The 72,089-nt window shown below is 32.8% G+C and overlaps 1 protein-coding gene across 22 annotated transcripts; it reads left to right on the top strand.

Annotated features, from left to right (window-relative positions):
- Positions 1–55,251: 55,251 nt before the first annotated feature.
- LOC129290390 (pentatricopeptide repeat-containing protein At1g71210, mitochondrial) lies at positions 55,252–63,492 on the top strand. 22 transcript variants are annotated; one of them, XR_008588360.1, is made up of 6 exons: positions 55,252–55,852; positions 56,887–59,917; positions 62,096–62,135; positions 62,728–62,804; positions 63,036–63,086; positions 63,190–63,492. XR_008588360.1 is itself a non-coding variant. In XM_054927147.1 (2 exons), exon 2 carries the CDS (start codon positions 57,173–57,175, stop codon positions 59,849–59,851), a length of 2,679 nt encoding a protein of 892 aa, XP_054783122.1. In that variant the 5' UTR covers positions 55,252–55,852; positions 56,887–57,172; the 3' UTR covers positions 59,852–63,492. The 22 variants fall into 22 exon arrangements, 1 of the variants encoding a protein (XP_054783122.1); XR_008588358.1 differs by having other exon boundaries at positions 63,016–63,086; XR_008588361.1 differs by lacking the exon at positions 62,096–62,135.
- The last annotated feature ends 8,597 nt before the right edge of the window (positions 63,493–72,089 follow it).

The raw sequence follows: 72,089 nt of genomic DNA, 5'->3' as shown, positions 1-72,089 counted from the left end.
CATGCTAGTGATAAAATGACTTGTATTTATGGAAAGGATTTGTTGAACATGCTAAAGTGGAAATATACATTTATTATAGAAAATGATTATGTTGTAATATGCTAAAAGTGTATTTTAGTACTTAATAATTTTACTCCCTTATGGTTGTACATGTTAATTAATAGTAGTAAATTATTCTATTATTGAAATGTTTATCTCATCCCGTGGCTATATCTTACAGGTGAGGACTTCGGTAGGGGTAAGGGGAAGGAAGGGGCAACCAAAGAGTGAAGAGCTCATTTATATAGCTCTTCTCCTTGTCATTTTGGTTTGTGACGAATATGCCATAAATATTATGCCAACTTAGGAACATGTCATTGTTTGGTTATTACTTGTATGAGAATATGTGAAATGGGTGTGTATCTTGGCCTAAGATTGATGCTATGTGATTGAATAAGTGTGTTCCACTAAGTTACAATTACAAGTGATATAATTGTGATGATTTATGTGAAAAAATGATTAAAACAATATTTGTCTTAAGTTTTATTTAGCCCTTTATGCTGTTGTGAGTTAGGAGTTTGGTGGACATTTTAAGTATGTTTGATTATTTGTGTGATATGAATGGCCATATGTTGTGTGTGGGCTATTTGATGTGGTCAAAGTTGTAAAGTCTCAACTCAATTTGGGCTTTACCATTCCTATCACACAATCAACCAACCCACAAATAATAATATCAGAGTAATAGCCCTTTATTTGTTTTCATATCGCGGGATGACGACTTCTTAAAACATATAATCAAAAAAAGGCTAACAAAAGTGAAAATACATTCAAAAGACTCAACATAACACAACTTTTCAACCCTTGAAAAAAGCCCATGCACCGCAGCATATACCACATATATCTTGGCATGTGTTATAGAGCGATATGCTCTGTTTCTGATTGTGTCATGCGTTATGACATACTAGTCCAAATTTTCTGCTGTCATTTAATAGCAAAAATGATGAATTTTCAACATGCACTATTTTCACACCCAACATCTAATTGAAGTGATTCAAGTGCCCACATGAAGTTTACAACATATACTAGCTAATGGAATAAGTTTGGACTCGAACTAATAATCCAATCTAAAATTGAATACCCAGGTGTAAAAAGTCACTTTTGTTTTCAAAATTTTTACCTTAAGTGCTCAATTCTCATTTCTTATCCTATTAGATCACTTCGACCTTTAAACTAAGTGCAAAAGGACCACATACATCTAATTAACACTGCACACCATATATATCACATCAATTGTCCATTTTGGCCTCTTAAAGCCACATTACACAATAGTGGACTTATATTAGGAATACACATACAATACATATTCACGTATACAGTGAATACACAACTAGACTTGTTTCACTTTCAACCCTTCGACTCTTACATATGGAGATTTGCCTCACCATATGGTCAGGAATCATAAATATACTCGATTTTTTCAAATGGGGCTTTGCCTTACCATTTGTGTTAAGTTCTCATACAATAAAACAATTCATAATCAATACACAATTATCACATCAATTCACATATAAACAAATAAAACAAGTTACATATAACATATACTTGCTTCTTTAGCATCTAGGCCTACCAACGTACCCTCTCACTAAGGCACCTTCAGTGAGATGCAACATCAAATACATATACAAGCAAGGTTTTCACAACACAATTTATATACACAATCACTTATACATCCTTATTAGCAACTCAAACTTTAACAACACATTATACATTCATTCAACTCAGTGGTAGTCATACGACTACTGTGCAAAGCTATTCTTTCCTCGCTTCCTTTCCTGACCTTCTCGTGCTCTCTTCACCCATGTTCAAAATTAATAGAGTAAGACATACGTCTCAGTAACTCAAAGGCAACCCTACTTATCGATTAATAGCCAAATCATAAACAAGCAATAAAGTAGCATGTGTATCAGTAAAAGCAATATCATATACATATATAGAACGTCATTCTCATTAATCTCGTTATACTCATGCAATGCATTCCTGGTTTCACCTAGCAAAGTAATCTCTATGTTTGGACCAGAACTTCTAGTCACAAGGAATAAGACCCACCATACCACTAATCAGACTAGTAATCTTCTTCACGTATAGGTGGTGTCCTAGGTTCGTCATGACAGAGTTAAACTCTATACTCTAAATCATCAAGACTTCTTAGCCTTATACAAATTAAGACCATGACCCCCTGCCCTAGTTTAGGGTAACCTTGTGAATCATTCAATATCTTAAGTCCATCGTGGTAGAGTCAAGCTCTATGCTCTGGATCAGATTCTTCTCCTAAGTCTATCTTGGTAGAGTCAAGCTCTATGCTTTGGATCATTAGGACTTCCTAGACCTCATCACGGTAAGGCCGTGTCCCCCTACCATAATCCAAGCTATTCTCACGGATGTGATATATGTCAATACACGTGTCACCTCAAATTCATTTCAATCAATACTCACACACCCGCATGTATATTCTTTCACAATACTACTACTCTATCAATTCATAATATATAAAAATACTTGTAAATAATTTCACAAACAACAAGTAAAAGAGTTACTCCGTTTACCTTTAACCATTACTACTAAAGGTTACCAATCACACTAATCTCCCAAGGGCACAGATTGTCACAAGCAACTTCACAGGTGCTCAATCTATATGACACAGTACCCCTTAGTCAATTCTCAACACTTCACATAAGCATTGATTCGAATCAACTGAATCTTTTAACATATAAAATAGTTCAATTGAATCCTTTTGAATTCACTTATCCATTATTTATAGTCATTAGCCTTATAGGCTATTCAAACAACCATAACAATCTTCTAACTCATTTATTCAACCAATTTCATCATTTTAACCTAATTTCTAGGCTATTTTGAGCTTAAACTCTCAAAGATCAACCATTCAACTCCATACTAGTCATGAAAACTTAGTTCTGTATTTGATAGCCTGTTTTAAACCTTTCTTTTAGATTATAACACCTTAAAACATCATTTGATTTCTTAACTAATGAAATTCAATGAAAATGGGGTATAATTGAAGTATAGGACGACGTGTTACTTACTTAACAAGTTACTTATCGAAACAGACTCTAAATTTTTGGATAATGTAAGCCCTAGCAGATCCAAAGCTTCCTTACCTTTCACGCACATCCCCCATCTTTCTCTTTCTAATTTCATAATCTGACTTATCCTTTAAGTATAAATTCTACACCATATTCTATAGCATGTGGAATAATGAGAAAACTCTCACTTGTGCTCACACGTTATGCCTTAAATTATCTTCCTACCCTTCAATCCTATCAATATAACACCCAAACAATACAAAACATCAACTTAACACCCAAACCACAATCAATCTATTAATTATTAATTTATCTCAGATAAGCAACTAATTCTCGAGATTGAAATTTAGAATATTAAAAAAGTGATTCCAAGGCTAGTAGCATTTGGTATTATGAGTTGGACACATTTAAAAGTATTTTAAGGTGAAAAAAAACCATTTTAGTTTTGAGTTTCTATCTTTTTAATGGATGATTATTTGAGTGTGAGACTAGTGCCATTAGCTAGTGAGCTCAAAGAGCTTCGTGGAGACACTTGAACCTGTCAAATCAAATGTCAGATGGCAAAATGACACACTCTATAATTTTAGAATGCTGTCATGACAATAGGTGTAACTTGTAATGTAAATACTCATTGAGGGACTCATCACTCTATGCCATCCACCGGGACAGACGGGCCAATTTCTAGAAAATTTCTAAATTTTATTATCTTATTTTCATATTCTTATGGTTTTCATGTTTTCATTATTATATTTAATTGATTTAAAACTATGGTTTGAGCTCAAACAATATTTTAAAAGAGTTTTCTTGAGATCCCATTGTTTTAAACTATTTACCTTTTAAACCCTTTGGTTGTGATAACTTTTACCTGGAATTTTATTTAATCTTAGTTATCATAACGGCATGTAAGTATGTTGTCTTGGTAATGTCAAGGCAGACATTACAATTTGGTATTAGTTTTAAGTGTTCTAAGACTGGTATGTGTGATTGTTCTGTTTGATTGTCTTGTTTGTTGCATTCATATCTAGAAAGTGGCATATATATTTGTTATACTTACCTTCCCTTTACATAATTATCTAATTTAGCACTCACTCCTTATGTGGTTATTTCTATCCTTAGGAGGGGAGAGAGGATGGTAAGAAGACAATCAGCAAGAACAATTACTAATGGTAACACATCCAATACAAATGTGGTACCAGAGATTATTGAGCTACCGCTAAAGAATTACATTCTGGTTAGTCAAAACTTAGAACAATTGATGAATGAGCCACAGGGTACTGAGGCCTTTTTACTTGAAATGAGGAATTTGATATAAGAGATTCGCAATATAGTACGGGGACAAGATACATCGAGGAATGATACAGAAATGGGTGATAGCAAAACCATTGAGAATGAAGAAGAAATATATGAGAAAGAAGAAGAAGAAGATTACGAGGAGAGCACATCTAAGCAATTTGGAGCTGTGGATGGCAATGGTTCACAAAATTCCATGAATCGAGCATAGAAGAGCTTCTCATGGTTTCATCTTCCTACCTTTAATGGAATAATGAAGGAGGGTGAAGCTAAGGAGTGGATCGAGAAAATTGAAACAACCTTTGAGGTTATACCGTGTTCATAGGAACAGAAAGTGACTTTAGCTTTCGTGTTGTTTGTAAAGTAAAGTGGACATGGGATGAATTTAAAATAAGGTTCTTTAATTTCTACTTCTTAATGGCCTTTAGAACATAGAAAGAGGTTGATTTTTATGAATTCAAGCAAGGGAATCGTAGTGAAGAAGCTGTCGTTGCTAAGTTCAATCAATTGTCAAAGTACTTCACTTACCTCATAGGAAATGATGACTTGAAATGGAAGGTTGATAGGCTACTTTAGAAGATAAGGCTGAGTACTAACAATAGTTAGCCTTGTTTGAGATCAAATCTTATGATAAGATGTGCAATAAGCTAAGAATAGCTGTAAGAAAAGGTAGAGAGGCAGAGACTGAGAAAAAAAGGATAGTCAAGGCATATTCTCACAGTCACTTGGCCCTATTGGAGGATTCAGTAAGAGATCTAATTTTAGCTCCAGTAGTTCTAGGAGCTTTAAGAAGAAGAAGATCTTCTAGAAGGCATCATAGTCCTAAGGTTCTTCCCAAAGGAGTAGTAGACTGAAGAACAGTGCCAATGGTCTATAACCATCTTAGCAGGCTTCTACTGTACTGTTACTGACTCTTAATATGGCCAGAAACCCTTAATGCTTGAAGTGTGAAAGATACCATATAGAAAAGTGTTTGGCTTGCTTCAAGTATGGCAAGACGAGGCACATTGCCAGATATTGTGAAGAAGGCAGAGTGGGTATCATAGAGAAGAGATCGACTATTCTTAGGAAGGTGTTTGCATTTTCCCAAGAGGAGGCTAATGCATCTTAAATTTAATTAGAGGTAAAATATTTATACACAATTATGATATAGATGCTTGATTTGATTTAGGTACTGCCTATTCTTATATTTTTGATAACTGTGTGATAAGACTGAAATTATCTGTGCATACCCTACCATATGTGATTAATGTCTATACACCGGTGGGAGTTTTTGTTAAAACTAACTATGCTTATTTAGGTGTTGATTTGAGATTTAAAAATAAATCAACTACTATTGACTTAATCTATCAACTTATGGTTGGGATTGATGTAGTGGTTAGTATAAACTAGTTGTCGGTAAACAATACAATACTAAACTGTGCAAGGAAGATGATATCTTTACTAGTGTACACTACACCTACAGTGAAATCAAATCAGGTAAGGTTCTTGTTTATGATGCAAGCAGAGAAGTACATCCAATAAGGTTATCAAGATTATATGGTTTTCTTTTCTATTCATGTTGCTTATGATAGAAGAATTGAGAGAATTGAGGTGGTAAATGAATTCCCTAAAGTATTCTCTAAAGAGGTGTATGGACTATTGCTTATGGACTACTTCTTGAGCAAGAGATGGAGTTCTTTATTGATCTAGTGCTAGAATAGAGCCCATATCAAAGGATCAGTATCAGATGTCTCTATCTAAGTTGGCAGAGCTAAAGAAACAACTTGAGGATTTTCCAAAGAAGGTTTTATCAGACCAAGTATATCTCCATGGGGATTGCCAGTATTGGTTATGAAGAAGAAGGATGGCGGTATGAGACTATGCATTGACTACAGACAGTTAAATAAGGTCACAGTCAAGAACAAGTATCTATTGCCTATAATTAATAATCTTCTAGATCAGTTGGTTGGGGCTGCAGTGTTCTCTAAGGTTGACATGTGATTAAGCTATCATCAGCTGCAAGTCAAGGTTAAGGAGTATCGAAGATTGCTTCTCACACTAGGTATGGCCACTATGAGTTTTTAGTAATTCCATTTGGATTGACGAATGCTCCAGCAGTGTTTATGGATTACATGAATAGAATCTTTCATCCTTATCTTGATAAGTTCATGGTGGTATTCATTGATGATATTTTGATATACTCAAGAGATGAGGAAGAACATGTAAAGCATCTCTGTATTGTCCTATAGCTTCTAAAGGATAACAATTTGTATGCCAAACTCAACAAATGTGAGTTTGGCTTAAAAAAGTTAGATTTTTAGGTTACGTGGCATTCACGAAAGGAATTACAGTAGATTTGCATAAAGTGGATGCTATTTTGAAGTGGGAACCGCTTACTTTAGTGATGGAGATTTGAAGTTTTTCAAAGTTAGTAGGCTATTATCGGCAATTCATTTAAGGATTTTTATAGATCACATCCTTATTGACTAAGTTGACTTGAAAGGATCAACTGTATGTGTAGACCAACAAATGTGAGTCAGCATTCCAAGAATTAGAAAAGAAACTAACATCTACTCTAGTATGAGTTATTCCTAATCCTCGATTATCGTATGTGGTTTATATGGATGCATCTTTGAAAGACTTAGGGTGCATCTTAATACAAGATGAGTAAGTTGTTGCTTATGCCTTGAGAGAATTGAGACCACATGAGGAGAATTACCCGACTCCTGATCTAGAACTAGCAGCAATGGTTTTTGTCTTAAAGATATGGCGACATTACCTATGTGGCTCAATGTTTAAGAAATTCAGTGACCACAAAAGTTTAAAGTACTTAACGGATCAGAAAGAGTTGAATATAAGGCAATGCAAATGAATGGAATTCCTCAAGGACTATAATTTTGAGATCAAGTACCATCTGAGTAAAACTAATGTGGTGACTAATGCACTAAGTCAGAAAATGGTGCATATTGCTCGCATAATTATCCAAAAGCATCAATTACTTGAGACTTTCTTAGATACCCAAAGGAAAACACCATAGATGACGTTATGCAATGTGCATTCTACTATCATAACCAGTGAATTATGGAAAGAGTTGTGAGCTATTCAGTTTGAGGATGAATACTTATTGGGAATTCATTAGGATATTGAAGAGAGGAGATCCACAGAGTTCAGATTCAATGATGATGAATATGTGACTTACCAAAATCAAATTTGTGTATTGAGTAATGATCATACTAATACCACATAGATTTATCAATCTACTCCTTTCCTTAGGCAAACTCCCATAAATGATCATGTTATGCACATTCTATATATATTATGTACTTGGGACAACTAAAGTCATTTAATACATCCATCTCATCATATCATGTATACAACACTCTCTTTCTTCACAATACTTTATATAATAATTAATACATACATCATCTCAATCATCATCATTATTCATATGAAATTGAACACACATAACATTTCAACCATATCACATCATCAAACATGCCAAATTTGCAACAAGAGTTTAAAATATAAATGATGTTTAAAATCAACCGTTTCAACTACAAATCAATTAATGTTCAACTATATAAACTAAGTTTCCCTCAATTACCTCAAATCTTTGAGAAGTCAAAGGTTTACCCTTACAATACCAACTTCTAAAGCTTCTCTCAATTTTAAATAGTGCCAAAATGAATCAGACTACTATCATATTACAAAGATATCATCATAATCTTACTCTTGGGAATTATCAACATTAATTCTACATTCTCTATTCTATCAATCTTATAAATTTACTACCCATTCATAATCAATGGGTTCTCTAGGTTTCATTGAGTCACATTATCACTATTGAGTCATTAAACCACCATTAATGCTCTACAAACACTCCTAACAACATCATTTATGATGAATTTTGAATATTTATGGCTCCTATAAACTAACCACTTCAAAAATAATTAATGTTGGATTAAACTACTCTAAACAACTCCCATTATATTCATTTTAACTAATCGGTTCTGATCTGTAGCTTCTATAGACCAAAAATCAACCTCCTAACTCAAACCTTAACTCAACTCTTCATAAATGTGGTAGAGAAAGGACAAGAAAGGTATTAACTCAACTCCCATTATATTCATAAATGTTAGGTGTTTGGGAACTCTAAAAGATTACCATAGCCTCTAATGTCATGCCCTAATAGAGCATCAGGCATGCTTTTCACTTTCTTCTTTCATCCTCTTCTATTTTTTGAATAGAAAGGCCTAACATATATTAATTTGCCTATGTGCATCATGGCAGATTGCTCAAACTTTGAGGCATATGACACAAAGGGCTTCTAGGGTTGAAATATTAATGTCATGCCCTAATAGAGCATCATTCCTCTTTTTTCCTTACTCAGATGGCCTAACTTTACTTCAAACCCACGTCTAGGGTTGACATCACAATTAGTTACACTAATTAGATCTCTCTGACCACACATCTTATCAATTCACTAGTCATACTAATTAAACTACTTAATCTTAATTAAATTTCCTAGATGTTTCAATAGTAATAGAAGGACATTGGAGAATCTAAAATAATAGACATCCGTATAATATCCTAATATTCATAACACTCCCCCTTAGATGTCGAGATATTGTGCCTTATCAAAACCTTACTAAGAAAAACCCAATGGAATAAAAACTTAGTGAATGAAAAAAGTACATAATCTCATTGATAGGAATTAGTCGCTTACCTTTAAAATTAAACTAAAGCTAACCCTAATGCAATATAAGGCCAACTCTAGGTCATCTCCCAAGGAATGATTTTAGGCTAATTAAAAGTTACCTAGTGAAATAAATCACCTGAAGTTTGAAGTTGATTAGCTAATTGCTAACCTAATTATTTAGTCAATTAAACTATAAAACTAATTCTAATTGTGAATAAAGTGGCTTCCCTGTTCAAGTAGGAACCTTATAGTGTTATTGATGGAAGATTCCTAGCCTTTAATTAATTATGGCAACTCACTCAACACTTCTTTCTTAGCTGAAAAATGTATTTACTTAAGATAACTATCTCAAGTATCCTAACTTTACTAATTCAATTCTCTAAGTACTATTACAAGCCTCTTAGGTAACCTCACTAGCTTAGCTCTATAATTAACTAAGCATTTAGTTAAAATTTATTTCTAATTGCCACTGTTCAAAACTGTACCTAAGATCAAAACTATGAAAACTCAAGAAACTCATCAAGTATTCACCACACAAGTACATGCTAGGCTAATACAAGACATTGACCCATTAAAATCACATATTACCATGCAAATTCATAGAGTGGACGAAATTCCAGCAGCACTTAGGTCATGAAATTCAACTCAACAATCTTATTTCAACATTACAAATTATAAACAACCATGAAACTAAAGTCAAATTGAACTACAATAAATAATAGTCATAGTATTTTAATGAAATTGAAACAAGATGAAGAAATAATTGAACTTAGCCAAGTGAAGACTTCAAAACTCCTCTTCCATCAACTTTTCCCTAGGATTCCATGGAGAATCTAGCTAGAAAACATCAAGAACTCCTTGCTCTTCCAAGAACACCAAGAGGTAGAGACATGCTCCATGAATCTTGATGAATAAAGCTTCAAATCTCCTTCTAGTTGCAAGGGGTAAGGTTGGCCATGAGAGGAGAAGAGAATGGTGGAAAATTGAGTGAATTTGATGGTGAAAAGTGGAAGAAAAGGTGGCTGGATGTGGCTATTTGTGTAGAGAGAAGGAAGAGAAAAATGAAGAATAAGGTGAACAAAAGAGAGAAAATGTGGAAGATAAAAGAAATGATGATTGATCTAATTTTAGGGGCGTAGGATGTGCTCTAAGTGTTCCCTCATCAGTTGAACCTCAATTAAAAAATAAGAAAAGAAAATAAAAAAAATGGGAGCCTTGTCACACTTACAAGGTGGCACCTTCCTATTAGTTTGTAGGTGATTCCAATGTGTACCTAATTTCTCATGTGTCATCCACTTTTCAGGCTGATTTAATCTCCCAAAAATATCATAAATCACATGCAAATACTCAGCCATTGAACTCAAGAAGTGTTGACCTCAATTGCCTAATTGATAAACAAGTCACATGCTACTTATGTCATATAAATTACATAATTTAATTAAATAGCATGTGACTAAATAAAATTCAATTAATATCCAGAATTAAATTCTTAAATATAAGGAGATTTTATTAAAATAACCAAGTTCTATGCTTCACAAAATTATATAAAAATTTTCACACAAAGATAACCCAAAAACTAGGTCAAACTAAGACACTTAAGAATGTTTTGACTTTTTTATTTAATTACTCTCAAAATGAAATGAATTTTAAAAATATAATTTCACCACTCATCAACTAGACATAAAATGTACTTTTTCAATTTTTCTTGTACATTTTCTCAAAATTTTATTTTTTTAGACCAAAATGCCCCTAGTACACTAATCCTAGAAACTTAGGCAAAATTCAAATCTAATGCAATGTGTGTACTTTGAGGTGATAAATCATTAATAAAAAGGTCATAATTAAAAAATAAAAGTGGGTAACAAATATATTCTATCACTCATCATATTTATTAAAGCTGCCTCATTAAAAACCTTACTAGGAAAACATAGTGAGACAAAACCTTAGTAAAGGAAAAAAGAGTATAGCATAACTTTTACTTCCTCTAATGATGATATCACTCTTTATTCTTGAGTCTCCTTGAGTCATTGTATCCTAACTTGTGTGCCAATTTCTTAAATATTGTTGTTACCAATGCCTTTGCATCTGCGAGTTAATATGTTCTTACAACTAGGCTATATATGAATCATTTCTTTTGTGTAATATTTTGAAACATTTTCTCTATACATATCTTATAGACAAAAGACATTTTTCCACTTATGGTATATCTTGTGAAAACAATCTTAATATACATGTAGTTTCACTAATAAATAACCTCTTGATGGTCAACTCATATGGTCCATACTAGACATTTATAATACATATGCTAATCAATTAGTTTTGATCATAAATAAATCAAGCAATCACATATAATAATTTCTTAGTCATATCATATCAAATCCATAATTTCATTGCAATTCAATGCCATATCATAAATTGTGATATGAAAGCATTTTTATATAGTGCTTTATGACCATATTTCATTGTCCTATTAAAGAAAAATGATCTTGATTCCCATCTAATCATGCAATATTTTAACATCTTTTTGTAACAATCAAGTGTTTATATAAACTCTTTAGGATATATTCATTGATGCTCAATCAATGAATTTTTGTAAATAATCATACAAATAAAGGAAATTTCTCAAGAATCTTTATAAGTATTTTCTGTCCATCTAGAATCCTTTAGAATTTTTTAAGTAAATACCACTATACAAAGAGCCATTTAAATAGCTAGCATTTATTAGACGGATATCAAATTTCTATACTACTAGACAAATAATGTCAAAAAATCTTTTCATCCATCACAAAATAACACACTAGTCTATATTTTGAATCTTTACAAGACATTCTTATAGTAAAAGTAAAGCTTTGCATGTGACGTTTCATATTTTTCTTTTGCATAAATGTTCATATATAATATTACAATTTAGGTGCTTGAACTATAAGTTCTTAACTTTCATTTCCTAAACAAGTGAATATAATTCTACTTGTATTGTGTCCTATTTCTCTAAATATGATCAGCTTTTTATTCACATTCTATCATTCCATCCTCATTGAAAATGTTGTTGACAACTCTCATCTTTTCAGTTCCATCATTTCTCACATTGACATAATTTCTAAATATCTCTTTATTATCATTAGCCTGAACCTCTTCTAGGAACTTAAAAGTCAGTGTCTTGGCCTTTTCTAGAATGCCAGCAACCTTAACATGATCATCTTACTTGTCTGCTCCCTTTTCTTTCTATAAGATTTCTTTCTTTAGAACCGATTAGCCTTTTATGCTTCAAGCATCATGTGTTTTTTTATTTATACCTTTGGAGCATTGTTAGTTGGAGCTTGAATTAAAATTTTTCTTCTTTATCAATATTTACATATTTGACAGTTATTTTATTTCATGAATGCAATGTTATATAAACCTTTTCTAACATCCAAAAAATTTTAACCCTGATTTATTAACCTAATGAGCATAATTAGTGAGTTAATAAGGCGTGAAGCCAAAGGGGCTTAATTTGGCATAATTGATGTGACTTTAGCCCTAAAAGTGGTTCTAGATCGATGGCGGGCCACCCGATCAAGGAAAAAGTGAAGAACTATTCTTTGTGCCATACGTCGCGGTGCATGGTTAGTCCACCACAGTGCACAGAGACAATTTAAACATAATAGGCTCCTCTACGCCATGCACTGCAGTGAAGGGCATTGTGCACTATGGCACACAAGCAAAATTTTTGATAGATCAGATCGCTTCTATGCGAGAAAATAGAAAAGAAGGAGAAGAAGAAAAAGAAGAGAGTGCTAGACTCTACTAGGGCATGCATATTGGCATCCATTGTTGGAATTTTAAAGCTTTCCAAACACACAAGGCAGGTTACTTAAGCATCATTCTTCCTTTCTCTCCCTCATTTATGATGATTTATGGTGGGGTTTAAGTTGAGAGATAGATTTTCAGTCTATAGGAGTAAGGGTCCAATTCTATTAGTTAAAATAAGTATAATGGGAGTTGTTTAACCACATCGATGATTTTGGAAGTGGTTGGTCCATAGGAGCATTTATTATCTAAAATTGGATATTTATGAGGTAGTTGATAGGGATTGTCATTTGCCTTTAAAATTAAACTAAATCTAACCCTAATGCAATATAGGGCCAACCCTAGGTCATCTCTCAAGGAATAATTTTAAGTTTAATTTAAAAGTTACATAGTGAAATAAATCACCTAAAGTTTGAAGTTGATTAACTAATTGCTAACCTAATTATCTAGTGAATTAAGCTAGAAAACTAATCCTAATTTTGAATGGAACGGACTTCCCTTTTAATGTAAGAACCATAGGGTGTTGCTAATGGAAGAATCTTAACCTCTAATTGATTATGGCAGCTCACTCAACTTCTCTTCCTTAGCTAAAAAATGCATTTACATAAAACAACTATCTCAAGCTCCCTAAGTACTATTACAAGCCCTTTAGGTAACCTCACTAGCTTAGCTCAAAAATAAACAAGTGTTTAGTTAAAATTTATTCCTAATTGCCACTGGCCAAAGCTATACCTAAGCTCAAAACTATGAAAACTCAAGCAACTCATCAAGTATTCACCACACAATTACATGTTAGCCTAATACAAGACATTCATCAAATGAAATCACATATTACAATGCAAAATCACTACGTGGGAAACAAAAGAAAGTGAAATTCAAGTTAACAATCTTGTTTCAACACTAAAAATTACAACCAACCATGAAACTAAAGTCAAATTGAATTACAATTAACCATAGTCATAGTATTCTAGTGAAATTGAAACAAGATGAAGAAATAATTGAGCTTAGCCAAATGAAGACTTCAAAACTCCTCTTTCATCAACTCCTCCCTAGGATTCATGGAGAATTTAGCTAAAAAACATCAAAACCATCTTACTCTTTAAGAACTAGACATAGCCAAGTAGAGCTCCATGGAAATAGTTTAATCAAGCTTTAAATCTCCTTCCAAGTGGTAGGGATAGGTTCATCCAAGTAAGAGGAATGGAATGGTGGCAGTTTTGTGGAGGTTTGATGGCTGAATGTGGAGTTATGGGTGCTGGAAAAATGAAGAAAGTAGAGAGAAGGTGGAGAAAATGAAGAATAAGATGAACTAGAGAGAAATTGTAAAGATTAGTGAATGAGTGAATCCATCCCATTTCAGGACCTGAATGGCGTGCTTATTCTTTTGGCATAGCTAAAAATTAATTGGAAAAAAGGAAAAGAAATTAAAATGGAAATGGGAGTCTTGTCATACTTGCAAGATAGCAACCTCTACTGGTTTGTAGATGATTCCAATATGTGTGTAATTTCTCATGTGTCATCCATATAATTTAAGCTAATTTACTATCCCAAAAATAGCATAAATCACGTGCAAATGCTCAGCCATTGACCTCAAGAAGTGTTGACTTCAATTGCCCAATTGATGCACAAGTTACATGCCATCTATGTCATATAAATCAGATAATTCAATTAAATGGCATGTGATATAATAAAATATAATTAATGTCCAGAATTAAATTCATAATTAGAAGGGATAATTTATTAAATCAATCAAGTTTCAAGCTACACAAAATTATATAAAATTTTCACACAAAGGCAAAACAAAAACTAGGTTAAATTAAAACACTTAAGAAAGTGTTAACTTTTTATTTAGTTATTCTGAAACTAAAATAAATTCTAAAAATATAATTTCACCACTCATCAAGTAGACATAAAATGGACTTTGTCAATTTTTTTTGTACATTTTCTTAAAAGTTTATTTTTTAGACCAAAATGCCCCTAATGCACTAAACATAGAAACTTAAGCAAAATGTCAAATCTAATGCAATGTGTGCACTTAAAAGTAATAAATTATTAATAAAAGGTCCTAATTGACAAATAAAAGTGGGTAACAAATGTGTTCTATCAATTTTCCCACACTTATCTTTTACACTCCGGGTAAAATTAAGTGAAAAAGGTCCCAAAAGAAACTATAAGACAAAGAAACAAAATAAAAACAATGTTCAATGTCACTAAAATACTATTTCATTAACTTCTACAAATTATCAATCAATGTGGCAATAATTAGGAAAGAATTATGCATTTTACAAACAAATCCTTACCAAGAATCAATGTCAAAGAGTAAGCGTCTTAGGTTAAGTGTTTGCTCTCATCACTCAAAATGTATAAGGTATTAAATTTCACTCAAAATTCCTTAGGATAAACCCCACTATAAGTTTGTAACCCTTCTACATCTCCACCACTAAATTAGCACTTGCAATCAAGAATCAAGTGGACTTTATTAGGTTGCAATGTGGGTAATGAAAGGATGTCTAAGAAATATATGTATGAAAAAAATAGGGTTAGCATCAAGATAATGCTGAAGTCAAGATATATCCTCTTAATATACAAAGCACAACCTAATTCAATTGAATGGACATCTTAACACAATGAGGATGAAAAGAAATGACAAGAAATAATAAAACAAATGGAATAGATGATCTAGGCAACTTTTTATTATTTTCTTTCTTTTCTTTTTCTCATTTTTTTCTTTTGCTTTTTGTTTCTTTTTCTAGCAACTTTATTTCTTTTCTTTTTGACCATATATTTTTTTTCAAATCTATCTTTGTTTTTTTTCTTTTGGTTGCCCCTAACTTTTTGAAAACAATGGAAATAATGAATGTAATGGTGTAACAATAAAGGACAAAGAGTAATGGATAGAAAAACAATAATAGGTATCCACTCATTTGATCTAGGACATATAATGAATATTAAAAAGACATATATAAGTGTAATATGCATTCCTTAAGGCAAATAGGGTGAATATTTATTTTTAAGAATCAAACCAAAAGCTCAAAGTGGCTAACAAAGGATAATCAATAATGATAGGTTGGCTATTTGGCTCTTGGCTATTTTTCATAAATGCCATCTTTCATCTCCTATCAAACAAGTGCAAAACATGTGATCTCAATTAAAAAGTAAAACAAATTCTAGAGGGTAATATTACTAAGGAATTAATCACACATGAGTGTTTAGCTTCTTCCATGAAAAGGTAATGTGCCACTCTAATCCATTAATTCAAGGCAAAATAATCTTTACTTCACACCTATTCAATCCTAAAAATTACAATATCTCAAGCATCAAAATATCCATTTAAGAGTTAGGTTATTAAGTAACATCAAACAAAACAAAACAAAGCAATTTTTTTTTTAAATTTTTTTGATTTTTTTTTGCAAAACCAAACAAACAAAATAAAATGCTTATTTCTTTCCTCCACATTTAAATCATGCATTGTCCTTAATGTATGTATGGACTAGTGATAAAACAAGGTGAGATCAATAATGACTGTATAATAAAAGTGTGGTGCAGAAATTTTTTTTTTCAAACAAAACAAACAACCAAGAGGAATGAAATTCTACCTTTTCCTACTAGATTCATCTCCCCCACACATGCAATTTATTCAATCAACAAATCAAAGTGTAAAGCAAAGTAAAGTAAAAAGCAAGGTTAAAGAAGATACAACCTAGTTTAAATCTCCACAAGCACTTGAAGTTGAAATTTTCATCTTTGAGGAGTAGCATGAAACTACTCATTATCATCTTCATTCTAAGCATCTTAGGTGGAGGCTCAGGATCAATTTGTAATGGCTTCAAGATGTATGGTATAAAATCTTCCATAACTTCATGTGGTTGATCATCTTCATCATTAGCTAAGTTCTCTTTCATTGCAATGATAAATCCTCTAAGTTCATGGGGGTTCTTGGCCATATCATCATTTAGACCTATAAAATCAACAAAGAACCTTTCCTTAAGCATATTGGGTTCTAAAGAAGTACACTGATGATTAATTTCACTCAAACATGCATCATCAATTATTTCATCAAGTAAATGAATGCTACTATTTTCAAAAACAAATGAATTAATTTCTCAACAAATACGGCATGGAGAATCATGTGAACAATCATAAGTGAATAGGGAATTAGAACAAGTACTATGCAATAAATCCAACTCATCATCAAAATCATCAAGCATTAAATCAATATTATTCTCATTACCATTTGGCTTTGTAAAATCAATTCCTTAAATTCCAATCTCCTTGTCATCTTGAGTTATTTTTAATTCTTTATTCAAATCCTTAGTAGGAGCCATAGCCTCTTCAAGAATTTCAATGGGGTGCTTGGCCAAGGGTACCATAAGTGTAGAACTTTCCTCTAATAGCTTGAAAACCTCTTAGACATCAAGCTCGAGTGGAGGAAATTCCTCAACATTAGCTCCTTTAATGCTTTCACCATTAGGATTTTCAAGAGCATTTACTTTGACTTCAATTTCCTCATGCTTTAAATCCTCCAAATTCTCCCCTTCTTATGACTTGTCCTCAATTTCTTGTAAGCCTTACACATTAGCCTTTTCAAGTTGAGCAAGTTCCCCCTTGAAATCAAGAGATGGTTTGGTTACATTGCCTTGTTCACCTATAAAAGAAAGTAAATAACCTTTCTCAAGCACATCATGGTTAGAAGAAGCAAGTTCATGTGTACTATCAAAAATATCACAAGAAGGAATTGGAATTTCAAGCACATAGGATACATCATCACCACTATTAAATCCATTTCATTTTCTTTATTCAAGCTAAGTGAAGAGTCAACACTTTTAATGATATTTGAATTTAAATTAAGAGAATTATCATGTGAACTCGAAGTGTTTTTCTCCCAAGGGTATACTTTTTCACAATATGATTCATGCTCAAACATCTAAGGTGATTCAACTATAATTTCTTCATCTATGTCATCATCATTTAAATCATTATTCTCATCATTAGACAAAGTCAAATGTGAGGAAGAATCAACCTTAATAGGAATAAGAGAAATTACCTTTTGAAGTAAAGGTTGGATTGACTCCTTTTTTGGAGATTGAGTAGCTTAAGGTGTATTTATGTTCTCAATAGCTTCATGAGAAACTTTTTATGTATCTTTAACTTTGAAACATGTAATTTCTCTCTTGTGGGGCTTGGGCTACTCCATGTGGTTCACAATATCCTTTTAGAATAGGACAACCATAATAGAAGTAGGAGGTAGCCTCACAATGCACACAATAAAATTTACCCCTTTGTGCATATAATTTTTCTAGATGCTCAATGTCAATAGGTGGTGTATGCTCAACATGAGCACGTAGATTGGATTCAAAACTCATGGGATTGAAAAATTCATAATTGTGACTTGGATGAAAATGATCATAATATGGGGGTGGACAATCAAAATTATATGGTTGAAATTGATTATGAAAATGGAATACATGATCAATGTTAGGTGCTGAAAATAGAAGACAATGCATGTGAAATGAATGATGGAATGAATCATGATCATGAAACTAAGTCATAAAATGCAATAAAATTTATATCCATAAGCAATGATGCCAATTCAAGCTCAAAATGATGGAATGACCAAGGAAGCTCAAATCATATGTCCTATGCAAATGTATGAGTGAAAATTCAAGCAAAAAAAAATCAAGAGAATTTTTTTTTCTTTTTCTATTAGACTCAATAACAATCAAAATGAAACAAAAAAAAATAAAAAAAAACACCAAACAAGTAGAAAGAGAGTTAGAAATTCTTAATCAATAAGCTTTGGTAATTCTGGAATTCACACAATAGGCTCTTTGGAGACAGTGAACTTTTGAATTTTCTAGTAGCCAATCCACATGATAAATTCCCCTGAAAATTTTATTAGAGACACAACAGATATATAGAAAATTATATAAAAATTTTAGATTACAAATCCTTCCCAATCGTTCCCAGAATGTTTCACAAGTTGGTCTATGGTTATGGAGAAACAGGATTTTGTCCAGAAGACCTTTAGAGACTCCAACAAACTTTCAAATAGGAAAATGGAAATATTGAAGAAAATTCTAAACATAAGAAAAAAATCTAATACAATGATAAGAAAAATGAGATTGGAATAAATTAATTTGGATAGACAGAGAGGGAGATATGCCAACTCAAATTTTAGACAGGGTTTTAGGAGTCCTCTATAAGGCTCCCTAGACATTGTTAGCTTTTAAAATTTCCACAGGACACTTCCCACATCCAAAATTGACCAAAAAAATTTTAAAATGAAGCTAAGATATATATCTTTCAAAGAAATAAATTTAAAGTTCAAATTCCCTTAGACTCATTCCCAATTAATTTTTTAATTTCAAACAGAGACACTAGAAATAGAGTATTTTCAACTCTACACCAATCCAATGAAAATTGCACTAGTTTTTTTTTTCTTTTTTCCAAAATAGAATAAAAGCACTCAAAACACACAAAAATACTTTTCAAAACAAAAAATACAAATTTTTATAATTTTTCAAAAAAAATTCAGAAGCACTAAAAATGTAAATTAAGCACTAAACAACCTTAGAATTAAACCTAAACCATTACCCGACAATGGCACCAAAATTTTAATAGGGATTTAGTCGCTTATCCTCAAAATTTCACTAAAGGTAACCCTAATGCAATATAGGGTCAACCCTAGGTCATCTCCTAAGGAATGGTCTTAGTCCAATTAAAAGTTATCTACTGGAATAAATCACCTAAAGTTGTAGAAATTTAGTTACCTAATTGTCTAAACTAATTACCTAATGATTAAAATGCTAAATAAAGTGAGTGAAATGCACTTCCCTTTTCACAAGAGTGGAACCTTAGAGATTAGTTGATTTTGGACTCATTATCTTATCATGATTAGGCTAAGTTTAGCTTCCCTTTCCTCTTGACTAAAGCTATCATGACTTAAGAAAATTATCCTAAGCCAATTAACCTAATTAGCTAACTTCCCTAGGTCTTAAATTAAAGTGCCTATTTCAATTAACTAATTGGTGAAGAAATTAACCAAGTGATTCACTTAAAATCTCCTCTCAATAGCCATGGTCAAAACAACAATGTGAGTGACCACAAGATTATGCCAAGCTACTCAATAACACAAGCATTAACACTATAAGATTATACAATATTAACACAAGTAATTCACTAATTGAAAAACACAAGACTATATGCCAAACAAAGTGGAAAAATTCAGTCATAGCTGTCTAAGGAAGAAATTAAATGAAACAATCCTCTCTCTTTACATCAATATCAAATTCAAATTAGAATTTATAAGCTAAGATGATTAAACCCTAGATTAAGGAATCTAACCATCTAGTAAAAAGAGAAGAGGATAGGAAACGAAAGAACTTAGCCAATTTGAAGCTCAAGACTCATCCTCCATCTTCATCTCTCCAGGATTCCACAAAGAAACTTAGCCAATCTTCATCTTCAAGAACCCTAGTGATTGCTTGTGAAGGCCAAACTCCATAGCTCTTGAATGATGGAAATAAGCTTCAATCCTTGTGAAAATGGAAGGGATGGAACGAAAATGAAGATAGGAGAAGAATGGTGTGAGCTTTTTGGAGCTTTGGTGGCTGAAAATAGAGGTTAGGGTTTTGGAAAATGAAGAACAAAAGAGAGAAAATGAAGAACACTATGAACAAGAGAGAGAAAATGTGAAAGATGAATGAGATGAGTATTTGATCTAATTTTTAGGTGTATGGACGTGCTTCTAAGTGTTTCCCATCAGCTAAAGCTTAATTAAAAAAAGAAAATGAAATTAAAATGAAAATAGGAGCCTTGCCACACTTGCAAGGTGGCAACCTCCTAATTCTTGGTAGATAATTACAATGTGTGTGTAATTTCCCATGTGTCAACTACATTTTTAAGCTAATTTACTCCCCAAATAAAGCCTAATTCACGTGAAAACTATCATCTTTGACTTAAAGGAGTGTTGACCTCAATTGCCCAATTGATGCACAAGTCACATGCCACCTATATCATATAAATCACATAATTCAATTAAATAGCATGTGAAATAATAAAATCTAATTAATGTCCAAAATTAAATTCATAATTAGAATGAAGAATTTATTAAATTAACCAAGTTTTAGACTGCACAAAATTATAAAAAATTTTTCACACAAAAGTAAACCGAAAGCTAGGTCAAATTAAGACACTTAAAAAAGTATTGACTTTTTTATTTAATTACTCCTAAACTAAAATAAATTTTAAAAATATAATTTCATCACTCATCAACTAGACATAAAATGTAATTTTTTAATTTTTCTTGTATATTTTCTCAAAAGTTTATTTTTTGGACCAAAATTTCCCTAATGCACTAAACCTAAAAGATTGGCAAAATTTTAAATCTAATACAATGTGTGTACTTGAAGGTGATAAATCATTAATAAAAGGGTCCTAATTAACAAATAAAAGTGGGTAACAAATGTGTTTTATCAATTCCCCAATACTTATCTTTTGCACTCTGGGCAAAATCAAGTGAAAAAGGTCCCAAAAGCAATTATAAGACAAAGAAACAAGAGAAAAACAATGTTCAAAGTCACTAAAATGCTAGCTCATGAACTTCTACAAATTATCAATCAATGTGGCAATAATTAGGAAATAATTATACACATCACAAACAAACCCTTACCAAAAATCAATGTCAAAGAGTAAGCCTCTCTAAGTTAAGTGTTTTCTCTCATCACTCAAAGTGTATAAGGTATTAAATTTCACTCAAAATTCCTTAGGATAAACTCTATGATAAATTTGTAACCCTTCTACATCTCCTTCACTAAATAGCACTTGCAATCAAAAATCAAGTAGACTTTATTAGGTTGTAATATGGGTAATGAAAGGATGTCTAAAAAATGCATGCATAAAAAAATAGGGTTAACATCAAGATAATGCTAAAGTCAAGATATATTCCCTTAATATGCAAAGCATAACCTAATTCAATTGAGTGGCCACCTTAACATAATGAGGATAAAAAGCAATGACAAGAATTAATAAAACAAATAGAATGGATGAGCTAGGCAACTTTTTATTCTTTTCTTTCTTTTCTTTTTCTCCTTCTTTTCTTCTTCTTTTTGTTTCTTTTTCTAGCAACTTTATTTCTTTTCTTTTTGACTATTTTTTTTCAAATCATTCTTTATTTTTTTCTTTTTCTTTTGGTTTCCCCTAACTCTTTGAAAATTAATGGAAATAATGGATGTAATGGTGTAGCAACAAAGGATAAACAGTAATTGATAGAAAAATGATAATAGGCATCCACTCACTTGATCTAGGACATGTAATGAATATTAAAAAGATATATAAAAGTGTAACATGCATTCCTTAGGAAAAATAGGGTGAATATTTATTTTTAAGAATCAAATCAAAAGCTCAAAGTGGCTAATAAAGGATAATCAATAATAATAGGTTGGCTATTTGGCTCTTGGGTATTTTTCATAAATGTCATCTTTCATCTCCTATCAAACAAGTGCAAAACATGTGGTCTCAATTAAAAAGTAAAACAAATTCTAGAGGGTAACATCACTAAGGAATTAATCACACATGAGTGTTTAGCCTCTTCTATGAAAAGGTAATGTGCCACTCTAATCTATTAATTCAAGGTAAAAGAATGGCCACTTCACACCTATTCAATCCTAAAAATTACAACATCTCAAGCATCAAAATATCCATTCAAGAGCTAGGTCATTAAGTAACCTCAAACAAAACAAAACAAAGCAAATGTTTTTTTAATTTTTTGAAAATTTTTTCAAAACCAAACAAACAAAACAAAATGTTCATTTCTCTCCCCTATACTTAAATCATACATTGTCCTTAATGTATGTATAGATTAGTTATAAAATAAGGTGAGATCAATAATGAATGCATAACAAAAGTGTTGTGCAGAATTGTTTTTTCAAACTAAAACACAAAACAAAAAAGTCAAATAAAGCAAATAAACTCTAATTTTCCTACTAGGTTCATCTCCCCCACACTTAAACTATACCTATCATTAAATATATCAATTAAAGCAATGTAAAAGCTCAAGGTTGGAGAGATACAACCTTATCATGGTGGTTCAAAAACATGTTGAGAGAAGTCCTTTTCCTTTTGAAGTTGTTCGGCCTCTTTGTAGAGCTTGCATAGGTGACCATTGATTTGCATGGTGGAACCCATAGCTTCATTCAAGAGTTGCGAAACCCTATAGGGAAACACCTTGGTTACTAGATATGGTCCTTCCCACTTAGACTTTAACTCGGCATGCTTATGAATAAACCTTGTTTGGAATAAGAGGATGTCATGAAGCATCCTTATTTTCTCCTTATAAATCTTAGAAGACTCATAGGCATCCAACCTAAGCTCCTCAAGTTCTTGCATTTAAAGAAATCTCTCCTTAGCCGAAAGATGAAAATCCAAGTTGAGTTTCTTGATGGCCCAATAGGCCTTGTGCTCTATCTCCACAGGGAGGTGGCAAGCCTTTCCATACACCAATCGAAAAGAAGACATGCCAATAGGAGTCTTATAAGCAGTCTGGTAAGCCCATAAAGCATCCTCCAAGTGTAGAGACCAATCCTTCCTATTTGTGTTCACCACCTTGGTTAAGATCTTCTTGACTTCTCTATTTGATACTTTGGCTTGGCCATTAGTTTGGGGATGATATGGTTAAGATCTTGTGTTCACCAATCTTTTGACATTTCAAGCATGCTTTACAAAATTTATAAGAGTCTTTAAATAAGCTAGGCCAATACAATTCACAATCTAAAACCTTCCTAACTATCTTATTTAAGATAAAATGACCACCATATGTATGAGAGTGACAAAAATCAAGAATAGAAGGAACATCAACATCATCAACACACCTCCTAATCACTTTAGCACTACAAATCTGTCACATCAAAGGTGGTTCCCAAATGTAAAACCTAGACTCTCTTTTTAATTTTTCAATGGCAAAACATGAAGAACAGGGAGGAAAGACTCCACACTCAATATAGTTAGCAAAAGAGGCATACCATAGAGGCTTAGATGAAATGGCACACAATACTTATTAGTAAATGAATCACAAGGAATAGTAGGGTTAGAGTTTACTATGGTAGCTTCCAAATGAGGTAGCCTAGACAAATGATCTGCTACTTGGTTGGTAAAACTACTCCTATCCCTTATCTCCACATCAAATTCTTGCATCAAGATCACCCATCGAATCAACCGAGGCTTAGAATCTATCTTCTTAAATAAGTACCTTACATCAGTATAGTCAGTGTACTCAACAACTTTATAGTTAAGAAGATATGATTTAAACTTCTCAAGTGCAAAAACAATAGCAAACAACTCTTTCTCAGTCGTGATGTAATTAACTTGAGCTGAATCTAAGGTCTTAGATGCATAAGTAATCACATATGATAACTTGCCCTCTCTTTGACCAAGCATAGCTCCCACAGCAAAATTGAAAGCATCACATGACAACTCAAAAGGCAAAGACCAATTCGGGGCTTTAAGAATGGGAAGGGAAATGAGCATGTTTTTCAAAGTGTCAAAACTCCTTTTGCAAGCATCATCAAAAACAAAATCAACATCTTTTTGTAAGAGTTTAAACATAGGCAAAGCAATTTCACTAAATCCCTTGATAAATCTCCTATAAAAGCCTGTATGTCCTAAAAATGATCTCAAATCTTTCAAACAAATAGGATATGGCAAAGAAGCAATCATATCTACTTTGGCCTTATCCACCTCTATGCCATTAGAAGAAATCAAATAGCCTAAAACAATGCCTTTATCTACTATGAAATGGCATTTCTCAAAGTTAAGTACAAGCTTCTTTTCAATACACTTACTAAGTGCTTTATCTAAAGAATGCAAGCATGAATCAAAGGACTCACCATACACAATAAAATCATCCATAAAAACTTCCTTGCAATTTTCAATAAAATCAAAAAATATGGACATCATGCATCTTTGAAAAGTACCAAATGCATTGTAAAGACTAAAAGGCATCCTTCTATAGGCAAATGTGCTAAAAAGACATGTAAAGGTGGTCTTATCTTAGTCACTAGGAGCTATGGGAATCTAAAAATACCCACTAAACCTATCTAGGAAGCAATAATGGGACTTGGAAGCCAATCTCTCAAGCATTTGGTCAATAAAAGCAAAAGAAAATGGTCCTTCCTAGTCACATTATTGAGCCTCCTATAGTCTATGCACACTCTCCAAGCATTTTGAACTCTAGTTGGGACAAGCTCTCCTTTTTCATTTTTTATCACAGTAATCCCTCCTTTCTTAGGTACAACTAGGGTTGGAGACACCCACTTACTGTCAGCTATAAGATAGATAATCCCAGCACTAAGTAACTTAACAACCTCTTTCTTTACCACATCTAAGATCAATGGGTTAAATCTCCTTTGTGGTTGCCTAATGGGCTTAACATTGTCCTTAAGAAAAATTTTATGTATAGGGTCAATACCAGGAATGTCAGCCAAAGTCTAACCAATAGCATAGATGTTCTTTCTCAACACATCAAGCAATGCATTTTCTTCCTCAAGAGATAAAGAGTTAGAAATTATTACCAGAAGCTTGTCATTCTCAATGAGATATGCATACTTGAGATTAGATGGTAAAGGCTTCAACTCCAAGGTAGGTGGCTCTACACAAGAGGGAATGAGCTTCTTTAAGTCTAATTTGGTGGGATATCCCACGACACTCTCTTATCTTTTAGGCTCCTCACTTGTTTTTGATTACTCCTCTTCTTTCTTCACAGCCTCCCCCTTTTCTTGCAACTTATCCTCAAGTGCTTGGATATGAGCCACGGCCTCGACATGTGAAAGTGTAGAATTTTCCTCCAATAGCTTAGGAATCCTAAGAACATCAAGCTCGAATGGAGAAAAACTCATAGATTGGCCTCAATGGCTTTAGTACCTACAAAACAAGAAGATATACCCTTCTCAACCATTTCAAGATCAAGCATAAGAGATATTTTAAACATATCATGAGAAGAAGTAGTTGCTTCATTCAAGCATGCATCAATCTCTAAACAAATAAGACAATCATATCGATCAATGCATGTAGTAGTGACAAGAGACAAATCATCATCAACATGTGAGAAAGAATCAAGAATGTGAGACTCACAAGCATCATGAAGCAATAGCTCAATTAAACTTACACCTAATAAAGCATAATCCTTAAAAGGATGTTTCATTGCTTCATATATATTAAAAACAACATGATCCTCTCCACATTTCAAAATCAAACTACCCTTTTCCATGTCAATCAATGTATAAGTAGTCCTCATAAATGGCCTTCCTAAAATCAAAATATCATCCCCACTCCCTTCTTTTGACATATCAAGCATATAGAAATTTATAAGAAATAATAGACCTTTAACACAAATCAACAAGTCTTCTATTATTCCATGTGGTCTTCTAACACTTCTATCTGCTAATTGGCATATCATAGGTGTCTTATACATGCAATCAAGACTAAAGGCATGATAAATTGAAAGAGGCATAACATTAATGGCTGCACCTAAGTCTATCAATACATGAGAAAAATGTGTGTTGCCAATCTTGCATGGAATTGTGAAGGAAATGGGGTCCTCATATTTTATAGGGAGTTAAGGCTTCATGATAGCACTCACAGATGAGGGTAATTGTACCCTTGCACTAGGCCTAAATTTTCTTTTATTTGTACAACAATCTTTCAAAACTTTAGGATACTTAGGAAAGTTCTTAATTACATCCATCAAGGGTACATTAACATAAATCTTATGGAAGAAATCATATACCTCTTGATCAAATTTTCCCTTCACTTGCTTAGGGACCACTTGTGCTTGCAGAAAAGGAAGCTTCTTCACAATCTCTTAACCTTGCTTTCCTCCTTCCTTCCTTGAACTCTCCTTTCTTGTTTCACTTTGCTCGACCTCTCCCTATTTTTCCTTGCCAAACAACTCAGTCGTAGTCTTTTTTCTACCTTAGATGGTGGTTGCTCACATATGATCTCCTCAATGTTCTCATCCTCATCATCCCTACAAAAAGATGCATCATTAGGAGCAAAAGAAGAACTAGAAACATTAACATCAATTGAACAATTTAAAGAGGGCTTCTCAGCCTTCCCTTGTCTTTTGTCTTCTTGCACTCTTTCTCCCAACTCCTTGCCACTCCTTAATGTGATAGCATTAAGATTAGCTTTAGGATTAGTAATGGTGTTGGATGGTAATGTAAAGGCTTAAACATTAGCTGCATTGAATTGGTTAGCAAGTATATTCGTTTGAGAAGTAAGGGTATCAAATTTAGAGTTCATGTTCTCATGCTTGTTACCCATACGCTCTACCTATTCCCTAAGCCATCATATATGTTTTTATACAAGGAATTCATTTCAATCAATTGCTTGCATAACACATTCACATTATTAGAAGAGTTAGAATTAGAATAACTCTCAATTGGAACAAGCCTCCTATTACTATAAGAATTAGAACAAGGTGCAAGAGAATTACTACTTGAATTGTAGCTTTGAGAAGAGCTATCTTGAGACAAATGAGGTAGAGGGTCACGGCCAAAGGTGTTTTAATAGGATCCTCTTTGTTGATTGTCTTGTAAAGCTATATTTGGATTTGAATAGGAGAAGTTAGGATGGTCTCTTCATGAATGGTTGTAAGTATTAGAATAAGCTCCTTGCCCTTGCCTCTCACTATAGGATTGTTTCCCACTGTAGATAGCATTTACTTGCTCAAACTTAATAGGACAATTGTTTTCTACATGTATAGGTGAGTCATAAAAAGTACAAGAATAAGGGACAAGTACTTGAGAAGTACTTACATTGCTTACCTGAGATATTTGTAGAGCCAACATTCTCCCAATCTTGGCAGCTAGCAAGTCCACATATGAATCATTAAGAATTAAGGAACCTACCATATTCACATTTCTCTTCTCCCTTGTAGAGTATTGAGCACCACTTGAAGCCATCTTTTCAATTAGTTCCCAAGCCTTTAAGGAAGTGAGGTCAATCAAACATCCACCACTAGCAGTATCAATGTTAACTTTGTCTTTAGAATCAAGCCCTCATAGAAATATTAGACTAAATTCTCACTAGAAATTTAATGGTGTGGGCATTTAGCCAAAAGACTTTGGAATATAGTCTAATATTCGTAGAGACTCTTATCCTCTCCTTGTTGGACCCCATAGATTTTCTTCCTCAAATTGGTGACCTTAGAATTTAAAAAGAATTTATCTAAGAAGAGTCTTCTTATCTCAGGCCATGTGCTCACTTTCACATGAGAAGGGTAGTTGAAATACCACTCCTTTACTAAACCTTCAAGAGAAAATACAAAAGCCTTAGCTTGAACATCATCAACATTTACATGCATAGGCTCATAGTATCACAAACTAATAGGAGAGTATGCAAAAACCTATAGCAATCCTTTCCCAGTAACCCATGAAATTTAAGCAATGCATTAATCAAAGAGGGTTTAATTTTAAATTGAATATTAGTAGGAGGAACATACAAGCCATAAGGATTATCATGCCAATTAAGTTGAGTTAATTGCCTAATGCTCCTCTCCTCTCTAGGATTATGCAAGCCTTCAAATTCATTATTGACATGGCCATCATCATGTAAATTCTTATTCCCATTCCTATGGCCCTCATTATGCACATACTCATGTCCTAAGATACCTTCCATTGTTGAATTACAAACTAAATGAGAATCAAGAATAAGTTGTGATCTTCTCAATCTAGAAATAGTCCTTTCAATTTCTAGATCTAATTCAACAAAAGAGGTATGTTTTCTTTGGGTCATGCACTAATCAAGCTCAAGAAAATTAAGAACAAAGAACAAGCTAAACTAAAATGCAAATCAATAGGAAACAATTCAAAACACACAAAAGCAAGAGAAATAATTTTTTTCTTTTTCTTTGTAATAAACTTAATAGCAATAAAATGGAAAAAAATTGATAGGGATTGTCGTTTGCCTTCAAAATTAAACTAAATCTAACCCTAATGCAATATAGGGCCAACCCTAGGTCATCTCTCAAGGAATGATTTTAAGTCTAATTTAAAAGTTATCTAGTAAAATAAATCACCTAAAGTTTGAAGTTGATTAACTAATTGCCAACCTAATTATGAATGGAATAGACTTCCCTTTAAATGTAAGAACCTTATGGTTTTTCTAATGGAAGAATCTTAGCCTCTAATTAATTATGGCAGCTCACTCAACTTCTCTTCCTTAGCTGAAAAATGTATTTACTTAAGACAACTATCTCAAGCAACCTAGCTTCACTAATTCAATTCCCTAAGTGCTATTACAAGCCCCTTAGGTAACCTCACTAACTTAGCTCAAGAATTAACCAAGTTTTTAGTCAAAATTCATTCCTAATTGCCACTGGCCAAAGCTGTACCTAAGCTCAAAACTATGAAAACTCAAGAAACTCATCAAGTATTCACTATACAATTACATGTTAGGCTAATACAAGACATTCACCAAATAAAATCACATATTACAATGCAAAATCACTAAGTGAAAAAATTTCTGGCAACAAAAGGAAGTGCAATTCAAGTCAAAAATCTTGTTTCAACACTAAAAATTACAACCAACCATGAAACTAAAGTCAAATTGAACTACAATTAACCATAGTCATAGTATTCTAGTGAAATTGAAACAAGATGAAGAAATAATTGAGCTTAGCCAAATGAAGACTTCAAAACTCCTCTTCCATCAACTCCTCCCTAGGATTTCATGGAGAATTTAGCTAGAAAATATCAAAACCATCTTACTCATCCAAGAACTAGACATAGCCAAGTAGAGCTCTATGGAAATAGTGGAATCAAGCTTTAAATCTCCTTGCAAGTGGTAGGGATAAGTTCATCCAAGTAAGAAGTGGTGGTTTTGTGGAGGTTTGATGGTTGAATGTAGAATTATGGGTGCTGGAAAAAAGAAGAAAGTAGAGAGAAGGTGGAGAAAATGAAGAACAAGATGAACTAAAGAGAGAAATTATGGAAGATGAGTAAATGTGTGAATCCACCCTATTTTGGAAGCTGAACGGTGTGCTTATTCTATTTTGGCACAGCTGAAACTTAATTGAAAAAAAGGAAAAGAAATTAAAATGGAAATGGGAGTCTTGTCATACTTGCAAAATGGCAACCTCTTATTAGTTTGTAGATGATTCCAATGTGTGTGTAATTTCTCATGTGTCATCTACATCATTTAAGCTAATTTAATATCTCAAAAATAGAATAAATTACGTGTAAATGCTTAGCCATTGACCTCAAGGAGTGTTGACTTCAATTGCTCAATTGATGCATAAGTCACATGCCACCTATGTCACATAAATCACATAATTCAATTAAATGGCATGTGATATAATAAAATCTAATTAATGTATAGAATTAAATTCATAATTAGAAGAGAGAATTTATTAAATTAATCAATTTTTAGGCTGTACAAAATTATATAAAAATTTTCATACAAAGGCAAACCGAAAACTAGGTTTAACTAAGACACTTAAGAAAGTGTTGACTTTTTATTTAGTTACTCCCAAACTAAAATAAATTCTAAAAATATAATTTCATCACTCATCAACTGGATATAAAATGGACTTTGTTAATTTTTTTTGTACATTTTCTCAAAATTTTATTTTTTGGACCAAAATGCCCCTAATGCATTAAACTAGAAACTTAGGCAAAATTCCAAATCTATTGCAATGTGTGCACTTGAAAGTGATAAATAATTAATAAAAAGTCCTAATTGATAAATAAAAGTAAGTAAAAAATGTGTTCTATCAATAGTTGGAAGAGGTTTATGTGCATTAACGATGGTTTGAGGTGTTATTAATAATATGTACATTAATGAAAATTATTGAGCCCATTGGGTATGAATGGGTGGTGATTATGAGTTGATAAAATAGAGTGTGTGGAGTTTTATGTAAATGAATCTTAAAAGTTAGATAATGATGATGTTGTTGTGGTATGGATGTAGAAAGGTTCATTTCAGCACCATTCGAGCTTGTTGAAGCTTTGGGAAGTTGGTATAGTAAGAGGTAAACCTTTGATCTCTTAAAGGTTTGAGGTAACCAAGGAAACTTAATCTTTATAGTTGAATGTTAATTGTGTTTGTGAAATATAATTTATGAGTTAAATTGATGATGCATATTGGCAAAGTGCTTGATTTGTGAAATGGTTTTTAGGAAAGAAAACCTTGATTTTGCCACCCTTGATATTTTGCAAAATTGATTGTGATTTATTACTATAGGTGGAGAATTGTGATATATTATATGTTAAATTGTGGAGTATTGAGCTATGTGTGTTCACGTGTTATGAATAGATTGTCAAAATGTATATTATGTGAAACATGTGCATTGCATGATCATTGGCGGGAGTTCACCTAAGGAGAGAAGCAGATTGGTTAAAATTTATGTGGTATTAGCAATGACCGTTGGAATTAGGAATTAGCCTGGTACCGACTGTTAGAATCAGGGGGTAGCCCTTGTCCTATAGTTGTTTCAAGACTATCCTATTTGTTCTACGAGGGACTTGAACCTAACTAGTCTCTACTGGTTCATGAGGAGGCTAGATTAGAGGTATAATACCCTATGGTTGTTAGTATTGGGAGAAACTGAATTACATAAATGAGTGAGTTCACCTGGCCTAGTAACTCATCACAAATGGAAGGCTCGGATATTATGTGAAGGACGTAGCCATGTAATAGCCACTAGTTTCATGTCGGAGGTAACAGGAGGATATAAGGTTGGCATATGATCATGTATATAAGTTCAGCCATATGGTTGTTAATTTTGTGGTTCGGCATGTGTTGAGGGTGCATGGTTGTTATTTTTGTGATCTTGGGTTATGTTTTTGCAAAATAACATGATACAATGTTCTGTACCAAGCCCGGTCACATGGTTATTAGTTTTATGAATTGTGGCTAGTGTTATGTGATATATATACTTATTTGCCTAATTGCATATATTTACAATTAATATGCAACTGTATAGGTTAAGTAAAACTTGGTTATTGAGTGGTTATACTCACCCCTCAATTCTTAATATTTTCAGGACCTAACTCATCGGATCCGAATCAGGGAAAACATACAAAGGCTTAGGATTTGTGGAATAATCCTCTATATACCTCTCTTTTGTTACTTACATGTGTAATTGTTAGTGTAATTGCCAACTAGGGTTAATTGACATAATTTATGCACTACTTGCATGATTTTGGGTATAAATAGTGTATTTTGTGCCCTGGGTTAGTGAATTTTGGTTGTGAACCTATGGATAGGGCTAAAATACTTGTGCAAGTAGAAATATTTATATTTTGAGAAGTTTGAAATGAAATAGTTGATTCTGTGCTACATTTCCTCCCCTTAATATTTTGTGAAAATCAGGGTTGAGTGGTGATTTTATGAGTTAAGCATTTTTAATTATGTGTGGTGTGTTGTATGAGTCCACAAGAGTCTGTTGAGTGTGGTAGTATGGTTGGTGTAAGCTATTGGTACTTGTGGTTGAGTTGGGACACTCCATTTATGAGATTTTGTGAAAAAGTAGTCAAAATGGATTTAGGTGTCCAACATTTTATAGAAAATAAATTTAAGTGTGAAACTGGTGCCATTAGCTGAGCTACGAGAGAGCTCTGTGTAGACACCAAAACCACCTCAATCGAACATCGGACAGGATTTAAGACGTGTCAGAAATTCGCTCCCTGTGCTGTCAAATGATAGCTCTGATTTGTCAAATTTCATGCAATGCGTCGCGGCACACGGTGCCTCACATCGCGGTGCATGGCACAGAAAAGACATGCCACGGCGCACGAGTCATAAGCCATGACACACGTGTTATTTTTTGTATAAAATTTGTCTCTGAGTTTTAAAACTCATTATTTGGGTTTCAATTGATTTTCAAGCTTCCGCTTTGTTTTTAAAACTCTGATTTGGGTTTATTAAATTATGTTTGAGACTTGAATTATTGAGATTGAGATTCCTTTAAAAGAATTTGAGAAAATTCCTTTCATAAAACCTTACAACTTGGTAATCGTTTGAGAGTTAAACCCTAGATTACCATGATTTGGAGTTATCTACAGTTTAACCTTAGGGAGATTACACCTTTAATTCATATATGAGAACCTATACAAGTTATTGATAATGCATTTATGTATCTTCATCATCTCTCCTTTTTAAGATTACAAACCAGACAATATAAGCCTTCTAGATCCATTTGTTTCCCATAGAAACATTATTTTATTTCATTTAGAAACAAATAAGAAGAAGAATCTTAGCCAACATTTATTCCCAACCTTGTTGTGTGTTGACAAGCTAAATGTTTATAGTGTAAATTAAATCCATGGGTTGTGCAACACATCACAACTAAATTAAATTCCACTAGACCAAAAAAACTTTGGCATTATTCCAATTTTTTTGAAAGTATATTTCATACATAGTGGTGAAACTTTCATAACAAAATTTGAATCTTTAGCTCTTGGAAAATCTTATTGTCAGAAATTTTGGTCTAATCATCTTATTAGAGGCATAAATAATTGTTAGTAAACCATTCTAATAAGTAAGCTTTTCTTCATCTCATAATCACTAAAAGCGTAACATATGAAACTACTAGCATTTTCAAGTAATTCATTTTGATCATTATATTAGAATTATGTACATAATAGTTTTTTCTCTTTTACAAACTCCAAGTTATGAATTGATACACATGTGTAACCATCTTGTGGATGGATCTATCAATCTCATTTAGAGAACTCCATCTCTTACTCAGGCAGTAGTCTAGACACCTCTTCAGAGAACACTTCAAGGAATTCATTTACCACCCTGATTCTCTCAATTCTTCTATCATAAGCAGCATGAACAAAAAAGAAAACCATATAAACCTGACAACCTAGTTTGATGCACTTCTCTGCTTGCATCACAGACAAGAAACTCAACTGATTTGGTTTCACTATGGGTATAGTGTATACTAGCCAGGATATTATCTTTCTTGCACAATCTAGCATTGCATTGTTTGTCGATAACCAGTCCATACCAACCACTATATTAATCCTAGCCATGGGTAAGCAGATCAAATCAATAGTGGTTGATCTATTTTCAAATCTCAAATCAACACCCACATAGGCGCAGTCAGTTCTTATAAAAATTTTTACCAACGTAGACACATTAATCATATATGGCAGGGTATGCACAAACAATTTTAACCTCAACACACAGTCATTAGAAATGTAAGAATGGGCAACATTCGAATCAAACAAAGCATCGATATCACAATTATTTAGAGAGATTTTACTTCTAATCAAATTTGGAGATGTACCTGCCTCCTCCTAGGACAAAGCAAATACCCTCTTAGGAAGAGTCAATCTCTGCTCTGTGGTACCCACTCTATCCTCTATGTAATATCTAGTAATGTGCCCCGTTTTGCCACACTTTAAGCAAACCTAACACTTTCCTATATGGTGTCTTCCACACTTTAAGCACTGAGTGGTTTTGGCCATGCTAAAAGTCAATATAGGCACTGTAGAAGCCTATTAAGATGGCGGTGCATCACTAGCACTATTCTTAAGCCTACTACTCCTTTGGAAAGAACCTCGAGAATATGATCCCTTTTGAAAAGTCTTTTTCTTCTTGAAGCTCTCAGAACTACAGGAATTAAAATCAGATCTCTTACTGACTCTACCAGTAGGGCTAAGTGACTGTGAGAATCTACCCTGATAATCCCTTTTCTTCTTAGTTTTTGCCTTTCTACCCCTTCTTGTAGTTATTCTCAGCTTATTGCACATATTGTCATAAGATTGATCTCAAACAAGGCCAATTATTATTAATACTCAAGCCTCATCTTCTCAAGTAGCCTTTCTACCTTCCATTTCAAGTCATCATTTCCCATAAAAGCTTAGCTATAAAAGCTTCTTTATTAATATTCCTCTAAGCATGGCACCACCTTAAATATTGTCTTTACCCTTTTAATCTACTTCTCGGCTTCACCTTCCTTCATTATTCTGTTAAAGGTAAGTGGATGAAACTATGAGAAACTCCTCCATGCTCGATCTATGGAGTTTTGTAAACCACTGCCACCCATAGCTCTAAATTGCTTGGCTGTGATCTCCTTGTAAGCTTCTTCTTCCTCATACATTTCTTCTTCATTCTCAATGGTTCTGCTATCACCCCTTGCTCTATTAAATAAAATCCCAACTAAAAGTTATTACAACCCAAGGGTTTAAAAGGTAATTAGTTTAAAATAATGGGAACCCAAGAAAAATCCTTTTAAAAATTGTTTGAGCTTAAACCAAAGTTTAAAATCAATCAAATATAATAACAGAAGCATGAAAACTATAAGCATATGAAAATAAGATGATAAATCACACAAAGAGTAGGTACTAAATTAGATAACTATGTAAAGGAAGGTAAGTGTAATGAATATATATATATATATATGCCAATTTTTAGAAATGAATGCAACAAACAAGATAATCAAATACTTGAATCACACGTACCAATCTTGAAATACTTGAAACTGATACTAAATTGTAATATCCACCTTGACATTATCAAGACAACACATTATATGTCGTTATTATAACTAAGATTAAATAAAACCCCAAGTAAAAATTATCACAATTCAAGGGTTTAAAAGATAATTAACTTAAAATAATGGGATCCCAAGAAAAACCCTTTTAAAAAATTGTTTGAGCTTAAACTAAAGTTTAAAATCAATCAAATATAATAACGAAAGCATGAAAACCATAAGCATATGAAAATAAAATAATAAAATAAGAAACTAGCCATGGCGTAGGCCATACCCGCCGCAGCAGATAGCACAGAAGGATGAGTCCCTCAATGAGTATTTGCATCATGGCACAACTGCTATATGTCGTGGCCCACATCTACTGTTATGACAGCAGATTGTTATCATGACAGTACTTTAAACTTTTAAAGCGAGCCTTTTCGCTATTTGATGTCTGATTTGAGCAATACAAGTATCCACATAAGCTCTTCAGTTCTCTAGCTATGGCACCAATTTTATACTTAAATAATCATCCGTTAAAAAGATGAATACCCAAACCCAAAATAGTTTGTTTTCACCTCAAAATACTTTCAAAGGTGTCCAAAACACTACCAAATGCCATTAGCTCTTGGATTAATTTGGCCACCTTAAATAGACCACACACAACATAACAAGCTAATCATACCACACAAATAAGCATTCATACTCAAAATGACCACAAACCCATAATTCACAACAACACAAAGGGGTAGATAAAACTTAACACAAATAGTGTTTGCGTCATTTTGACATATAAATCATTTTAAATATATCACTTGTAATTGTATCTTGGCCAAACACTCATTTGTCATAATAATATCAATCTTGGGCCAAGATATACACACACTTATCACAAATTCATACAAGAGATACTAAAACAATGTCATGATTCTAAGTTAGCAAACTATTACAACATATTCATTGCAAACCAAAATGACAAGGAGAAGAGCTATGCAAAGAGCTCTTTACTCTTTGTTTGCCTTCCTTCCCTTTGCCCCTACGAAGCCTTCACCTATAAAATATAACCACAGGGTAAGATAAACATCTCAGTAATAGAATAATTCACTACTATTAATTAACATATACAACCATATATGAGTAAAGCTATTAAGCACCAAAACACACTTTTAGCATATTACAACATACTCTTTTCCATAAACACAAGTCATTTACCACTAGCATGATCATTCTACCATTCGAGCCTCCATATCACCCCGACGAAACCATAGGCTCTTGGGTCAAGTGTACATTTACAATGACCCGAGCTCACCTTTAGTGGTAAGACCACCCAACTAAAAGTATCCTATCCCACTTTCAAACTATGGTCTTCCCCTATCGCATATGAATCGAGGTGTCGTTACTCCAACACTACATCATTGATGCTAAGTAGTGTCACTCTCCAATGCCATATTCCTCATAGATACTAAGGAGAAAATCTCCAACACTATGCCTCACTAGATACTAAAGAGATAAGTGCCATATAGACTTCTACTACTCTTTCTTTCAATTGAACTCCCACCCCCTAACATGATCATACTCATTCTTTCTATACATTTCACACACTTATGAAAACTCACTATCTTTTTCACTTAAGGACTCAAAAAAACTTTATTATTTCAAAAGTAGTTTCTAATGCACAAGAAAAATCATCTTTCGCAACATACTAAGCTTTCAAAACACATGTAAACAAATACACTTATCTACTTAAAAATAGTTAAGCAATATAATCAATTAGTGTAAATTATTCTGTTATCTCAACCTTTTATCACATAAAAGGATTACCATAGCTCAACATTAGCTCCACGCATTCTATATGCATGATAAAGCTCAAGCAACACTTAATCTACACAATCAAGTGACAATTGTCAATTATCACTCAAATAAACCCTAAATTTACTAGGTTCTAAGTATTCGTAACACTCAATTTTCTTATCTAACAACATTAACCATTTCAAAATACTCTAACCATCCTATTAAACATTCTAACATACCAAAATCATCATCCAATTCCCCACCTTGTCTCAAAACTTTCAAATTATGCTTAGGGCTCATCTAAACCCTCAACAAAATTCTAAGTCACCATAAAACTCATAAACCTAGGGTTAGAGGCTTGATTTAACTCCTAAAACCTTAAATAAGTCAATGGGTTCAGTCTAGACTCAAGAAAATCAAGATCAAAGCCTCAACCATAGCAAAAAGCATAAGAAATTCACATAAAGGGAGAAGAAGAGGTGTAAAGAGCTTACCCAATGGCAAATCTTGTCCCAAATGCATTCAAAAGGGTCTAAATCATGCCCTAACAATCACAAGCTTCTCTCCATCACTCCATTTAATCTCTCTCTTCCTCTTTTATGATTTTAGGTCTGTTTCATGATTGATGAAATGTAGATTTGTATGTAGACTGTGGTACATTGACACTTCAACAGTGACGTATGGCACAAAGAGCCCCACCACAATTTAATCTTCCCTCCGTGCCATGGTCGACTCGAACTTTGACCTAGCCTTCTTTTAAGGTTGTCCACAGATCCAAAAACTATATTAGTCTCTCATAAACATCATTAATAAATAATTCATCTAATTGATGAAAATACCCTTATAAATACTGATAATTCCTAGTTTGGAAACTTAGAATATTATAAGTGGTGAAATTGTGGTTTATGTATTTTTAGTTGAGTATGGTACATTGCACAGGTCTATTAGGGTCTACTGAGTATGGTCGGATGGTCACTGTAGGCCTTTAGCACTTGTGTATAAGTTGGGACATCGTTGTTGGGAGTTTTATGTGGAAAAGTGGTAAAATAAGTTTGGATGTCCAACTCTTTGTAAAAAAGAATGAATTTAAGCATGAAACTTGTGCCATTAGCTAAAGCTAGGAGAAAGCTCCATGTAGACATTGAAACCACTTGAATCAAATATCGGACGGATATTTAGGATACATCGAAAGTTCACTCCCACTGCTATCAAATGATAGCAGTGGTTTGCTATTAAATTACTTCTGATGTGCCACGATGCATGGCACAGAGATGATTGAGCCACAGCGCATGTGCACTTAGCCGTGGTGCATGTGTCATTTTTTACATAATTCACAGATTTGAGTTTTTAAACTTAATATTTTAGCTCTAATTTGATTGCAGGGCTTCCATATTACTTTGAAATCATATTTTAAGAATAATGTTAGTGTTATGGGAGATTTGTATGTTGAAAGTTCAGGGATCCCATTGTAAACAATTTAAAAACCATTCTTCCCAATTATTTATGCGCTTTTCCCATTCAAAATTTGGAAACTTGGTTTTTTTTCATTTATTAGTTATAAAAACTTGATAAGCCATAGTGGTTTAGACCCATAATTACCTTGATTGTGGAGTTAATGGTGCTTATTGGGTAAGAATATTTCAACAATAATATCTTTCATTTATTATTATCTTGTATGTTTTATTTATTTTAATTGATATATTTGTACCTATAAATAAAAGACACCTCAATTGTATCCTTCACATTGAAATAAGAAAGTTATCTCTTATTCTATCAGTATAGTTTTCTCTCTTCTTCTCAATTTTCATAAAATAAATAAGTTAATGGGAAGTAGGGATAATTTTTATTATTTAAATTAGAATTTTGAATTTTACTTATTAAGTTTAAATTAGAAGTAAATGGAATTGAGATAGTGGAGAGATATTTAAGGGTAAAGTAGTTTTAAAAATGAAGAAAAATAGAATTAGGGGTACGTATCACTAATGTTTCTTGCGGTTCTATTTTTATAGATAGATAAAGAAATCTTGAATTTTACTTAATAATTTTAAATTACAATTTTGAAATTATGAATAAGTATATGGAAAGTTGAGATAGTGGGGAAATATTCAAAGGCAAGATAGTTGTATTTGTTTTTAAAAATTAAAAGTGAAAAAAATAAATGAAAAAAAAAATAGAATCAAGAACATGTGTTAGCATCTAATACTGCTTGTGGTTCTACTTATATATTTATATATATATATATATATATATTTCATTTATCACAATAATAGTTATTTCTGAATCAGGCTACACCATTAGTTTAGAAGACTTAATTGAAGCAAATTTTTAGGGTGAAATGATCAAGTTACCATAATGTTTAAAAACAAGTAATATCATGAACTTAAACTTAATAATTAGTAATTAAAAAATAATGTTATCAATTTCTTAAGTAAAGTTAATAATTTAACAAGTGATTTAACATGCGTTAAATAATATACAATTAATGTTATAGATTTAACAACTAATGCAAAAAAATTAAAAAAATAAAGTTAAATAATATACAAGTAATGTTATATATACAAGTAAATTTTTTTTGGTAATGAAATTTTACAATAAAGTTAATAACTTATCGAGAAATGATGAATAGATTTAACATAGGTTAGATAATGCATAAGTAATATATTATAGACTTAACAAGTAATACAATAGGTTAACAAGTAATGCTATCAATTTCACAAATAAATTTAATAATTTCCCTAAATTATTTAAAAGGACATTTTGATAGTTATATTTCACTTCAATCGCGAAACCCTACTCCATATTTTTAGAGTTTTTGGGATATGTTGGAAACAAGAGAGGTTTTCTTTCTTTTGGATATGATTCATAAATAACTAGCTAGTGTGGAATAAAACTTTCCCTATTATTAAATACAATTTAAATACAACTATAATAGATAGAACATAGTGTATGACAAAAAGTGTAATATCCCAAATTAAATTTTAATAGTTAATTTAGTTAATAGAAATTTAAAAAAATATTTAAAGGTAAGTAAATTATTTAAGAAATAATTTTTAGACTAATTTAAGATAAAATTTTATGTTGAGATTCTTAAGAAATATAATTGTTATTATTACTATTATTATTGTTATTAAAATAAAAATTGGAAGAATAAAAATAAATAAAGTTCAGAACAGCCATTGTGTGTGTAGGTGTATAAAAAAAAAGGAAAAGTAAGAAGAGGGAGAGAGAATGTAGTGCCCACATCTTTTAAAACCACACAGACTTCTTTTTTCATTTTCCCTTCCTGCTTCCATTTTGCTCATCGTCCACAAACACAGGGGCAAAAATAAAACAGACTGTGTGTGAGAACAGTGAGAGGAATTTAATTGAAGCTTTATAATAGAATATTTTGGGTGAGGTTTTAAGCTTTTTACGATTATATAAGTGTTTTAAAAACTGTTTATTCATCTAGATCCTTTAGCTTCTAATTTCATAACAGTAAAAAATCTAGAGTTTGAAAGAGGGATGAATTTATGATAAATAAATGTGATTATTGAGGTTGTTAGTTGCATAATAAATGTTCTAGAGTATAAATTTATTGATGGAATTTGAATTTAAGATTTTTGAGCTAAACCCTAGACTACTATGGATAGATTTTTGTTAACTTTAAAAATATATGTTGATTTATTGAGATTTAGATAATTATTTGGGATGAGAGAAGCAAATTATTATAACTATAGAATGATAATTCTAGGCTTGTGACTAAATTTATAATTTTTGAGTATTTTTATGTGTCAATTTATGAAATAAAAAGGAAAATTTTGATAATAAAAATTAGTTTGAAGGTTGAATTTAGCTTAGTAGTATTTACTGATAATTAAAAGAGGAGTTAAAAATTTACTTGAAGGTACTAATGCTAGCTTTGTATTAATAATGGGATTAGGAATTATGTTACATTGTCTAATTTTATTATTAGAGTTATTTTATTAGTTTCAATAATATTTATAAATAATATATTATTTATAGATAGTGTTGTTGGTGAAAATTGTGGTAGAAAAAAATTGTAAGGAATAATTTATTAAAAAAACTACAAGATAACCATGCTTTAATTTGTGATTAATGTTGCTACATATTATTTGTTTGATTATTGAGAAAACTTGTGAATTATTGTTGAGAAATTATTTTGTTATGTTTATGAAAAATTATGGAATGGTAAATATGTATGTTTAAATTTTTTTTTCAAGTGAGATGTTATGTTGTGATATTGTTGAAAATGAGAAAATTGTGAAGATTATAATGTTGTATAATTGTACAATTGATATATCATTATTTGATTCTTATCAGAGGTGTTGGGAGATTTGTTGTTGTTGTTGTTGTATTTTTGTGCCATATGGTATGCCCCTATTGGAGGCCCAATAGATGGCTTATAAAGGCTCGGGCTAATTCATCTTTGGCTAGATAATCTAGCACCGAGTAAAGGCTATGGCTCGAGGTTAATGGAAGGAGACAAGGATGATTGTTTTTCATGCATTACAATATTTATTATATTTTGTTGAAATTATATGATTGTTGTTCCCCACTTTGCAAGCACACATTTAACTATTTATATATACTATCATAAATTAGCTTAGTTATTAGAACTTTTGAATCTCATTATATGATTAAAAAATTTTCAGAAGAAGAGCCATGAGTGGCGCGTGAAGGAGTCTCTGAGGCTTAATAGCATAGATTCACTATCTCTTTTGGGTATTTTAATTCATGATTTTAATGTCTTATATTGTCAATGTTAGAGCTTTTTGTTTATCGATAATTATATAAATGTAATGATGTAATCATGCCTTTTAAACTATTTATGCTTTTGGTACACTTTAGATGATTGTAACCTTAATGTCTTATTTATTTTGGATGTTTTGAAATGGCAAGACTATTGGGCTATATAATTGGCATGTTTTGAAAATTAATTGATCTATCTATTTTGATTATTAGTTTATGGTTTGTACTTGTTGGGAGTATAAAGTTGAAAAAAATGTGATTTTGGCTTAATAGCTTATGGAATGTTAAAATTCATTTTAGGTATTGAATTGTGCAACCTAAACCAATTTTTAAATGTTTTTACATTAAATTTATTAATATAAAATGTATTGGGTGGCTGTAACCTAACTATAGTAGTAGTTGTGTATTGGTGGTATTAAAAATTATTGTGTGTTATTTAGCAAAGTTTTTAACATGATATTAACTAATAAAAAACATATAACATAACATAAGGCAAAGAAACATTAACATGATAGATGCCATTAGATTTCTGTTACCGCGAAGTACAAACTTAGAAACTCATATCAGAAAGCAGAAACCCTAGGGTCCTCGACGCCTCCTCTCTCTCTTATCCTATCTACCGATTAGGGCTAAGCAAAAAATCCTTTGGTCTAATCCAACCTGAGACAACGACCAAAATATCAAAAAGACCGAACTTTTTGATGGGAAGAAAATTAAAAAGAAATAAGTGAAGATATTACAAGGATATTGCTGATTTAAATATTAAAGAAGATCGAAGATATTTTTCTCTCATATTAATTACACATATTTTGTTTTAATTTCAATTAATGTTATCTTTCAACATTTATTATTATCTTTTCATTTATTATTATCTTTTTTTTTAATTTTAAAATTTCTAGGATTTTCATGCATTTATTTCTAGGGTTGGATCAAGGCTTATAAATAGGACTTTAACTTATTTGATTTGTACGTGCATTTGATTGAATAAAAATTACTATTATCTTGCCTCTTCTCTGAGTTTTCTCTTCTCTCTATTCTCTCTACTAATCTCTTTTTCTCTTTTCTATATTCTCTCCTCCCTTCTTCTTCCCTGTTCTGCATCACTTCTTTTAGGTTGGACTGAATATGAGACTGAGCATCTTGATCACTTGATCTAGTCTAGTCCTATAAATTTATTTAATATAATTATAATTAATTTATTAATTATTATAATAATAAGTTTTAAGTCTATCGTAGAGAAAGAATTTAGACAATCGGAATAGGAGATAGTTAGATAGGTCCCTCGCTTGGATCACTAGCACAACACACCCATTCTCTCACTCACAGCTCGCAAATGAAGCCTTAGCCCCTACCCTTCGCCACCATCATTAATTGAGACATCATCCATTTTTCGTTCAATAAGTGCTTTCCTTTGACCTCTAATTCGTATTGCTTTGTTGCCTCTCACCTCTAATTCACATTGCACCTTCACCTCTCACCTATAATTCAAGTTGCTTGTTATGGGTCCTCTAATTCTTTCATGTTTTACTATCTCTAAGGTATTTTTGCTACTACTTGTTACTTGTTGATACTATTAATTTCTTGTTCGTTCTATGAGATATTTGAAGTGATATATTGTTGGCCGGCAATGCTAGGCATTGAATGTGAAATTTGAACATGAATTATGATTTATGACAATTCTTTCATGCTCATTTTTGACTTTGAAACTCAAACCGATGACCTCTTTCCCACTTAAACAACATGGGATCGAGCTTATTCCTTTAAAAATACTTTTGTAATAGTTACCTGTGCATAAAAATTTTTCTTCTAGGACAAATGGCATTTAGCACTTGTATTTGAATAGCTCGAACAAACCAGCCCATTTAATAGTCTAAAGTTCATAGAAAAAATTCTACTTTGTGAATTCCAATTCTAGAAATTGAACAAGAACTCTCAAATGTTGCACATTGCACTTATAGCAAAATTATTTTTTTCCTCTTCATTGAGAATCATTAATTTCAAACACATGATCTTTTTTACTTCTTATATGATTCTCTCTATGCCTTTTCATTCTTAAACGGCACAACATTTAACTACATCCTAAAGTTTTTTTCTTCAAATGACTCCAAATCCAAGTGAATAAAAACATTTTTATTTAGAGCTTAGACAGCTTTATGTGTAACTCATCAAATCATTTTTATTTAGAGCTAAGTAAAAGGTATTAATTAACTGGGACACTCTCACTAGATGGCTATGGAAGATTTAAAAAACTGTTCTTACAATTAAATCACTCTAGAAAGTAGAGACAAACATTCTAAACACTATAGTTTATTGAAATTTAATTGTAATGATGATCTGTAACTATTTACTGTAAAATTTAGCTTAGCTCATTGACATCCTAAAATTTAGCTGTCACAAACTCACTATTTTTAGTAGGCTTGTTGTTCGTGTTTTTATTTACATATTTTAAATTTCATTAGTAATTTTTTTTATTTTATTCTTGTGAAGTTATGGATATTGAACAAAATTCCATTGACCAAACTCAATTAATCTTTTCCCTTTTCTAGTAAATTTATTGTTAAATTGATGAAATAAACTTTAAACATGATATTGAAAGTTGTTTAATTTGAATCATTTGTATTGTAATTGAAATATTTTTTATTGTTATTAGAGATGGTTATGGATTTAGATTTTTTATTTTTGTTGTTCTAATAAATTTTATATGACTATAAGTAATTTTATTATCTTAATTGAGTTTATCAGGTTGATATAATTTGTAGCCTCTCATAGAGGGAAAAGGGGAAAAAACAAGGAAAAATGACAATTAAGGACTGCTTAAGGATATGAATCCCAATTAGGGACCCAAAAATATAGAAATCTCAATTAAAGACCATTTTAATTAGGATAAAAAACAAAGTTGACTTTACAAAATTGCCCTCTAACTAAACTCTGAAAGGTAATAGGAAAGAAGCTCATCTCGTGTACTCTGTTTTCTTGTTTTTGGGTGAGAAAAATTATGATCAGATGTGCTCTCGTCCACTAAAAATGTTCGAGAAAAATTAGTGGAGTGCATAATCGTCTTCTAATAGATAATTGCATACATTGCTTCTTTTATATTTTGTCCTTTGTCATGCGCACAAGATAAATCTACATCTTTTTCTTCCATTGCTCTGTTTTCTTCTTTTACGCATGTCCTTTGTCATGCACACACACAAAGAATGTTTTAGTCTTTGCAAATGCTGTCTTGCACCATTTCTTTTTCTTTTATACCTAGGGAAAAAAGTAACCTTCTTAATGATTAATAGACTATATATATAGACATACATAGTAAATGATTTCTGAGGACGACACAGTTGAAAAAGTTGAGGAGTGAAAAACAAGAAAGATGTAACATGGACGCTAAATTTTTTGATCTATGATGAAAAGTGTGTGAATGTTGAAAAATGCAACATGGATGTTAAATTTCTATAGTCATGGCTGGGATTATAGAATTGATAGTTATAAAGTAATAAACTTGTATGTTGCTTCTAGTTGTTTCAGGTTTATTTCCTACATGGCAAGTACTTCAACAAAAGAGGTATTTTATTATTTTCATGTTGATGGATATTTTGTAAAAGATTTATAAGGGAAGATGACCTATGAAGGTGGGAGATTAATTTTTAAATTGATGAGAGAAGGCATAAATCATGAAGAGCTGTTGAGGATAGTATCATCAATGACAAGAGTTGAAAGTGGTGCAACTAACTTGAAATTTACAGTAAAGTTTAGTGAAAATATATACATAAACCTATTAGATAAAGTATTATAATGAGTCAGCACATGTGTATGTTGACACAAATGATAATGAAATACATGGAGCAATGAAATATTCGATGGAGTAAGTTGTTCTTAGTTATTTGTGTTTTTAATTAGTCTAATCACCATTTTATATTGACCTATGAGTAATTATGAATGTAGGATGGAGGATTTATTACCATGGTCACTGCGAGGATCTCCAGAGGCAAGAGCTTGAAAGTATATCACCCTTTTTGTCATGTTCAACACAAAATGCTCTTGCACCACTGCCTGAGGTTAATTGGGTAAAATGAAAGGATTTATTTATGGGAATTAGCCAGACATTTGATGATGCAATTGTATGCAAAAAAGCACTATATAAATATAGCCTTGCATAGGTTTGATTACATATTTGTGAGAAATAGCCCTAAGATGATGATTGCCAAATACAATATTGATAGTTGTAAATGGAAGATATCAGCTTATGCTCTTGGGAAGACAACCTCTATATTGTGTGTGAAAAAATTCCACCATGAACACATGCATTCTACTCAAGACAACCTCTTATTAAAGTAAAAGGCCAGCTGAAGAATGATATCATCAATCATTATTGATGTTGTGAGGTAGAGAAAACTTCAAATGAGATTAGATAAGACTTCTACAAAGAGTATAGGTTGAACCTCACATATCAACAAGCTTTGAGGGGAAAAGATAGAGCATTGGAGGACTTATGTGGGCTTTCACAACAATCATACATGTTGATCCCATGGCTTTATGAGAAATTGAAGGAGACAGACCCAGACACATTTGTAAAGTGGGTTGCCTCAACAAATTATAAATTTGATAGACTTTTTATTGCATATAGATGTTGCATCAAAGGGTTTGTTCAAGGTGCTCGTCCAATTTTGTTTATTAATGGAAGTCATTTAAGTGGTCTATATAAAGAAACTTTGCTAGCAGTTTTTGCATTTGATACAAACAATAACTTATTCCCTTTGGCTTATGCAATAGTGGGTGGAGAAATATATGATAATTGGGCTTAGTTTCTTGAAAATGTGAGAGAAGTCACACACTAAGTTCAATTGACCATAGTATCAGACAGGCATAATGCTATTACCGGTATAGTGCATGCAATATTTGATGGCAATTAACATGCTTTTTGTTATCATCATGTCAAGGAAAATTACAGCTCTAAGTTTACAAAAATTAACAGAGGCATACGAAGGATTGATAGGATGACCAAGGAAGATGCACTTAAGTTGTTCGATAATATTGCATACGTAAGGTTGGAAACAAAATTTCACGTTGCTATGGGTCATTTGATTGTTTTCTCCCTACAGTTGGCAAGATTGTTAGAAATAAATAGGGATGTAGATCATTTGGCCTTAGTAAGATTTCTATACAAAAAGATGGGATAACATAATAACAAACCATACTGAATTTTTCAATGCTTGGCTAGTGAAAGAGAGAAAACATCATATATGTGCATTGATAAATGAGCACCGAGCAAAATTAGTGAGGAAACTATACAACAGCAAGATAGAAATGGCAAATTGGTCAAATAGAGTTAGGCCTCGTGTTGAAGCAAAGTTGAAGGAGAATGTATTAAGAGTTGAAATTATGGTGGCTGAACATTATAGTGTGAATATGATACCAGTAAAGGTAGGAAACAATGACTTGAGAGTGAATCTAACATTATGAGAATGCTCTTATCAAGAATGGCAGATGGTAGGAATTTCTTGTGCACATGTATGTGCAGCAATAAAATTAGTCCATGATAATGTGTATTTGTATATTAAAGAATGCTATACTATCCATGCATAAGAAAAAATTTGCAGCTCCACAATGATTTCGATGGAAACCATTGACATGCCTTAATTAACCGAACTATATTATGAATATTATGAAAATAATATCTTTTTGCAACCATCACTGACTGCATGTTCCCCAAGGCAACCACACACTAAGCAAAGAGGGTAATAATTTTAAAACAAAAAGGTGTATCATTGCTCAAGATGTAATCAAGCTAGACATACTAAGAATAGATGTAGGAATCTTAATCTAATATAAGGATTGAAAGGGGGCAAAAACTATATGCATATTAATTGGTTTGAAATTGAAATGCATATGGTTTTTATTTATTTTGTGTATTTTGCTGTTGAATGACCTTTTGTATAGACACCCATATCATATTTTTTGTACTTATGGAGGTGACAAATTATGTAAATAGGATTGTAGTCTATGTTATTTTTTTGATAAGCAGATTGCATAGGTACCATTTAGGTAGATAGGATTTTTTTGTGTAAGAAGGGATGTAAATATAGTATACATATATTGAAACCAGTGTAATATAATACTAATACATATTTCAGGTTTAAATATATGCAAGAGTAAATGCTGTTATGACATAAGACTATTGAATTCACTAACATAGCATAGGGATATTGATAATGTTACTACTGACAATATATAACCTCACTTAGAATTAAATTTTTTTGCAGTATTTCAGACATTTAAGAGAATTGTCATATAATAAAATCCAGTAATGTTAATTAGGAATTTCGTATCTGAACTAAGAAAAATTCCTACCATATGTTGTGAAATGAATAACCCCACTTGGGTATCATTGTTTATCATAAGATACCTGTCAGATCCAACAACCTTACTTGAGAATTCCCTAACCTGGGTTGGAACAATAGCTAATGTATAATGTGAAATTTCCTAATGTCACTTGGGAAATCTTTGTTTAAGGGTAAGTCTTGCCACAAATTAGGTTCTAACAACTTGACTTGGAAATTCCCAACCTACCTTGAAAAAGTAACTAATGTATGTTGTGAACGTGCCTAAAGTGACTTGAGAATTCATTTTATAAGGATAAATCATGCCACAAGTTCGGTTCCAGCAAACTCACTTGAAAATGTCCTAACCTAACTTGGGAAAAATTTTTGAAAGCACCTAATGTGACTTGGGAATTCTCATGTAAGGATAAGTCACTTAGCACAAGTTGTGTTCCAGAAACCTCACTTGGGAATTCCCTAAACTATTATGGGAAAATGAGTAACGTGTGTTGTGAAAGTTCCTAACATGACTTGGGAATGTATTCTTTAACGAAAACTCATGGCACAAGTTCAGTTCCAGCAAACCTACTTGGGATTTCTTTAACCTAACTTGAGAAAAAGCTGAGCATTAGTTTTAAAAGTGCCTAACATGTCTTGGGAATTCTTATGTAAGGATAAGTCAGTTGGCATGTTTTCCAGTAATCTCACTTGAGATTTCTATAACATAACTTGGTAAAGTAATTAACATGTGTTGTGAAAGTTTCTATCGTGACTTGGGAATGTATTCTTTGATGAACACTCACGTGGCACAAGTTGGGTTCCAGCAAACTCACTTGAAAAAATCCTAACCTAACTTGGGATAAAGCCTAACATCAGTTTTGAAAGCACTTAATGTGACTTGAGAATTTATTGTGTAAGGATAAGTTTCAAACATAGGTTTTAAAAGTAATATGAGTCAATAAAAATCAAGAATGGCTTGTCAAATTTCTTGTAAATGTATCCAAGGTTTTGGTAGATTAATTGCTATATTATATACAGGAAGCCACAGGAAAATACTTAATTACATGAAGATGTAATTTACATATCACAATTGTCTATACTATGATTTCAATCTTTTAGATCTTGTATGCCTAGCATTCGAAATGGACGTCATGACTTAAGAGCCTGCTCTATTATGTGGATGAGTCACTAGCCAATGCAATACATCACTCCTCATTTCACTCAATTGTTCCTACACAATTAGATAAAGTTAACTAACAAGACACAAAATTGTCGCACATAAAAATTATATCTTAACTTTAACATTTGTTCCTGCCATTGTTAATGAAGGCATAGTAAGGCCGCCCCATTCCTCTTGTGCAGTATTATTCCACTGTTTGGGGCAAAAGATGACATACATTCCACAATCAAATCTACAAAAAAATATAAAATCTATCAGCACTTAGTTGGAAAATATACACATAATTACATATACACAATTTGAACTATTTTACTCATATCATCGATTATTGTTCCATAGGCACCACTTTCAATTCTAAGTCATAATTGTCATCAACAAGTTCAGGTTTTAGTTTCATTAATATTTCTACAAACCTGTTTTTTTGAGAATAAAAACAAAGTGAATGAGAAGCTTTCACCAACAAAATTTTACATGACATTATATAGGAAAAGGCATAACATGAAGTAAGCCATTTTTTCCTTCTCTTTTAGTAACAGAGCTTCTTTCGCTTTCTTTATATTCTTCTTTTTCTTCTTTGATTCTTTATTAGATGATAGCATCGAGTTTAGCACATACATTGTGACTGTTTTTGGCTCTACAACATAGCAAAACTAGTGCAATGTAAACACTATAAGAAAAAAAATGAAATCGCAATCTCCTATATTATACTCAATGTTAGTTGGCATAAAGTCTTTTAATTGGCTATCAAAGTCCCATCTTTTTTGTTGGTGAATTATAGTTCCCTGAAATGAAAATTTAATACTTATAACTCGTAAGCACCTAAGAAAATAAAGGAATTAAACCGTAAGACAAACCGCAAAATCTGGATAAAAAATATGTCGCCATAGAATTTGATCCTTTTCCTTTAGCCTATTGACCAAAAGTCTTCCAATTAATGTAACAGCCTGCATGAAAATTAACAGTTACATTAAAATTTTACTATAACTTGATCTATTTTAGCTAGCACACTTGCTCATCGAATTACTGATCCACTGTCTAGGACCTAGACACTTGCATTCATATCTTGTCAGATAATATTGCTTAATCTCCATAATTTTCCTATTAGAGAAAATAAAATTATATCAACCAATCGATTATGAACATATCAACTAGTTGAATATCATACTCATGTCTTTCATTTGGTAGAATAGACTTTATGCAGTATTGATAGACTTCTTTCTCTATACATTGTCCTCTTTCTTCATGTCCTCTTTTTGCCTTCTCTCTATCATCCAAAAAGGGTGAATGAATAGTACTGACTATTTGTCATCGTGACCTTCTTAGAGTCATTTCATCCTTAAAATCTTATTTTCTAATTTGCTTTTCAGCTTCTTCTTGTGCACTTGATTCTCCCTCCTCTTCATTTTCATCACCTTTTACTTGTCCTTCCTCTTCTTCCTTTTCATCTTCTCTGTATCCCCTTTCCTCTTTATTTTCATCTCCTTCTGCTTGTCCTTCCTTTTCTTCCTTTTCATCTTCTCTGGATACCCCTTTGTCTTCCTTTTCACCTTCCCTAGATCCCCCTCCATCTTCCTTTTCATCTCCTATCGATTCTCGTTCCTCTTCTTTGTCTTTATGTTCCTCCTCTTCCTCCTCTTCCTCTTCACCATCATAGTTTTGAACAACTTCCTCGCCTTTTCTTCTACCTTAGAGTTTGAGGAGTCTTTGTGCAATTCCACATGTAAAGTTCACAACATCTCTGTATACCTCTTTTATGTCCTACACCATATAAAATATCATATGTTTAAAATTACATAAAACATAACTTTGCTAATTAATAACTATCATTTTGCCCTTATCGAATCATAAAATGAATTCATTTCTGGAAGCTCTATTGAGAAGCTATCATGTCCTCGAGACGGGTAATATAAAATGCCATGATCACTTGCCTCCTCAAGTTAAACTCGTGCTATCACTCTCTCCTCTATCTAATGTTCCAGAGCATCTTCTTGCAATGGCACCTTAATTGGCTCCAATGGAAACATTTGAAAGTAGAAAATTTGCATATTTACATCTATGTCATATAATCCACAGAATTTTGTTTAAAATAATTAACTTATAACAAATTATATCTTAATTTATCCACATACCACAAGAAGAAATAAGCATCCTTTAATAGTTTTTTTGTGCCCATCCTTCTTCTCCTATGCTTTATATTTGGCTACCTCCTTTCAAACTCAGATAGTATAAAGAATGACTAATCATAACATACAGTTCCCAAATTTAATTCGGACATGACCTTTAATAGTTTATCACTTATATTGGGACTCGAACTTGGACAAATAAAATTCCCTAAGCAATAGAGAATGAAGAGAAACTTAAATCTATCATTTTCTTTCCCCGAGAGTATACTATCCTTTATTACATTATAGGATACTCTTTTAAAGTCCTTGTTTAAGGACTTTAACTTCTTTTTAACCCCATTCATATCAACCATCTCCCCATCATTGATGACTTTCCTTTGACCTCTAATGAAAAGGGATGATATAGGGGATCAAATGCCTTTACCACTTCATCTCATAAATCTCTAGGCAACTTGTGACATTTAATATTTAAAAGCTTACCAAAACCTATTATATTAACCCTATCCATCAAGGATTTTTGCTTTTTGATATAATCAAGAACTTCCTTCATCTTTGTTGGAGAACACCTTGTCTCAAATGGAATCTGTCCAAGAAAAATAAGTCAGCACTATTACTTGAATTCATCACATTTTTTGTGCTTGAAGTCAAAAATTACATACCTCATAAGCTTTGACACCAACATTTTCCTCCTTAACTAGATGTTTATAGTGATTTTGTTTTTCTGACGATAACTTTTTTCATGTTGCAATTGTTTATGCGTTGAGTTTCTTCAAATCATTTCCTTAGGTTGCATACTAGCCACGATATGCCTCTTTAAACTTGCTTAAGCCAAAACAACTTTTTTGCCTTAAAGAATTTCCTTTTGCTTTAGCCATTGTCCTGCGCACAATGAATGAGAGTAAAAAAAACTACTATTGAATATATCTAACATCACTAATGAATACACATAATAGACTATTAAATTTACCAAACATCAAATCTAAATTTTCTCCATAGAACAGGGGAGGGCCAAGGAAAGTCACAGCCACAGCCTCCCTAACCTTTTTTTTAATCCCCTTTATGAGATGAAGGAGTTATATATTTTGGGCAAGTAAGGATGGGATCTTAAACACCTAATCAACTAAGCACACCTATTAAAAAGCTGTGTAGGGATGGGATCTTAAACACCCATTTCCACAAAAAGCAATGTCTTTTCAGTCTTTGTAATACAATATAATGAACTGGAAATTAACTTAGGCTTTCCCACAAACTTTTCCAATTCTAGAAAAGGTCACATCACAAAAAAAGAAAGGAAAGAAATGAAGGAGGGACAGGGACAAGCTCAATGGGCTGTGTCTTTATGGGTCTCACCTCCCTTTCTTCTAACTCCCTCTAATATAATCATTTCTTTGTAAACTTAATCAGGCATATTTAAAATACCACTATTAAGGGAGAATTTGCAAAGCCAAATGATAATGAAGAATGACTTATGATTACAACACTAATGCCAATCCAATGAAAACTCCTCTACCCATATAAGCACTTCATTCCTCTTTAATGACATAAACCATAAAACAAACAATGCTATTGTTAGTACTTGAGATTGCAAAAACCAAAGGTCTTGTGCCAATTATCACAAGATAAGCAATTAAGCCATTAATCATACACCATTGACATTTTAAAAGCATTTGGCAGAAGAGTTAAAGCAAAAAGGACTTTCAAGCTGAGGCTGATTTACATAACAAGTCTCACTGTGATATCATACTAAACATTGGATTAGTTAGAAGGAGAGGGCACAAATAATTTTAGTAGACAAAATGAATTTTCACCAAACTTGGATCCTCTACAGTGTTTTGTAATACCGTAAGGGAGAGTAATATTCAAAAAAGGGAGAATATAAAGCTCATTTCATTTATTTGCATGCATCCCAGTTTGTAGTGGTTTGTAATAGCGTAGGGGAGAGTAATATTAAAAAATGGACTCGTTATCCTCTAGTATTAAAACAATATTACAAATTTATAGCAAAATAATGGGAATCAAGTGGAGCAATAAAGCTGGCCAGGTGATTGCCAGTAGCTGAGCTCAGCCAGCAAAAGAACATAGGGATAGGAAGAGAGAGAGAGAGAGAGGCACCAACCAAGGAAGAAGATAAGAGATAGGAACACAGAGGATGCACTATGAACTAGACACACACCAAGCTGAGAACATGACAGAAATAGGAAACACTGGAGGACCTCTTACTGGCGACTGCACAACCCTCAAGCTAATATGGAGAACCCGATGAATGATAATGACTATGGACAAACCACGATGAGAAGCGACAGCTGAGGGAGACGCTGAAACAAAGCACAAATAGGGCTCTGTGTGGGCGGGCATATTTCTTTTTTTTCCTCTCAGGGGCATTTTTGACAATTGACATTATTTTTTATCCTAATTAAGGATCATGTTCTTGAATTAGGATTTCTATATTTTAGGGTCCCTAATTGGGATTAATGTCCTTAGAGGGTTCTTAATTATCATTTTCCTAAAAAACAAAGTGAAATACTAGAGAGATTAGAACCAATCTTCTAGTCCCATTAGACCAATTTGGTCTTGTTTTGCTTCAGGTTATACCAAGACTAGATCAGACCATGGGTTGTCTAACCTAATCTAGACCTCAGGTTAGGCCAAAGTTATAGTTGGTCCGCCCTTTGTGTAGCCCTATTGCCAACTGTCTTTATGTCTACATCTTGTTCTTCTTCACCTTCTTGTGACCTACCATCACCCTTTGCAATTGAAGAGGTTTGACTTTGTCGCCTGGTTTTATTTTCTAGTTTTCTCTATATGCATTTCGCAATTAGATTGAACCATGATTTTGATTACATGAAGTACATCTTATATAAAACTTTTCTTTAACAAGCCTCCTCAAATGTTTATCATAAATTTGAAAGGGTGCAAGGTTGTCTTCTTGCTTGCTCGCTTGTTCTTGCTAGTTTCTTCATGCATAAGTGAGAGTTGGAAGTGAATTTGCAATCTAATAGGACTGCGAACACCATATTCTATTCATACATTTAACAGGAATAAATAAAAATACAAAAATATTTGTTTGGTCCTTTAATAACCTTTATTTTTAAATGTCATTGTTTTCATTTTTTTATACAAAAAATCAAAAAATATAAAATTAAAATTTAATTATTTTTTTACAAGTTAATTTTCAAAAAGAAATAGTAATACTTTTTAAGAATTATATTTTGAAAAAATGTATAATAAATAAAAAATAAATTTTGATCCTTTTTAAGGATTATTTTCAAAAAAAGATAATAAAGGAGATAAATAAAGTAATCTCTATTTAAAATTAATTTTGAAAAGGGATGAGAAAATCTTGATTAAATCTTTTGAAAATCTCCCAAATTATCTCAAAAATCTGAAAATCATAGGAATTAACTTAAATTCCTATAAATCTGATTATTTCTCTTAAAAAATATTTTCAATTCAAAAAAAAATTCTTTCTCTAATATAATTTTCAAAATAATTCATAAATAATACTCTCTCCATTCAAATATATAAAACATTTTTAATCGAATCTCACCCCTAATAAAGTAATTACTTTCTTTTAAGCTAACTCTATTTTTTTATATTTATAATTAATATTATATAATAAATATGAAATTATTTATTAATAAAAATATTTAAAAAAAAGACAATGATTATATTTTAAAAGATTAAAAAATTTATATTTTAAATATTTATTTTTTCAAAAAATGCTTTCTCAGGCAGGAGAAGCACTTAAAAGCTGGGGGGAAAAAAGAAACTGTAAGAAGCAGAGAAATCTGCCCTTAGATTTTCCTCAGCGCGAAAAATAGCCGCTGGCACGCGGAGAGAGATGAGTCGCACGCAGGAGAGGGGAGCAGGTGCGGCAAGCAGGTGAAACTTGATGAAGTCCAGCAAAGTCAGGCAAATAGAGCAATAAAGAAGCCTCCTGTAGCCGGCGATTCAGGAAGAAAAATAAAAAGGAAGGCAGTGATGCGGAAGCGTGTAAGATTGGGGAAACGAAGGGCGGTGAGTCATGATGATTTTCGAATATCCAACCCCCTTCTGCCTATATAAGAACAACAAAGCATTTTGATGGGGGTTCTGAACGGTGAGAACTCAAGACAGATTCAGGGAGAGTTGAAGAGAGGTCAAGTTTGAAGAGAGACCCGAGTTTGGAGAGGGAAAGAGATCTGAGTTCGAAAGAGAGAACAAAGAATAAGAGTAGAGGATGTTGCGCGATTGAGGCATTAGGAGGGAGAGGCGATTAGACATTGAGGGCTAGAGGAGAGCGATTCGACATTTACAGAAGCAGAGCACGCAGCTGAAGAGGTAGACCGGATATTCAAAGGAGAGAGGACTGATTGAAGGCGCACATCTCTGTTAAAAGGTTTGAAGCTAATTTTGGGTTTAATTTAATATTAGATTTTGATTTCTAGATAGCTTCCATATTCTACTTCTAGATTTTGGATAAGTTTTAGGACGTACGAAACTGAACCATAGACATATAGTTTAACTGAAAAAAAATTGCTCTCTTCGCCCATGAGGTTGATGGCTGTCTTAGCGAAGGTTCAGATAGTACATTCTGCTAGTAGGTTTTGTTAATGCTGTGACGGATTTTGTATATATGCCTATATGTTGTTGTAACGGGCTGCTCACTGGGTTTATTTTGTACATGAAGAGTGTTTGTTTTGCCTTGGTGATTTATGCATGTTTAAAGCTTTTTATATGCTTGGAGATATATTGGCAATATATTGCCTCTTTTGTTAAAGTTTCCTTTCTCAAAAAAATTCTGATTATTGTTTGCATTATGACGGTGTCCAAAATAAGGTCTTCAAAAATAAGAACATGTTCTCTGCTTTTGAACTTTCAGATAAAGGTCATGGTTTGAATCATTTTTTTTTTCCTTTTCTTTCTAAGCTTCTATGTGGTTGACATAAGTTGGTATGGGTCACTAACTTTTTACCTATAAAATCCTGCATGATCTTGTGCCCTTTAGTGGTCAAAGGGATAGTTCTATCAAATTTTAGGCTTCTAGGCACTTGAGAATCAAACACTGGGGTTGCATCCTAAGGCCGCATCTTTTGCTTACTTGTGAAGGGTGTTTGTATAAATATAATTGGCATCTCTTGTTGATTGAGACACCACACGCACATGGGTATATATCAAACTTATTTTAATTATTAGGGTATTTGTGCAGTCTTATTCTTTTCCTTGAAACATCTTTTTTGTAAGATGTTGTTGTTCTTATTCTTTTCCTTTTGTGGGTGTCTTTGTATTTGTGCAAAAGTAATTTGAGGGAAGGTTATCATCTTAGAAATATGTTTGCAAGTTGTGTTATGTTTGAACTTTTTAATAGTTTTATGCTGTTTATTATTAGTGTTGCATATGATTTATACTGAAATAGCCGTGGTGGAAGTGCAGATTTTGCTCTGCTATTGATTTTCTTTTTAAACAAGCAAAAAAAGATGTGTGAAGCCAACAAAAAAGAGAGTTGAGATAGATATGATCTCTATGCAAGTGGTGTCTTCCTCAAGATTAGTTCGGGAGGCTGATGCAGTGACCTAGCTGTTCCAAAGTGCACCTTGGCTTCTTCTCCAACTCTGTCTATGGTTCCTGTTTGATCCTCAACAAGTGAAATCGGAGAAGCTGGTTCCTTTGCTTCTTCTTTCTTCCTTCTTCGATTGATAACTGTGAATTCCCAACTTCAATGCTCAGAAACATGATGCTAATACCCCTGAAAGATGTGACCAGATCACGAACTCTTCTCTCCTCAATCCTCACACTCTGTCACCCTTTATCTGCTTCCATTACTACTTCTCTTTGTTGTACTTGCTCTTATTCTTCTCCTTTTTCTGGTTTTGAGAGTCCATGCAATTTTGGACCATTCTACAATAATATCAAGAATCGACCAGTGGACATTGCGGGTTCCTTCAAGAATTGGTTCAAGAGCGGGAACAATGAGGTACTGGCTAGAATCTATGAAATCCTGAATGCTCGGGGTAATGAAGAAGACAGTGGTGATTTAACACTTCATGCCACTGACTTGGCTCTTAAACAGTTGGGTCTTCCACTGACGGAAAGCTTTGTCTTGGAGGTTCTTGCCTATGGTAGGGACGTTTTGTCTTGCCTCAAGTTCTTTGATTGGGCTGGACGTCAACCTGGGTTCTTCCATACCCGTGCCACCTATACTGCCATTTTTAAGATTCTCTCGAAGGCTAAGCTCATGTCAGTGATGTTTGAATTCCTTGAGACGCATGAGAAGCAAAGGCTCCATCAGAGAGCAAGATTTTATGATACTTTGATTATAGGTTATGCAGTTGCTCGAAAGCCAGATAGAGCCCTTAATCTATTTGGTAGAATGCGGTTCCAAGGACTGGACCTGAATAGTTTTGGATATCACGTCTTGTTGAACTCCTTAGCAGAGAATAATTCTTATGGTGGGTTTGAAACTATTTTGGAAGAGATTCGATTGCGAGGTCACGAGAATCAGATTACACATTCCTTAGTAATGAAATACTACTGTCTGCGGATGCGGTTATATGAGGCAGAAGAATATCTTAATTCACTGATGCATAGTGGGAAAGTTTTGCTTGGGCCTGAGGTGAGGGTTCTTCTTGGTACACTGTATGAGAATAATATGTTTGAACGGGCTGAAAAATTGATTCAGGAATTTGGGAACTCAGGTTTGGTTTCGAATGAGACTGCTATTGGTGAGTGGATATGTCATCTTGTTCGGGCTGGAAGATTGGATGAGGCTTTGGCATTTTTCCAAGATAAGCAATCTTCAGAGGGTTATATTCCTGGCTTGTTCCAATATAACATTTTAATAAGCAGGCTCTTGAAGAAGAACCAACTCCATGATGTGTATGATTTGTTAATGGAAATGAAGGACAATCACATTACCCCGGATATGATTACCATGAATATTGTTTTGTGCTTCTTTTGTAAAGCAGGAATGGTAGATGTTGCACTTGAATTGTACAATTCAAGATGTCAGTTTGGACTCTCTCCAAGTCTATGGGCTTACAACCGTTTGATTTGTGCCTTATGTGGGGCTGGGAGTGTTGACGAAGCATATGGTATTTTCAAAAAATTAGTTGATGAAGGTTATTTTCTTAATAGAAAAACCTTTTATGTAGTTGCCAATGCATTATTTAGAGAGTCTAAGGTTGATGAGATGGAGGAGTTGCTAATTCTTGCCTTGGAGAGGAATTTTTTGCCTAGTGCTTCTACATATAACAAGTTGATATCGGCTCTATGCCAGGTAGGCCGTTTACAAGATGGCTATTTAATACATGGACAAATGAACAACATAGCTACTCAAAAGGCTTACATTAGATTGATTACCGGTTTCTCTAAGTCAAATAGGGGAGATATTGCTGCTCGGCTTCTTGTTGAAATGCGACAGAAGGGTTTTGTCCCATCAGATGCAGTATATACAGTTGTTCTCCGTTCTTTACTTAAAGGGGATAATCCAAACACTTATTTTCTTAGTTTATTAGAAACATTGGCTGGTTGTGGAAAGCTAAAAGAGATTTGTAGACTTTTTAGTGATGAAGCTGCTGTGGCCAAGAAGCCTGAGCTGGTCATGGAAGTACTAAAGCTTAAGCAAAGATATGGCATTAGTCTGAATTTGGATTCTTACATGCTTATGTTGCGGACTTATTTAAGAAGTGATAGAATGTTGGACGCTTTAAATTTGTTTAATGATTTGAGGAGACATGGTGTCCAGAATAGAAGATTATATAATAACCTTATTATTGGTCTCTGCAGGTTCAAGAGAACAGACATGGCACTTAAGTTATTGTCAGAAATGATGATTGATAAATTGACTCCAAGTGTTGGTTGCTATGAAAATCTTGTTCAGAGTCTTTGCCGGGAGAAAAGATATTCTGAAGCTATAAATCTTGTTAATGACTATGAGAAAATGGGACGTTGCTTAACCTCTTCTATGGGTAATGAACTTCTACGGCATTCTTTGCGAGCACCAGAAATCTATGATATTTGTGTTCGTTTGAGAGGAGTCAGAGAGGAGGAGTTTTCTGGCAGCTCAATGCTTAGCCTCATAATTGGTGTATTTTCTGGTCGTCTTAGAGTAAACCTCCATTCAGAGAACTTGGAAGAACTGATAGAGAAGTGCTTTCCACTTGACAGATACACCTACAATCTGTTGTTGCAAAGAGCTAGCTGGAGTGAGATTGACCATGTTTGTGAGTTGTTTGATCGGATGTGTCATAAGGGTCATTGTCCTAATCAGTTCACTTATAACATCATGTTACGTGCTTTCTTAAAGCATGGGAGGAAGGAAGAGGCTAAGCTGTGGTTTGAAGAAATGCTCAGAAATGGGTTTCGTCCGGCAATTGATACTAGAGTTTTTTTATTGTAAGGGGTATCAATTAGAGTGATTGATCAGTTCTTCTGTTAAAGATGCAAAATAATCCACACAACTTTGGTAAGGATGTCATGTATTCTTGAAACAAATTGATTACATTGGATGCAGCGGTCTTAATTTATGATTTATTCTGAGTCATCTAAAATCATGTGATGCATCTTTTAATTGCCCCTTTCCTTTGGAGACATTTGTTAGGAATGAAATTTGACTGCAACATGTAATCTCTCAAACTATTTTCCCTTCAAAACCATCCCAATACAATTGCACAGGCCAATTTCAAATGCAACCATCACTATGATTATAATCATGATCGGCTCAAGTTAGGTTGAATTGAACCAGATTGGTAGCATTCCTCTTCTACACATGATGACGACACATGTCATTTTCCTGGTATTATATTTAACGGTGAATGTTTATGATTGGCGTTCACAAACAATTAATTCTAGAAAATTGTTGCAAGCAAATGCTAACTTGGTTTTAAATTAACTTTGGACATGGAAGCTGTCTTCAATTTTCTCTCTCTATTAATATCCTTGTGGAGAATCAATTTGCTTTGCACACTGCTTGACCATGAATACTTTATCGATTTATTTTTTTTTATGTTTCCAAATTATGAATATAAATGTTAATTTTATTTTATTTTATATATTTGATTGATGGTGATCGCAGTATTTCTGCAAATGAGTATCCCTTATAAAAGAGTGGCATAAGGATTTACTCTTCAATTCTCTCTCTCTCTCTCTCTCTCTCTCTCTCCATAGCTTTTTTTCCCGCCGGTAAACTGCTGCTCTTTGTGAATGCATCTCTGGCCTCATTTATTTGATGGTTTTAAATTATGATCCACTGCTGTATTTTTTCTGTGCTGATGAGTGTGGATGGAAATCTTTTGGTTTGCCCATTTCAAGAAAGGTTCCGATATAAAGAGTTCAGAAATCTTTAGAAACAATTAAAGGCATTCTCTTGTTTTGATTGTTTCTTTATTTTCATGGAAATTTCTATGAAGTTATTAAGAATTTTAGCTGTTATCCACCAACAGAGGTTGTGTGCAATCTGATGTTTAGATCAAACGCTCGAAATATAGTTGTTGCTTCCTTTGCCTATGGAATTGAAAGGTAGATCAGGTAACACTAGGTTTGGATATGGCTCAATTTGCCCTAGGTGTTTTTTTTTTGTTTTTTATAATAATTGAAATTGACGGAGATGGAGTTCCAATTTTTGCAAACAAGATTTCAAAAATGTAAAAAGATGCAGACTGAAGTCAACTAGTTATCTGAGACATGTTATGCAGGAGGTAAAGTTTATTTCACAATGAGGGCGTGCCTGTATAATTTGAGCAGATATCTTGCTATTTTTCATTTGATACTGCGTATTTGTTCTCAACAGAAGCTAGTGAGTCCTGTTCATTGCACGGGGATTTAAAAATAAGCCGTACTGTTTATGATTAAATAGTACTTGTTGGAGTTTTTTATATCAACTCTACATATACCAATCTCATGGAAAAGCATTCTGATTGGTCAATTTGTTTTTCTATCATTGGTCCATTAACTTTGGCTTTAGTTTAATTCTCCCTCCTCATTGGTTGATATCTTTGGTGGGTGGCAAATTCTGAATTTTTATTGGTGGGTTTTATTATATTTATATCATTTTTCATTCGTTCCCTCTTCGTTTTTCAAATTTCAAATCAAAGTTTCCAATTTTCTTGCTAGCAATAACTTTCATTGTCATCTCCATTATGGCCATCATCCCATCCGATTCCCCATGCACTTTTCAGTTTCAAATTTTAAATTAATGGTCTTCAAGTAAGCATAGAAGACCCCACATTCTCGATCTCATGGAAGAATCTGGAGCGGAGAAAGTGCAGATGCCAACTCAACTAGTCCATCACTACCCCTTTCTTTCTTCCAGCCACTGTCGTCTACATTTATGGCATTGACAGGTGGGGAAGACAAGCCCTCTTCCTTTGACTTCTCACCAGACATCCTTCTCTTCATCGAATATTGAGCCTGGCCATAGATGCCTGCTCCATCCTCTTTTGATTAGCGGTTTTTGTTCTCCATTCTCATCGTTGCCACTGGGTTGGTAATGGGTGAGAGATTCCCATTATTGCATATTTATTTTCTATATTGGTTTTTTATATTCATAATTTTGACTTCATCTTCCATAATTTCTTTTCCATTACTTTTTTCCCCTGCTCATCTTGTCCTCCCTGCTCATCGTCATATCTCCATTGTTTTACAGTGCTGCTATTATTACTGCTTGCTTTGATGGAACTTGCAAGGTTTGTATATTCCACCCCTTCCCCAATCAAATTCGTTTCCTCTATTTGTCCGTGAATAGTCTCATTGGTTTAAATTTGAAAATTTTCATTAGCTTCTTGATGGCTGTTCTTCTGCTTGAGATTGCGGTTCGGGGTTGTACTATTTCTCCTGCCGTCTTGGATTCTCGGGTTCTAGGTGCATAAGATAGGCACGGATTAAATGAATTTGATTGGTTCTTTAATTTATCTCTGACTTTACGGCATAGTTGAAGCTGACCTCGAGGCATCTGTTGAGGTCAGTTTCTCATTTTTATTATGTTCAGGTCCTTATTTTTCTTCATCCTTTAATTGATCTAGAAACTCAAGGAAGGGTCAGTGTTGTGTGGTTCTTTTTTTTTTTTTTTTTTTTAATTCAGTGAGTTTGGTGGGCAAAACGATAAATGCAGCAATGTACATAGGTGGAAACTTTCAGGGAAATTCTTGCTCCAACTGATGGAAATTCTTTAAATGCAGTAATATAGTTCATTGTTAATTTATATATAGTGGTGTTGAAATTAATTTGATGATATTGGTTATATAATTGTCTTTTATCCACTATCTTTTCACTGTATAGGTTCTTAAAAGCAAGGAAATTTGGTATTGAAAAGGCAAAGTTGGAGGAAAGATTTTGGTGCCGACACCATTAGGGAGGTAAAAATAGATATTATGTGCAAAATATTTACTTGACTTCTGTCAATAAAAATTTAGGGGACAAGACTCTAACTTTCAGTGAATGATATTTTCTGCACCCTTCATGTTTAATATTTTGTTTTCTACACATTTCAAACATTAAAACATGTTCTCATAGATGAGAAAAACATGTTCATGATTTTCAACCATTTTGTTTTGGAGATCCTTAAAGTTAAGAGTTCCCATCTTCAGTGCTATCAATGGACCCTGTGACTGGAGCTGTTTCAGCGGGAAATACAATTAGTAAGCAAGCAATTCATTTCAGAAAAGGAGTACACCCTGTCTCAACAGTTCTACTTATATTGCAAGTTAAGATATCTGTTATAATTGTTTCAATGTGTTGCAGGTTAGGATTCATAGATTTCTGGGAAAGACTAGAGGGCACAAGGGTAAGAAGACAGTGGCTGTGCTGAGGATGGCCTTAACAATGATAAAGAAGAGATAAGGAAACGTGTAAATAGTTTGATCAGGAGGAAAAGAGAGAGGAATTTAGTCCTTGGGGGAGTGATACCCATGCAAAGGTTTGTGCCCATGTCTGCGTGTCATTAATCATTTTTTTTTTTTGGCTTTAAAACTGTAATTTAATTAGTGAACCTAATGAAATGTGCAGCTGGGATGTGGATTAATACAATTATTAATTATTGATTGAGATAGTGTGTTTACGTGCTCCAGTTGACCAGTCTGCTGATACTCCCACCTGATATTCGACCAACATTCGGGCATGGGATTAATTCCGTGAGCTTCATCAGGAAATCTAATAAATTGACTTTTGTAATTAACTTTCAAAATTTAAAATGTTGAAATGTCAACTAATTATATCAACAACTTTGTGCAAGACACGGGATTTAATTCTAGAAATTTAAAAGTGATTTTATCCTCTCAAAAAAAGAGAATGACATTGAAAATCTACAAGTGCATTAATTCCATATCTCAAAAATATATTTTAACCAATATTATTTTTCTGTAACGCGATTTAATAAGATTACATTAGTGATTACATTAATTAGTTAATCAATCTTTTGAATTATACATTTATAGGTCTCATCCAACCATTCAACTGACTCATCTAAAAACCATCCATTTTGTAAGTGAAAATAAGGAATAGACAATTATAATCTTCTTTTGAAATTAAATTTTTTTACATGTCGAGTGATCACTCAATTGTCTTAGATAAATTCCATGGGATTTAAGTCTAGTTAATTAATACTATACAATAGTTGTCATTATAAGAACATATCATGAACATACAAAGACTTGTATTTATTTGAAATGTACATTTTTTTATATGACTATATGAATGAGTTAAATTTGAGTATTGTCAGGTTCAATTGAGATAAGTTTTCTTAAAGTATTTTTTACATATGCACATATTCAAATTCAAGATCTCATGTTTAAGTGGTTGTAGCTCCTTCTAATAGAATCAATGCATGTTAGTTTGAAATACTTTAGACAATGGTGATGTTCACGTGGGTTGGATGTAGAGAGATCCGTTTTGGCATCATTCAAGCTTGTTGAAGCTTTAGAAAATTGGTATAGTGAGGGGTAAACCTTTGACCTCGTAAAGGTTTAAGGTAACTGGGAAAAACATAATCTTTATAGTTGAATGTTAATTGTATTTGTAAAATGTGATTTATGAGTTAAATTGACGATGCATATTGGCAAAGTACTTGATTTGTGAAACGGTTTTTAGGAAAGAAAACCTTAATTTTGTCACTGTTGATGTTTTGCAAAATTGATTATGATTTATTACTATGGGTGAAAAATTATAATATATTATGTGTTAAATTGTGGAGTATTGAATTATGTGAGTTCATGTGTTATGAATTGATTGTGAAAATGCATATTATGTGAAACATGTGCATAACATGATCATTGGCAAGAGTTCGCCTAGGGAAAGGAGTAAATTAGTTGAAATCCACGTGATATTGGCAGTGACCTTTGGAATCGGGAACTAGCCTTGGCACCGATCGTTGGAATTGGGAGGTAGCTCTTGTCCCATAATTGTTTTGTGACTGTCCTACTTGTTCTATAAGAAATTCGAACCTAACTAGTCTCCACCGGTTCATGAGGAGGCTAGATTATAGGTACGACACTCTATGGTTATTAGTATTGAGGGAAACTGGATTACATAAGTGAGTGAGTTAACTCTGACTTGGTAGCTCCTCACAAGTAGAAGGATGGGTTAGTCCGTGAAAGGATGTAGCCATGAAATAGCCACCGATTTTATGTCGGAGGTAACAGGAGGATATAAGGTTGGCATATGATCATACATATAAATCCAGCCGCATGGTTGTTAGTTTTGTAGTTTGGCATGTGTTGAGGGCGCATGGTTGTTATTTTTACGACCTTGGGTTATGTTTTTGTGAAATAACATGATATAGTGTTCTGTGGCAAGCTCGGTCACATGGTTATTAGTTTTATGAACCGTGGCCTAGTGTTATGTGATATATATGTTTGTTTTCCTGATTTCATCTATTTACAATTAATATGCAACTGTATGGGTTAAGTGAAACTTGGTTACTGAGTATAACCCTCAATTCTCAATATTTTCAGGAGCTAGCTCATCGAATCCGAGTCGGGGAAAACATAAGAGGCTTATGATTTGTGGAGTAATCCTCTATATGCCTCACTTTTTAGTTACATGTGTATTTATTAATGTAATTGCCAACTAGGATTAATTGACATGATTTATGCATTACTTCTATGATTTTGTGTATAACTAGTGTATTTTGTGCCTTGGGTTAGTGAGTTTTGGTAGTGAACCCGCAAATAGGGTCAAAATACTTGTACAAGTAGAAATATTTGTATTTTGAGAAATTTAGAATGAAATAATTGATTTTGTGCAACTTTTCCTCCTCCTTAATGTTTTGTGAAAATTGGGGTTAAGTGATGATTTTATGAGATAAGCATTTTTAATTGTGTGTGGTTTGTTGCATGAGTCTACAAGAATCCATTAAGTGTGATCGTATGGTTGGTGTAAGCTATTGACATGTGTGGTTGAGTTGGGACCACACATTTGTAAGATTTTGTGAAAAAGTAGTCAAAATGGGTTTTGGTGTCCAACTTTTTATAGAAAATGAGTTTGGGTGTGAAACCGATGCTATTAGCTCAAGCTAGGAAAGAGCTCCGTGTAGACGCTAAAACTACTTGAATTGGACGTTGGATGGAGATTTAGGATGCGTTGGAAGTTCGCTTCCTGTGTTGTTAAATGACAACACTGATATGTCAAATTTCGTGCAATGCACCACGGTGCATGGCGCCTCATGCCGCGGTGCATGGCACAAAGAAAACATATCATAGTGCACGTGTCATTTTCTATGCAAAATTTGTTTCTAAGTTTTAAAAATCATTTTTTAGATTCCAATTGATTTTCAAGCTTTCGCTTTGTTTTCAAAACTCTAATTTGGGCTTATTAAATCATGTTTAAGACTTGAATTATTAAGATTGGGATTCTTTTAAAAGAATTTCAAAAAATTCCTTTTATAAAACCTTACAACTTGGTAATCCTTTGAGGGTTAAACCCTAAATTACTATGATTTGGAGTTATTTATGGTTTAACCTTAGGAGGTTACATAAACTAAAGTCTGAATCACTCTTCCTTACGAAGATAGTAATATAACCTACTTAAATTCCTTACGTTTAACATGCTCTGTTATGATGAGGAAAAGCAGACACGAACAGAGTATATTCAACAACAAATAACTACTATCAAATACTCTCACTTAGAGTTGATCTATAATCAATAAAGCTTACTCATAATAAATATAAACTTAGAAGGGTGGTAAACAATAAATATGAATGGCTTGAGTTTGTTCATGTTCGATTGTATCTCCCACCATCTTCATAAATGCTTGTATTTATAGTTAGATTCTATAAGAAATCCGTTACACTCATGAATATAGCTGTTAGAGTCATCATCATCTTTCTTTTGAGTTGTTTAAGCAATCTCCGAACTAAGGCAATGAAATAGTACTTTTCGGTGAAGCTTTCTCTCTCACAGTAAGTAAGGAAAAATAATGGCTCTTTTCATTAAATGTTTTGACAAGGTAAGTGAGAGGCTCTTTTAGAAAACCAAAGCTATTTGGGAATAAGTATTTTCTAAATAAGATCGAACTAAGCTCAAATTAACTCAAGAATGTGTTTAGAATGAATCTAGATAAGTCATACAACATATATTACTCTCAGAAGAAGAAATTTAAAAGAATAGAGAGAGTTTCGAATAACCTCTGTTTTGGACGAGAGAAAAGAGCATCGTGAGTTAGGCATTTTTTGAAACAAGAGAGGCTTATTTTGAAATAGAGAAGAAAATGATACGAGAGGAAGACAAGGCTTATTTTGAAGTAAGACAATATATCAAAATAGAGTTACATAGGCATTGATTTGAAAATATTTGTTTAGAAATAAGGAGAGCTATTTCCAAATAAGATATTCCTAAATAAGAGACTTTAAAAAGATGCAATGTGAGACAGCTTTGCAGAATAGAACATCATTCTTGAATAAAGATATTTATTCCTAAATAAGCTATTTTTGAATAGACAAGAGAGTTGATACTTGGGAATAAAGAAATTCACTCAGGAATAAGCTATTCCATAATAAGGACCATTATACTAAAAAAAGACAAAGGCTCTCAAATTTTGGATATTTGATTATAAGTTCACTTGAGACACCTTTCAAATAATACAAAAGGTACTTAAGGAATTAAGATCAAGTCAAATACTTAATCTTTAAAGAGAAACATAATATGAATAGATACAGAAAAAACTTACATGTTTCTTGGCTATTTGAGAATAAGACACATATTTGGGAATAAAGAAATATAAAGGAATAAGGCACGAGAGTTACAAACTCAAATCAAAGATAACTAATTCCCTTATAATCCATCATTTCTTAATTATTAAACCTGTAAAACACAAAATTATCTTATTTTGTAATCATCAAAACTAAGGTTTAACACTCTGTACCATACATTGTGGCAATGGCACATGCACTCATAATAGCAAAAAGCTGTCATTTGGGTCCAATTTTGTAAAGTTCCAATTTAATCTGAACTTTACCATTCCTAATTACCCAATCAATAAGCACAAACACAATAATATCAAAGTAATAACCCTATATTTGTTTTTAAAATCATGGGATCCTGAATTCTTAAAATATATATTCAAATAAAAGGGCTAGCGAAAGCATAAACTCAATCATACGACTTAACAAAATACAACATTCTCTACCATAAAAAAGAGCCATGAGCTGTGACTTGTACCACATGCACCGTGGCATATGGTGAAGAGTAACATGCTCTATTTTTGTTTATGCCATGCGCCGTGGCAGGCACATTGTGACCTGCAGCGCATATGACAACAAAATATGCTGTCATATGACAGCTTAAAAGATGAAATTCCACCGCACTCCATTTCCACATCCAATGTCCAATTAGAGTTATTTAAGCGCTTACACAAAGCTTATGACATTTATTATCTAATGGAACAAGTTTGGATTCGATCTAACGGTTCGATCTAAAATTAGACACATGGGTGCAAAAAATCACTTTTCTTTTAAAAACTTTCACCTTAAGCACTCAATTCCCATTCCTTGTCCCATTAGACAACTTCAGGCCTTGAACCAAGTTTAAAAGAACCACATACACCTAATTGACACTTCTAACCACATATATCAAGTCATTCACTCAAATTGACCTCTCAACACCACATTACACACATGTGGACTTATATGAGGCACAACATATATAACACATATTCATATATATATACAACTAGACTTGTTTTACTTTCAACCCTTCAACTCTTATATATTGGGTTCTACTTCATCATATAGTCAAAAATCACAATATACTTGACTCTTCTAAATAGGGCTTTGCCTCACCATTCGTGTCAAGTTCCCACACATATACAAATTCACAATCAATTTACATTCAACACATAAGGGAAACAAATTACAAAACAATTTACACTTACTTGATCAGCATCTAAGCCTACCCACATACCTTCTCACTAGGGAACCCTTAATGAGATGTAACATCATATATATATATATATATATGTATGTATGTATAAGCAAGTTTTCAATACAATTTAATACACAATCACTTATACATCTTTATTGGCAACTCTACTATCACAACTCACTATACATTCATTTATACAAATGGTAGTCATACCATTACTAAGTAAGGCTACTCTTTTCTCGATTCCTTTTTCAGCCTTCTCGTGCTCTCTTCACATGTGTTTAAAAGTAATGGAGTGAGACATACATTCAAGTAACTCAAAGATAACCGTAATTATCGGTTAGTAAACAAAATCATAAACAAGTGATAAAAAGCATGTGTTTCAATCAAAGCAATATCATATGCATATATAGAAATTCATTTTCATCAATATCATTATGCTCAAGCAATGCATTATTGGTTCTACCTAATGGAGTAATCTCTACACTCAGACTAAGACTTCTAGTCACATGGAACAGGGCCCACCATACCACTGCTTAGACCAAGTAATCCTCTTCGCGTGCGGGTAGTCTTCTCGGTCTATCATGGAGGAGTGAAATTTTACGTTTTGGATAATCAGGACTTCTTAGCCTTATATAGAGTAAGATCATGACCCCCTACCCTAGTTTAGGGTAACCTTGTGGATCATTCCATATCCTAGCTTTGTCATGGTAGAGTCAAGCTCTACACTTTAGATCATCAAAATTCTTCTCCTAGGTCCGTCCTAACGGAGTCAAGCTCTACGCTTTAGATCATTAGGACTTCTTGGACCTTCTCATAGTAGGGTCGCGTCTCCTTACCATAATTCAGGGTATACTTATGGATGCGATGCATGGCAATGCCTATGCCACCTCAAATTCATTTTAATCAATACTCACACACTCGCATGCATTCTTTCACAATGCTGTTACTCTATTAGTTCACAACACAATGCACATAGTTATATAAAAATACTTGTAAATAATTTCACAAACAAACAAGTAAAAATGTTACTCTAATTACTTTTAACCCTTGCTATTAAGGGTTACCAATCACACTAAGCTCCTAGAAGTATAGACTCTCACGAGCAATGCCATAAGCACTCAATCTACACAATACAGTGTCCCTTAGTCAATTCTCAACACTTCATATAAGCATTGACTCAACTTAACCAAATCCCTTAATAGACACAACAGTCCAATTAACGCCTTTTGAATTCATTAATCCACTATCTATATTTATTAGCTTTATATGCTATTCAAAGGACTATAACAAACTCCTAACTCATTTATTCAACCAATTTCATCCTTTTAACCTAACTTTTAGGTTATTTTGAGTCTAAATCCTCAAAACTTAACAATTCAACTCTATACTAGTCATAAAATCTTAGTTTTGTATTCGATAGCCCATTTTAAATCTTTCTTTTAGATTCTAATATCTCAAAACTCCCTAGTTCAATTTCTCAATCAATGAAATTCAATGAAAATGGGGTAGAATTGAAGTTTAAGATTGTGTAATACTTACCCAACAAGTTACTAATCGAAGTAGACTCCAAACCTCCATATATTGCTTGCCCTGGCAGATGAGAACCTCTTATCCTCTCTAGCTGTGTATTTTAAAACTTCCTCTTCTGATTTCACGAGCTAATCACGTCAGCTTTAAGTGATTCTTGCACAATACGTCATGGTGCATGGCACATTAAGTCTAATCTCACTTGTGCTCGTGCGTTATGCCTTGAATTGTCGTTCTACCCCTTCAATCTTATCAATACAACACCCAAATGACACGAAACATTAACTCAACACCCAAATCACAAGCAATCTACTAATTACTAATTTACCCCTGATTAGCAACTAATTTATGGGATTAAAATTTAGGATGTTACAAATTTAAAGAGCTCAAATCATGTAATGACTGCCTTGATCGTTGGAAATTATGCCCTAGGGTCAATCATTATACAATAAACATTATTATCTAATGAATTTCTCTTTTATTATCATATTAATTAATTGTTCACTATAATAACTGTATCCTTAGACAAACTATAGTGATCAGTCTAAATGCTCCTGGTCAGTCATCTATAAGGGATCATATATGAAACAAGACTAGTATGAGTTTGATTAATTATAGAGATATAAATCAAAGCCATAGGCATTTGAAAGAGTACAAGGTACTGGACCGACCCACTATGAGAAAGCTATATGGTACAAGTCATGAGCTTATCTCATATGTAACCGTATCACTAAGCCCTTTGACTTGAGATCATTATGGATTCCTACATGATGACTACTAAACTTTGACCTAATCAAAAGTCACCTTTGACCAGGTGATCATAAAGGTTATGATTGAGTTTAGTGATATTCATATAAAGAAATACAAGTGATCAAGATAGAATTTGTCCCTCACATTATGTGAGAGATATTATTAGGCCACTCGATAAGTAAGACTAAGAAAATGTATGGCCATACTACAATGAAAAGGGTTTTTCCATTGCTACAGTTAGTCTACTTAAAGATCGAGCAAGTAATGGTCAGGTAAAGGAGATTGACAATTCCATATTTCATACTTGACCAAAATATTGTGTGACAAAAGGGATGTGATGCGGTTACATAATAAGTTACATCTAATCATCGATCCCTATATGAATTGAGTAGTTGCAATGTCTTGCTAGAGGCTACTTGTGACTTGTTGGCTAATAGCATAATTAACCTACTGCCAACTTCATATAGGCCTACAGGGTCGCACACAAGAATAGCCCAGTTCAAGCTATAATGTTTAAGTTCAATGAATGTAATATAGGGTGAATGAATATATATATATATATATATATTTTAATATTTATTTGATAAATATTTATATATAAATATTTATATATTTATAAGAAATATAAATATAAAATATAAGTTATATATTTTTGAAATATATATATATATATAATGATATTATATTATATTATATTATATTGTATTAGTTTTAAATTTAATTTTATATGATGGATTGAATTTAATAATTAACATGATACAAGAGAATATCATATCAGTTCTATAATTTAAATTTATAAGATAAATTCAAATTAGATATGATATTATAGACTTTATTTATGAGATAAATTTAATCTAATATTTTTGTTGGCTCATTAAAGGAAAACAAAATCCTAATCTATAAATGAGATAGAAAAGAGAAGTTCTCTAGAGTTAAAAAAGTTCTGAAGGCTAAACACTCTGAGAGACATGAAACACCCTAGAGGAAAAGTAAACTGACGTTTAAAG

This window comes from Prosopis cineraria, unplaced genomic scaffold, assembly GCF_029017545.1.
Source record: "Prosopis cineraria cultivar Desert tree isolate PC_DT_omini unplaced genomic scaffold, ASM2901754v1 PC13, whole genome shotgun sequence".
NCBI classification, from domain to species: domain Eukaryota; kingdom Viridiplantae; phylum Streptophyta; class Magnoliopsida; order Fabales; family Fabaceae; genus Prosopis; species Prosopis cineraria.
The sequence above is the reverse complement of the archived record's forward strand: the minus strand, read 5'-3'. Positions and strand labels throughout refer to the sequence as shown.

Coding starts and splice junctions, on each gene's coding strand:
- LOC129290390 (XM_054927147.1), top strand. CDS start 57,173: ATGCTCAGAAACATGATGCTAATACCCCTGAAAGATGTGACCAGATCA.